The sequence below is a fragment of the Balearica regulorum genome, chromosome 25, assembly GCF_011004875.1.
Source record: "Balearica regulorum gibbericeps isolate bBalReg1 chromosome 25, bBalReg1.pri, whole genome shotgun sequence".
Classification (NCBI taxonomy): domain Eukaryota; kingdom Metazoa; phylum Chordata; class Aves; order Gruiformes; family Gruidae; genus Balearica; species Balearica regulorum.
In genome coordinates this window covers 5935069-5996016 of record NC_046208.1, presented here as the reverse complement: position 1 = coordinate 5996016, position 60948 = coordinate 5935069, and the positions used below count along the sequence as shown (strand labels likewise).

Below are 60948 nucleotides of genomic sequence, written 5' to 3'. Positions count from 1 at the left end.
TAGGATGGCAGCTTGGGCTTGGGGAAGGGTCCAGAGCAAAGAGACGAGGCAGCAGGATAGTTTCTGCTGTGGTGCAAAACCGAGGTTAGAAGGAACTTGCCTTTTCCTATCAGCCATGAACCAATGCTGCTTCATGACCTTTATCTGTGTTTGTCCATGTAGCTATAAACCACCATGTGTTTGCACTGTGCTCACCCATCTGCCGCACAACTCGGACTGCTGCACTCTGGTTTAGGGGCTGCCGAGTTTGGGGACAAGATCTGGCTGCCCACAGGAGCTGGTTTTAGGTGAGGAAGCTTGGATTTCCCACTTTCAGGCCTTCAACCAGCAAGAAGGGAGATTTTCAACCATACACAGTCAGAGGATTTTATTTCCTCAACAAAAAGCAATCTGAAAATATTGGTGGATATTTTTGGATTAAAAAAAAAAAAACCAACCAAAAAACCACACACACAGTTTCTTCTAGCACTCACCTGGAAGTGCCTGGGGTTGCAGGTATTCCTACTTCGGACTCAAAGCAAAGAACCACGTGTCTGACGAGTGAGCTCATATTCATTACTGGTTGTGGTGGGTTGACCCTGTCTGAGGGCCAGGTGCCCACCAGAGCCGCTCTATCACTCCCCTCCTTCATTAGACAGGGGAGAAAAGGTGCAACAAAAAAAAACTTATGGGTCGAGATAAGGACAGGGAGAGATCATTCTCTAATTATCATCACGAGCAAAACAGACCGAACTTAGAGAGGGAATTCACCTAATTTATTACTAAGCAAAACAAAGTAGAGGAATGAGAAATAAATCCAAATCTTAAAACACCTCCCCCCACCCCTCCAATCTTCCCGGGCTCAACTTCACTCCTGGCTTCAAACCTCTGCCCCACTCAGCGGCACAGGGGGACGGGGAATGGGGGTTACGGTCAGTTCATCACGCGGTGTTTCTGCTGCTTCTTCATCCTCAGGGGGAGGACTCCTCTCATCGTTCCCCTGCTCCAGCGTGGGGTCCCTCTCACAGGGGACCGTCCTTCACGACCTTCTCCAACGTGAGTCCTTCCCACGGGCTACGGTCCTTCACGAACTGCTCCAGTGTGGGTCTCTTCCATGGGGTGCAGACCTTCAGGAGCAGACTGCTCCAGCGTGGGTCCCCCACGGGGTCACAAGTCCTGCCAGCAAACCTGCTCTGGCGTGGGCTCCTCTCTCCACGGGTCCACAGGTCCTGCCAGGAGCTTGCTCCAGCATGGGCTTCCCACAGGGTCACAGCCTCCTTCAGGTGTCTCCACCTGCTCCAGCGTGGGGTCCTCCAGGGGCTGCAGGTGGAATCTCTACACCCCCTCATCCTTCCTCCATGGGCTGCAGGGGGACAGCCTGCTTCACCAGGGTCTTCACCACGGGCTGCAGGGGGATCTCTGCTCCGGCGCCTGGAACACCTCCTCCCCCTCCTTCTGCACTGATCTTGGTGTCTGCAGAGTTTCTTACATCTTCTCACTCCTCTCTCTGGCTGCAAAAGCTCTCTCTGACTGTTTTTCTCTTTCTTAAATATGTTATGACAGAGGCGCTGATTGGCTTGGCCTTGGCCAGTGGCGGGTCCGTCCTAGAGCCAGCTGGCATTGGCTCTGTCAGACACAGGGGAAGCTTCTGGCAGCTTCTCACAGAAGCCACCCCTGTAGCCCCCCCGCTACCAAAACCTTGCCACGCAAAACCAACACACTGGTTTTGTTTCTTTTCACATTATTTAGTCAACTAATTACAAAAAACATTACACAGAGGGAAAGGAGTTAAAACAAAACCCAGCTTAGGGCATCCGTGCAGCCTGGAGCTGCTGCCAGGCCTACTCCAGGCAGATACCTCAGCACACTCCCACCCTTAATCACAGGAGCAAGCCCAGAGGAGACAGTGAGATTACAGCGTGCAGTGTATCTGCAGCGTAAGGCTGTTCTTGAATCAGGGAAATGGCTCAGATTCAGAGCAGCGTGTTCACACTTTGGGCCACTGCTCGCTGCAAAAGCGCTTCAGTAGATGCTCGACCTGGAGCAGGTGCTCCGGTGCTCTCTGCTCAGCACATCTTGCTGTAAGAACAGAACAGTCTTTACCAGCAAGTTTGAACCTTAAAGGCGAACATCAAAAACACAGAGCAAAAAAATCACATTCCCTCCCCGAGGACAGAAGAGAAGCAAGCAGACCAGCCCACACGTTCACTCACACTTTTGGGGCCGGGGGACAGTTTCTGGGTGTGTTTTGCTAATGAAGCCCCAGAGATGTCACAGCTTTGGCTCAGGACAGGTTTTGAAATCCAGGACCAGCTCTGTGGCCTTCTGTCCAGGAGGTGCAAGAGACTTCAGCACTTCCCAGCAGAGCACAAATCTGTCTGTAATGCACTGCAAATGCCACCTTCAAAGACTTCTTATGGTGAAGCCTCCAGTGGGTCTTCTTTCAAATCCTCATGCTCCTCATTCTCCAGCTGCTCCAGTTTGCTGGATTTCTCATGGATAATCTCCCCAGGAGTCTTCAAAAACCTGCAATATATTTTTTTAATGGCTTTAAGGGCATGTCCAAAGCTAGCCTCAAGCCAGGCTGGAAATGCTGGAGCCCTTGGTCTCATCAGCTGAGCTCTGCAGCTCACCAGAGAGTATCTGCCACCCCTGGGCTTTGCTGAGGCTCCCAGCTCTTGCTTTGCACCCAGGATGCACTGAGCCTGGGGAGACAAAGCTCAGGACTCATCAGCCCAGAGCAGGCACTTGAAGTCCAAACTAGTCCCAGGGAAGCAGCCAGCACTGAAAACAGGAGGCTCCTGACTTATTTCAACCCCTTCCTCTGTCTGGAGGTGGACTTCAGACCTGGTGTCACTGGGGAACAGGAGGGACCTGTCCAGCTTGAATAGGTGCAGGGACACTTCCTCTGGCACCAGCTGGACTCCATGCAGGAGAGCGGATGGATGCTGGCCCACCGCCCTGGGAGGTGCATTGGATGGGACCTGGAGCCCAAGTGTCCCAGCTCCTGGCTTGTGCAGGACAGATCCTGGACACAAACCCACCAGGGTGTTGCATTTGCAGCCCCTGATCTCCCTTACAGCACCATAAACTCAGAGGACAGCCCACATTCCCACACATTACCCCAACATACAGCAAAGATGCTGCAACTTCAGCTCAGTCTGGACCATGAAGGATTCTGCAAGATCATAGAATGGTTTGGGTTGGAAGGGACCTTAAAGATCACTAGTTCCAACCCCCTTGCTGCAGGCAGGGACACCCTCCACTAGACCACATTGCCCAAAGCCCCATCCAACCTGGCCTTAAACACTTCCAGGGATGGGGCCTCCACAACCTCTCTGGGCAACCTGTGCCAGTGTCTCAACACTCTAACAGTAAAGAATTTCTTTCTAACATGTAATCTAAATTGACCCTCCTTCAGCTTAAACCCACAAAGATGAAATGGCTGCCAACATCTGGAGCCCACCACCTTCCCATGCCCCATCTGCACTGTCCCAAGTGGCTCATTTCTCTGATCTTCTTCATCTCACCTGAACAACAGCTTCTGCCCTGGCTCCTTTTTGATAATGTTGAGTTTGTAGTAATGTCTGAGCGCTCGTGACATCTTCTCGTATGTCATGTTCATACGGTTCTGAAAGGAGAAAAGAATTGGGGGAGGGAGGCATTGAATAAAAGCACGCACCAACACCTGGTTTGGGTCTATCTGCAGCAGAACCACACCTGGGACATTTGAGGTGGTTCTTGGGCATTGCAGGACTGACAAATTTGTTCTCAACTGCATTTACCTTGTGGTTCCCCCAGAGCTGGGCAAGTCCATTTGGGTTAACGACCCGGAAGACCTTGGCTTCCTTATCTTCCCACTTGATGTAAGGTTCGTAGCGGCTGTCGGAGAGGAGCTGGTACACATAATCCCACAGCAGCCTGCAGTCTGAGCGTTGGTGGAGAAGAAATGGTCACAAACCTCCCACCAAGGCACCTATGCTCCAGTGAGGGCTGGTCAGCAACAGGATTGCACATGTTCACAGTGTTAATAAATATGAGAAGAGCCCAGAGCTCACACACAGTACACTTTTGTTGCTAGATCTCAAAGTGCTCATAGGAACTATGATTTTTCAAGTGGGGAAACTGAGGCAGGGAAGCATGCATGGATACATGGAATAAATAGAAGGGGGACAGACAGGAAAAAGCATAATCTCATTTCCCCAATGAACCAGGCCATAAATTCATATTTACCTGCAATTTTCCCATCCACTGGGGCCAACAGGGCTGTAGGAAAAGAGCAGATGGCACCTGACCTGCAGCTGCCCTCCGAGCTGCGATGGGAGAGGTTCAGTGGCTCCACACGGCTGCAGGACACAGGCTGCTCTGCACAACCCAGGCAGGAGGAAATAGCAACTGGGGCAGCCTCAGCACTATGGTCTGCCCCTAGAATAAATAAAATAAAGCCTATGGTGTGTTATGATAGGTCCCAGGGAATCTTCCATGGGGAGGGACAGCCCAGGTTGGTTATCAGCCCAGCTGGAGGAGGCAAGCCCAGGATTTTCTTAAAACAAGAGTAGCAGAAGGTCCAGGGAGGTTAAAGGAGATACTAAGTAGGGCAAGGATCAGATACAGAAGAAAAGCTGGAAGAGGAGAACACACCAGAGTAGAGGTGCTCCCTTGTAAATTATGGGGACTAAAGATGCTTGGCACACTACACCAGAGCCAGCAGAAGAACTCAGGAAAGCACTCCCAGATCCACCTCAATGCAAAACCAGCCACTGACTCCACACCCTAACTCCTACCTAGTCCCCCTGAGAGCACTAATAAGCCTCACTGGCCCCAACCAGCCCCACCTGGGGCCTCTCCCCACCCCACCCTTTGGCCCAGGAGCTCTACTTGAGCTCAGCCCTGGCCGCTCAGCCCTTTCCCAGTTATACTGCAGGAAGACTAGTCTCCAGCTATGGCTGTGCCTCTGCCTGGCTACTGGCCTTCCCTGATCCAGGTCTCAGCTTGCTGATAACACTTCTTAGCATAGCTGTAGCTTTGCTTGGTCACTATGGACCCCCCTGGTGCTCTCTAGACCTGATTCTGACCAGACTTGCTTCATCACTACAAACTTCCTTGATGATCTGGACTTTGTTGGACCTGGCTGCCATCTCCAGGACTGTCCTGCTTGCCTTGCTCAGGTAGTGTGGGATGGGTTTGGCAGGTTGAGCTTCAAACCCCAGATCTGTGCAACCCATGGGAGCTGAGGACAGGTTCTACTTGATGGACAGCTGCCATTCTCCATCATACCTTCCTCTGTGCTCCTGGCTTCCCTGAAGGGTGAGCTGAGCAAAGGGCTGCACACCAGAGCTCTTCTCTGAGTCTTAATGTACTGGAGTATTTCATATAACACATCACCTGCAGGGAAGGAAAATCTGCTCAGATGATTCTGTAGTACAGTAAAGACTCTCCCAGTTGATGTTGCTTAGATTTCTGTGCTACAGAGGAAGAGGTTATTCCCCATCCCAAAGCATTTGCCATCCAGATGGACTAAAGGAAGAGGGTTGTCCGTGTCTCCAGCACCCAACTAGGCAGGTAGGGCTAAAGTCTGGTCTGCTGGGGCCCATCCAGCCCCTCTCAGCAGATCACAGCTTGTGCTGTACTTGGATGGTCCTCAGAAACACCCTTGAGTTGGTCTAACCTGAGCTCGGAGCTCGGTATCTGAAGTCATCCTTGGTGAGGATGCACAGGGCTCTGCCGTTCATTTCAAACTTGCTTCTGTCCGTTTGCCGAAGGGAATACTCTTTCTCAGCCCATCTTAGCCAGTGGATCACGTCGTCCTTGCTCCACAGTGAGGGCTGGATTCCTGAAACCAGGGGCAGCCTCTGAAACAACTCAGTCTCCATCTTCAAAACTGCTGAGGGGCAGGGTGGGATACTGGTCTTCTCCATCACCAAACTTTCCCTCTATATTAAGTACTCACAGGTCACAACGCACCAAAGAGAGAAAATGAACCCTGATGACTGGTCAATCTTGTATCCCTTGACAGCAGGGAAGGGTCCCTGGGTGGGACACCACGGCTGTACCCACCATGTCCCACCCTGTGGGATCTCCTTTTTTAAGCAGCGTTGACTTGCTCGACATCTACTCACTCAGCCTGCCTGGAAGCTTGAAGATCTCCCCTTCACTGATGGGCGTGTGTCCGTCCTGGGACGGGGCCGGTAGCAAAGCTGTGACAGCGGGGCTGGAAGAGCTGACTGCCACTTTACCCTGGGGAAAAGAGATCACACACATCAGTGCGGGGGGGAAATTCTCCAGAGGTGGGTTATCCATCCCCACTGCCCCATGGCTGCAGGGAAGCAGAAGATGGAGCTCTCGCTTCCTGCAGGCTCCTCGGATGCTCGTTGGATGCCCAGGGTTTAGGACAGTACTTCAATTCTTTAGAGTGGTGAAACTACAGCTGGCAATAGCACTTAGATTTTTTTGTCTTAAAAACACTATCTGAAGAAATGTCTCTAATTTTTTGCCCAGTGATCATTTGGACATAAGTAGAAACGGCCATCCCACGGTTTAGGGAGATGTCCACTCATCTTGCTCTCCTGCCATTAAGTCCTGGCCCCTCAAGAATTACTCCTCCCTCTTGGTTGCTCATTAAGGAGCCCCTCCAGCCCGACCGAACGGGCGAGATGGTCAGTGCTGGGAGGAGAGGCAACCCCAGCATCTCTGCCGGGCTGGGGGGGGTCAGCATCACCCCCGGGGTCTCATCCAGAGTGTGTGAGCCAGGAGGGAGCTCAGATCCCACTTTCAGCCTCATCTACATCTTGAAATATTACTGGCAGCCGAGCAGATAATGTTTCCCCTTAAAAATCTAGTAATGTCAATCTCAGCAATTTCTCAGCTTCATTCTCTGGAAAATTAACAATTTTGCCTGCAAATAGTGTTTTCCGAAACTCTGGGCACTTCGATACACCCTCACGCGGATTTTCTGAGGTGGTTAGAGCAGCCAGCGCTTCTCGACTGTGTGTGTGGGTGGAGGAGCTGAGCCCCCCTGAAAATCAGAGGTGAAGGAAGAAAATCAGTGCACGCTGACAGAGGCGACGGTGCCTCTTAAATGCAAAGCTGGTGTGCCCAAAATCGGGAGCATGGGAGACAGGAGCAAAGCACTCCATCCCTCCCCAGGAAAATGCTTCCCTCTGATCCGGGGAAGTTACAGCGGGAGAAAGGCAGCGGTTTGATGGTGGGTTTTTCTTCAGTGGAAGGATGAGCGTTAATTTGTCTGCTAGAGGTGTAATGATCGCTGGCTGTCTTGCGGTTGTTGGTTTTAACATTGTGTGAGGAAACCGGAGAAACTCCAGTATAAACTCTGAGCAGGCTTGATAGCAATGCAAATGTTCTTTCGGATTCATTTTAAGCAATAAGCTACAGGAAAAATAAAAGTGAAAGAAATTAGCAGTGTGTTTTGTCTAGAACTCCTCTGGAGAGGTATTTTAGTTTGCTCCAATCAGTGTGACGCGCTTACAACGAGATTTACAGTAAAACCAGCCCAAACGTGTGATATTTTCCTTCTAGGGCATAAGACGCATTCCTAATTTTTATTACTTTGTACCGATTTTACGTTTTTGCTCCCCCCACCCCCCCGCTTAGCTGCTTTCACACCCGTTTCTGAGACGGCGTTTCCTTGCTTCAGGAGAAGACATTGTCCGTGGAGGGGTTTGTGCAGGACAGCGCGAAAAAGGGGGGTGAAAACGAACCCCCCGACGTGCGAGAGCAGCTTTGGCTCGGTCCCAAACCGGCGGGACGGAGCCCCCCGGCCGCACCGGGCTCCGTGAGGCCGTTTGAGGCGGGGGGCGGGGGGCACCCCCGGGCCATCAACTTCCAGCCCCTAAATGGGGGGGTCCTACCTGCATGCCCGGTGCGGTGCGGGGCCGCTCCCGCCGCGGTGCTCGGCGCTGCCCCGGTGCCCGACGCGGGTGAGTCCCGTCCCTGCGGCTGCTGCGGCTTCGGCGCGATCCTTCCGGGAAACGAAATCGAAACGAGCCGGAGCCCCGGGAGGCAGGAGGGGGGGGGGGGGGGGCAGCGCCCCGGGCAGGGTCATCCCCCTTCTTCTCCCGGGGCCGTGGCCCCGCGTCCCCTCCGGCACGACCGCCGCCTCGGCGCGGGGGATCTCGTCCTCCGCCGGCGTCGGGACAGCGCCGGTGACCCCAGCCGGTCCGGGGGTCCCTGTACCCCCGGGGGACCCGTTCCCACCCCACCCCCGGGTAGGGCCGCGGGGGCGGGCGCGCTGCCGGAGGAGCGAGTGAAGGGTCCCCGGACACGGCGGGGGCGGGGAGGGGCAGCTCGCGTGTTCCCTTTTATCGCTTTTCTCCACCGGGCACGGTCGGGGCAGGACAGCGCTGCTGCGAGCGGGGCCGGGCGGCCCGGGGGGCAGCCGGGAGACACGGGGGAGCAGGGCAGGACGCGCACCGGGCCGTGAGCACCGGGCGGTGCACTGCGGTGCACGTGCACCTATAGACGGACACCTATAGATGCGCACCGGTACGCACGCGCCGGTAGGTCCACGCCGGTCCACGCGCGCATCGGTACCCCACGCTCCGCCCCCAGCATCTCCCGCCCCTTCCTCTCCTTCAGTCCTCATTGGCCAGCCGGCTCTGCGCGCGGGGCCAATCGGGTAGCGGTGGGGACGGGGCGGGGCTTATCGGCGGGACCCCGCCCTCTGCCCGCCTGAGGGAGCGGCCTCGGCGGGGACGTGGTGAGTGAGGCCTAAGGGTGGCCGGGGACCTTTTGTCGCTCTTCGTGGGGCCTGGGATGGCCTGTGGGGCTTTGCCAGCCCCTCTCTGGGACTGGGATGGGGGTCTGGGGCCCTTTTCCAGCTCTCTGTGAGGCTTTGGGGGGGGGTTTAGGGGCCTTCCCGGCCCTCTCTGCGCTTTGAGGGCGAGTTACCGGCCTGGGGCCCCGGTTGTACACTGTGCTCGCGGGAAGCGGGGGGGGGGGGGGGGGGGGCTCGGGGCAGGCCTTCCCGGTCCCCTGCGGGCATTGAGGAGGATGGCTGTGGGGCGGACGAGGAGATGGCTGTGGGGTCACAGTGGGCTCCATTGTTCTGGGTGGGCTTTGGAGGTGCCTGGGGGGCGGGGGGCTGCCCTTCTCCTCTGGGCGTTTGGGGAGGTGCGGATGGGGCTGTCTTCGTGTGCACCGAGAGAAGGCCGTCAGTGGGGCTGGGGATGTCTCCTCCTGCCCCGTGTTTCCTTGGAGAGGAGGCTTTTGGGGCTTCTCCTACATTCTGTGTTTGGCACAGGGCTGGGACTGTTACCCCTTGAGCTAGTGCTGCATCCCTGCTTCTTTGACGTGTTACCCCTTTGCCCTGGACTGTGTGGGAGGTCTCGAGGCCTGCACTGTGCCCAGCGCCCTTTGGTGAGGCTGCTACTTGGGACCACCACCCCTGGAGCAGGAAACATCCTGCTCTCAGTGCTGGTTGGTCATGCTGCCCTCCCAGCGTGTTCTGGGGTTGTAGGCTGGTGCATTATTATTCTTTAGCATGTTTTTAGGTTTGAGTCTACCTTCCCTTTCCTCCATCCTTTCTGGCCTCACTGTACTTTGAAAGGGATCAGGAGTTTCTAAGGGTTTTTCCCCTAAACAGGTGCAGTAGGTGAGACCTGAGCCTGCCTCTGCTTGTAAGCACTGGTTTGTGTCCTGACCTTCCCTGTCTCTGATCCTGCTCTTGGTCTCTCTGCACTACCTTCTCAGTGACCTTAGGCTTTTCAGGAAAGGGGTAATAATAATGCTAACAGTCTTGGGCATAACCCTGGGAGGCTGAGAACACACCTCTGTAGGGAGAATGCTTTTAATTACTTTGCCAGGGTTGCTGCAAGCCCAAATCCAGTTGTAGTGGTAGGTTATGGCTTTAAGGCAGAAAATTCACCTATGCTCCCTGTGCCTGCCTTATCCTCACCACAAAGTCAGGGTCCTTCCTGCTGGCATTAGCAGCAATCATGAACTGTTAATTGGAAGCAGGTTGTGTCGGGAGAATTAAGAGAAAGGCTCAGCTCTCCCTTTTGAGGTGTGTCCTTGTTTACCCCGGTGCCTGGACTGTGAGACTGCACTGCTGACAGTCACATGGACTTAAGGGTTATAAATACTTATGCCCTCAGTTCATAGAAGCATTTTTCAGTGATGTAAGTATCAAAGCAATGAATTACTGGGCTCAAAAACTGTGGGTTAGTCTGTAAGCAAAGCTTCTTGTAAAGAGTAGTTAATTATTATTCTTCAGACTGGATTTACACATGCCGTTATTACAGTGGAACAATTTTATTTAGGGAAGCAGTCACCTTTTACTAAAATAAATAAACTGTTACTGTTTACAATCTCTATATACTTATGTCACTAAAAAAATACTCTTTTGCAGAGCAACCTGTACAGCAATTGCTTATACTGGTTCAATTGTCTTCATTTTCTGTAAGAACATCCCCATTAGAGGGTTCTCTATGATCTGATATCATTGTTGAAATGGAGCAGTTTATGTAGACTAATTCAAAGTGAAACCTGTGCAGAAGACCGTGTCCAGACTTATTTCAGCCTATCTTAAAGCAATTAAGAACAGGTTGATGTTAGTTATGGTTTCATGGAAATAGGTGTGTGCCAAGTTAGCTAAATTGGTGTCTATCTTGAAACAGACTTATTTGCAGTACATGAAATGCTTTTTGATCTCTTTCAGTACTGTCTTTTGATGCTAGTGGTAGGAATTAATCACATGATTTTATTTTATTGAGAGCTTTTTGTTTTGTAGTTATTCTGTATAAAGTTGAGTGAACTTCAGTGGGCCTAGTCAAGCTGCAGGTGTCTACCTGGAAGAAGTTGAGGTCGAAAGGACCAAACTGGTTATATATATATACACTACTCAACAGTGGTGAGAAACAAATTTTAGCAAAGAGATTTGAGCTGTTTCATGTAGGTTGCATGCACCTACAGGCAGGGAAAGTGGTTGGGGTTTGGGTTTTTGTGTTTTGGGGTTTTGGTTTGGTTTTTTTTCTGGAAAGGTTTTGTGGCAGTTATTTGAGTAGGAGACAAGATAGTAATTCCAGAACCTCAAAACCAGGCAGTCTGATCACTGGTCATAATTGTGCTGACAGAAATGTATCATCTAAGATCCATGTGAACGTGACCAGGTTTGTTGGATGTGTCCAGTATAAAATTTCTTAGTGTTACACTTTATTTTTCTGGGGGCCAGGTACCCACCAGAGCCGCTCTATCACTCCCCTCTTTCATTAGACAGGGGAGAAAAGGTACAGTGAAAGAAAACTTACGGGTCGAGATAAGGACAGGGAGAGATCATTCTCTAATTATCATCACGAGCAAAACAGACCGAACTTAGAGAGGGAATTAATTTTATTTATTACTAAGCAAAACAGAGTAGAGGAATGAGAAATAAAACCAAACCTTAAAACCACCTCCCCCCACCCCTCCCATCTTCCCAGGCTCAACTTCACTCCTGGCTTCAAACCTCTGCCCCACTCAGCGGCACAGGGGGACGGGGAATGGGGGTTACGGTCAGTTCATCACGCGGTGTTTCTGCTGCTTCTTCCTCCTCAGGGGGAGGACTCATCATTCCCCTGCTCCAGCGTGGGGTCCCTCTCACGGGAGACAGTCCTTCACGACCTTCTCCAACGTGAGTCTCCTCCATGGGGTGCAGACCTTCAGGAGCAGACTGCTCCAGCGTGGGTCCCCCACGGGGTCACAAGTCCTGCCAGCAAACCTGCTCTGGCGTGGGCTCCTCTCTCCACGGGTCCACAGGTCCTGCCAGGAGCTTGCTCCAGCACGGGCTTCCCACGGGGTCACAGCCTCCTTCAGGTGTCTCCACCTGCTCCAGCGTGGGGTCCTCCAGGGGCTGCAGGTGGAATCTCTACACCCCCTCATCCTTCCTCCATGGGCTGCAGGGGGACAGCCTGCTTCACCAGGGTCTTCACCACGGGCTGCAGGGGGATCTCTGCTCCGGCGCCTGGAACACCTCCTGCCCCTCCTTCTGCACTGACCTTGGTGTCTGCAGAGTTTCTTACATCTTCTCACTCCTCTCTCTGGCTGCAAAAGCTCTCTCTAACTGTTTTTCTTAAATATGTTATGACAGAGGCGCTGATTGGCTTGGCCTTGGCCAGTGGCGGGTCCGTCTTGTAGCCGGCTGGCATTGGCTCTGTCAGACACAGGGGAAGCTTCTGGCAGCTTCTCACAGAAGCCACCCCTGTAGCCCCCCCCTGCTACCAAAACCTTGCCACGCAAAACCAACACAGCTCCAGAGGTTCCCTTACCTAGCTATACACAGCAGTAATCATTGTTTCCTTCTCCAAAGTATTTTTAACCATCAGAATTGAGAAACCCTCTTCCTTTAGCTGTTTTGATCAAAATTCTGATCTTACCTCGGTCTTTCTGAAGTGCTTCATGTCTTGACAGGTTCGATCTTGCTCTCTCTGAATCCAAGAGGTTTCATAACCACCCACTTTCTGTTTTCTGTTCAGAATATTGTAACATTTTTTTGTGTGGCTATTCAGTCTGTCTTTACAGGTCATGAGAAGCCAGAATCACATCTGGTTTTATTAGTTGATGCTTTCAGCAAAAGGTTCAGGGCATGCTAGGATGTGTTTGTCACAACCTCATGTTGAACTCATTCTGTGTGCCTGTGACAGGCAGCCAAATGTTTAGGTCACAATATAGCAGTGTAGTCAAAGGAAGCAGAGTATAATACTGTTTAAAAGTAGTGCTATTAACTCCACTTTAAATAGCTGAAAACCCATAAGTAGAAAATTTGGGTGTGGAGAAAGGGTAAATAATACTTCATCCTTTGTAATGAATTTGCTATAAGACTTCAGTGCTGTATAGCAATTAACACCACCTTTGTCCCCTTTTGCCAAAACCTGTGATCATAAAGGAATATTGACCAAGCAGTAGGTAGTAGTGGTACTGTATTAATAATTGCATCACAAAGTTGCAGTCCTGTTATGAAAGTCACTGCATGATGACAGGCTGATTCAGCAGCTGAGTAACTTGTGAAAGAATACCTGCAGAGCTGAAATAGCACGTACCTGTGCCATCTCTCTTAGTTACATGTTCTTGTCAAAGCCAGTGTCAGAAACTCCTCCTCCTACTAGAAAGTAAAATCCTGCTTAATGAATGCAAAGTGAGCCTCCCTAAAACTTTAGCTAGGGAATGAACTCTGGGGCTGATCTATTCTGCTTAGAGATCCCAGAGGAGTGTGTGGATAATGCAGTCTTTCTTTACAGAAAAAATGCTGAATTGATGCCTGCTGATAAAGGCCACTTCAGCTGTCTAAAGGATCTCCTGATTTTTAAATGAATTGCTTAATAGAAAGTAAATTTAGCTAGAGGACTGGTTCATTACAGGCTAATTTAACCCATATCCAGACAAAGCAGCATAATAAATCTTTTTTTTGTGGGAGAATGTAAAAGGATGGCGAGCCACCACTATTTTTTTTCTTTCACTTTATTCATAAATAGCATAACCAGAGCTAATAAATAGTTCAGAAATTACCAATTTGGTAAAATTAACATTTTCTGTGGAAGCAATGTGATTGCAATATCTGGGGGGTTTTTTGGGGGGGGCCTTGGCCAGACTGCTGATGAAAGCCCCTCTGATTTCAGGTTTCTGATCCCAGCATCCCCTCTGATTCCAACATGACAGTTGGTTAGAGCTTGTGGACCATCTTTTGCCAAGGTTATTACAATTGGGGTCCCTGGCTTTTGGACAGCCTTGCTGTGCGAATTGTCTACTGAACAGCCTCCTACTTCTGAAAAATTCCCAAATTTCATCTTCTGTCCCATAGCCCGGACTGATCCCATCTGCATTCTGAGGAGCTGAATCGCTTCTGGTGCTTGTTTCTTACCAGTGTCTGTATGGAGAAGCTAGGACTGGTAATCTAGACAGCTCAGGTGAGATGAATCCAACCCCCTGCGCTCCAGTGTAAATAGGGAGTGCTTAAGCATGCCCCACATAGCCCTGCTTTACCCTGGGGAAAAGGAAGGCAACCACTGCTGTGTAAGAAGCACCTATAGGAGAGGCTTCATCCAGCCTGCAGCACAGAGGAAGGCCGATTAGCAGCGTCAATGTCAAAACTGCAGTTTTCTGAGATGAGAATGGCTAGTGGCTGATGTCTACTGCGGAGCCAGGCAGCCTGATTTTGCTACTTTCCCCAGAGAGGCTCAGGCAGCTCACAGCTAAGACAGAGCCCTGGCTGTGTCCATGCATGGTGGGAGGAGAGCCCAAGGAGCAGTGGTTTTGAGGGTCGGAGGATGTCCCAACTTCCCAGAGAATGGGGTTATAACAGGAGAGTAGAGATGAAGAATGTGTCCTGTGGTCTCAGGTCTAGAAGCAGGGGGGAGACTTTTTTTATCAAGACCTTGTTAGCATGTACCCGTGGAACTGGTGACTGGAATTTCTTTGCAGCAGACTGGAGTCTGAACTAGGCTGGGTTGTAACGTAGCAGAACCACAGAGGCAGAGCAAAGTGGGCTTTCACATGGGTGTGTTTCAGGAGTCTATTACACGGAAATAATTACAGATGCTGTAAGTAACTGGAGGCCTGGGACTTGTCTTCCCTCTGTCTTATTTCATCAGCTTTCATGGCTGTTTCTCCTCCTGTCTCTTGTTCAAGTTCTAATTTGTGGTTGTGATGAGTCCTCTGACCTCAGCACAGGCCTTATGCTGGCCTGTCTCTGCTTTTTTGTCTCTGCTTGTCAGAGCACAAAAGAGGGCTGGGACTTTTGAAGTGCAGCTCTTTTGTAAGCACAGGCCTGAAATTGAGAAGTAAAATCAATGGCTGTTAGTCTTAGAAGGGGCATTGACCATGGGATGTAGTCACTGAAGTTCAACATCCAGTAATTTTGTGTGCGGTCGCTGGAATTGTTTTTTCCCTGGCTTTTGCCCTCAGAACAACATCAAATGCGTTATGTGCAGCTGTTAAGAATGGTGCTAATCCACTGATTGCTCCTGAGTGTGGGAACGTTCAGTCATTGCATTGGTTTTGCTACTGAACACACAAATATAGTAATGCCCTTGTGAGCTGTAAATTGGAACAGGTCGTATGTATCCCACTGTCAGAGTGAGTAGAGAGTTAGTCAGCAATTTACTCTGAGAATAAAAAACTGCCTGGGATCAAATACTGAAAAAGCCAAAAGAAGCAAAAAAAGTATGAGGGAACTCGAATAAAGATAGAGAAATGAGAACGCAACCGTGCGTGTCAGGTCTGCCTTTGCAGTTTGTGGACAAATAATATGGATTAAAACTTATTAGTCATACTTTCAGTTGCAAAAGTGTATATTACAAGAACGGGGAAATGAATGCAACTACCAACTAGCTCTCAAAAAATAGTGATACATCCCTGACCCATGTGTTGGGATGTAGTAGTTTAGTCCATTGAATCAGAGACTTTTCAGAAGGAAGTGGAGCTTGTCAGCCACAAAAATAGCAGAACTGAACCTTGTGCTCATCACCATGGAGCAGTGTGAGAACGTGCAAGTCCAGTGGCAGCTTGCTCTTGTGACAGCAATAGAAACAGTGTACAATAGTGATTGCTGCCAGATAATGCTTCTTATATGTAAAGTTTTGACAACATAGCTTTGAAAAATAGATTAGGCAGGCAAAAATAGTAAGGCCATATTTAATAAAAGAAGGATTTCCTCAGTAAATGTAATTCTCGGTCTAGAAAGTGTAGCTGGGTCTCTTGGAGCCCAGCCCTGCGGCTCATTCTGCTGGGGCAACAGATGATGTTGCCTGAATTTAATCTGTGAGTCCACATGATGTAGTAGGATGTCCTGTTACCGGTCTTGATTAACCGTATGCCCCAACTTTAGTGATTTTTCTCAGTTGAATAATCATTGACATTATTTTTCTCCAAGCGGTGTCTGTTTTATAACTTGGATGACCGCAGTTCTCATTTGGGGTGCTTTGATAGCTTGGAGAAACTGGAGTGAAAGGTCCACAAAGGCAGTAGGTAGGAAAAAGGCAGGAAGAGAGAAGCTATTCACAGCCACTGTGTTGCAGTGGCTGCAGTAACGGAGTTGCTAGTAGAACTGGAAATTAGCTGAGTGGATTTTGCAAGTCTCCTAGTTCGTGTGCAGTTAGTATCATCATCTAGTTGATCATAACTGGAACAAATAACAGAGGAAAACAGCTTTAACCCATGTGAAAGCTGGCTAATTTCTTCTTCTGGGTGAGTGGATTAAAAATCCTGGTGTTGCATAATCTCTAGCCACGGGAATGGTTACATCTGCCTGGAATGTTATCTGCTGCAGCAGTTGGTAGTTATGAATGAGTTCCCTAATCCATTGACATAAATGTTCTGGCAGGCACTTGCAGACCTCCTTGTAGTCTAATGCTTTTTGAGAAGACTACTCATCACCAGGTGTTAGTGACTGGTACAGACTCAGGAGATGGAAGTTTACGGTAGCAAAAGCCTTTTATACAAGTACGTTTTTTTAGGAGAAGGCTTTACTGCGTGTGTTGGGAAAGGAGTCTTTGGACCTTTTCAAAAAGTTTGCCTTATTTCTTGTAACTTTGTTCAGGAGGCCAGCTATGGAGTAGAAAAGAAATATAGATTATTTAAAATTTAGGAAGTGCTGATTTGCTGTTACAATTTGATTTGTTAAATCTATGGAGTTTCTCTAATATACATGAGGACAATCTTTTTTTCTTCTACAAGCTGTTTTCTACAGGATCTACTATGTTATCTTTCCTTTCAGAGACACCAAGTTGCAAATATGAAAAATCATAGATTACTCAATGATCTTCAAATCAGATGATTCAGGTGTATTTGTGAAATGGTTTAGTTTTAATATAAAGCACCTCAATGCCTCAAGTTTTTGCTAATCTCTGCAGTTTCTGTGAAATCCATTCTTAGGGTGTGTAAATTAGCTAATAGTTGAGTCATTTTGGACTAGACAGGTTTTAGCTTTTACCCTTAATGCTGCTTATCTCTGGATTAAGCTGTACTGCACAGCAATTTAAAACCTTTTTGAGTATGATCGAAAGCCATCGATTTGGATGCTGCACTAATGGAGAAAAATGTCGATCATGCGCATTTCTTGGGCACATGTGAGGTGGGAGAGGAGCATTCTCATTATCACCTCCCAGAATAGTCTCCTGTTTCAGATCCTGTAACGGGGCCTGAGCCGGTGTCTGTGGCCCCCCTCCCCATGCTGTTCTTGCTGCTGTTGTGTGACATGAATATGTTGCTGTGACTCAATTCTGCATCACTGCTCCCAGTGTGCTGGAGATGGTCATCCCCTCGCAGGGCTGTATCATATAGCGCTCTCGGAACATGAACATTCTCTCTAGATGAACGTATTTGATAGCAAGGTTTTTGACAGCTGGTTTGAGATGGTTAGCTTTGAATGTGCTGTGCAAGATACTGACGTGAAACCAGGCTAATTACATCTGTTACCTAGTGCTGGCTGAGCACAGGGAAAACTGGATTTCTGTTTACTGGTAATTAGAAAGCTGTGGAGAGCTTAGTGCATTAGGGCTATGCTATATTTAAATGGTACCCTGTCTGTCAAATGTCTCTCTTACAAAATGTTCTTTGCAAGGATAGTGGGGTGAGCCTCTCCTTTTAAAAGCTGTTTTTTGAAACTCTCTATTGTTTCCAGAAAATTGGTTAATATGCTGTGGCATCTGTGTCTGTCTTCACTTTGTGTTGTTAAGTCATTCCAGGACCATTTTAAAGGTGTTGTGGACAACCATGGGAAATGCCATTTCACTGCTTGTAGAGTGGAATTATTGCATTTCTGAGAGATGAAACTATTAGTAATGCAGAAAATAGACTTCTCCAGTCTCTCACTCTGTGTGTTGCAGATATTTAATGCTATCTTTAATTAGGAGACTGTCACAGCTGAATTAAAAATTCAAAACAAACCCTCCTGTGATCTCGAGCCAGCCAGATTGACAGCTGTGAGACTTAAAGGTTTTACTTGTCCCTAGAGCAGCTAGAGCCCTGACAATGAGTGTACCAGCATCCTCACGCTGCCCCAGCAGTGACCTACAGATGGGGCTGGAAGAAGCATTCCCCTGCGGGCGTGGAGTGTGCTGAGACTTCTGCCCACATGAGTTTTGGTCCAGGATAACCACCAAGAGGTTCACTGAGCAATGGTGGTTTCTTCTAAGTGTCTACTTGACTGCCAGATTGAAAATAGCACGTTCCTTTCATGCAGTCCACCTTAAGAGCTCTAAAATGTCATGGTTTTGGTCACGTGTCATCAGGATTGAGTTGAAATCCTAGGGTTAGATAGCACTTCTTTGTACATTAATAGACCCTATAATTAGCAGGCTCCACAGTAAGACCTATCTTCTTAAGGATTTATTAAAATCATGCATAAGCTCTACTACTGGAATATGTTAATTTATTTGTGAATCTCTTGGATTATTCAGCAGAGGAGTCGAATATTCCTCACAAGAACAGACTTTGAAGACTGTTTCCTTGAAATAAATACATTTTTAAAAATCCTAGCCTTTCTTTTGCTTGTTGTCTTTGAGAGAAACACTCACAAAGTCAGCTGCAATTTTGGCTAGAATATTGATGGGTTGCTTGCTTGTCAAATTAAAAATGAGCTGGAGTGGTCTGTTCTGCAATACACTTCAATTTTAGAACTTTCCACTTCCAGAGTGAGCTTATTTGGTGCCCAAATGGGCACCTTTCCTTTGCACGAACACCTCATTATGTGTGTTGAAAAATCTCTGCTTTTTCAATTTTGTATTTTTCTTAGTGGTATTTTCCCTTTTTTAAACTCCCACAAAATATGGCTACAGTTCCTGGCTAATTTTGCTGAAACTAGCCAAATGTTTTTGTGAAAGAATTATTAGTCACATAAGAAAGAATGTAATGGAGTATTCTTAGAAAGTGTTATAACTATGCTTGACATGTAAAATATTTATCCAGACATGTAAACAAAGCAAGAGGTGTCTTGCCAATGTACCATCATAAACCTTAGTTATTTTGAAATCTTGAGCAAGATGTTTTTCAGTTCTTGAAAATAAGGTATCAAATTCTCTGCTGACATAAATTGACAGAGTGCTAATGGTTGGCTTTACCTAGCTGAAATTTTAGCCCCTGCTCTTGCCTCCCTAAAAATAAATCAAGCTGTGCTTTCCTGAAGAGCTGCAATTGTGCTAAATTAAACTCTTCTGCTTATTTTGGTTTCAGATTACTTTAGTATTACTTGCAGAGTTTACTAATGTGCCCGTACTCTGAAGGGTAGGCCTTATGTTTGTTTTGCTTTTTGTTAATGTCTGTATCTTAATGTGAATTAAGCATCTTGCTTTATTCAGGGAACTCTGTTGTTTCTATGGACAATGCTGATAATCTTCGCTTTGCTTGTGCCTCTGCTCACGAGGAGTATCTCAGCCCTGCGACTGGACAGTACAGCTGTAGCTTCAGCGGCTTTATCTGAACTGGCTTCCACTGACTGTCACGGCAAGATACGGCAATGCTTCGTGGGGTGCCACGTAGTTACCCTGGCAGAGATCCCATGTTGGTTAAAAAGGTTAATTAAAGATCTCCTGTGCTGTGTTATGACACTTGAGTTTTGCCAAGCCTGGTCCTGCTCTTTCATGGTGGATGCAAACTGCCGCTGGACCTTTAAATGCTGGCTGTGCTGCAGCCTTTCCCAGTCCCATCCCCATCCCCCTCGTACAGCCCTCCTTCAGGCCCTGAAACCGAGCCAGAGGTGTATAGGGAGGTCAGAGCTCAGGTCCATCGGCAAGCACTGAGCACTGTTTTTTCCAAGGCTGGAATATTTACTTTCAAATTTAATTGCATTTCATTAGTATGCAGCTTCCCTAGTTGTTTGGGGTTTTTTATGCTGTGTTATTCTGAAATCTTTGGTGAACAGCTACTGTAACTGCATTCCACTTTCAAAAATCTGCCATCTATTGTCAGTTTTTCAAGCTGCTGCCATGTAATTGGTTAAAAATGAATGGCAGTTGGAGTTGTAGCAGATGAGCTGGGAATGAGTTAGCAGTTACTTGTTGGGATCCCTTCCAAAGGAGGAAGGTGGAGTTTAAGCTGCTCACAGCCTTTCTAAAATAAGAGTCAAAGCAAGTAGGTGCTTTTTGCTATAGGTGAAGCATCAGCTAACTTTTTGTAGGAAACTAAAAGCTCAGTAAGTGAGGAGAGGAATTTTTAGTCTGAATAATCTTTCTACCTATATTCTGCTGTAAAATAGTCCACTCATATTAAAACTGCTATGTATTTCAAAGTACACCAATTCTTAATACACCAGTCTTCATCTCAAGAGGATCCACGCTGGCTAGTTGCTATGCCAGAAGCAAGTAGGGTGGTTTATCCTTTGTGGTCCTGCTGGGTGTTGGTGTTAGGACCCTGTGTTGCAGGTTGAAATTATAGGTCATGGTGGCAACAGCTCCAAGTACTGGGCTTCAGAACTTTCTGGCTCTCCTATGGCCACTGTGGTGAAGGAGACAGGAGGGGTTCTGGTGTGTTCAGCCCCTGAAGTGTGAGCTTGAAGGGTTCATTTGTATCCTGCTGTCTCCTCTTTGCTGATTTTTGGGAGTGAATGCTCTTCTGCATGCTTTGAAAGTGCAGCATGCTGCCTTGATCTTGAGCATTGTGTGCTCTGTGTGGATTTTTGTAGTCCTGAATGATGGCAACCTCCCTCACCTTGTGTGGGACAACGTGCCTTTGTGATTAGAGACTGTTGCTCTTTCTTTTCACCCTCCTAAAACTCCTTAACAGGGTACAGGCGATTTATTGCACCTCTGGCCAGACCAAATAATTGGACATTAAAGAATTAAAAGCTTGCCCGTAAACCAAATGTAATAAGAATTGCTTGCAATATGTTGTACGTATGTACAGTACAAACATAAGTGACTTACTTAGTAAATTGGTGACAACTTGTTTTTATTATGTTGGATTGGTTTGTTTTTGAGTAAGATATCTCTTAAGGCATCTTTCATTAATCAGGTGCTATGTAATGATCAGACTTTAAAACTTGTTAGTGCACACACATGCTTTGTCACTGGCATGAGTCAGGATTAAAATAGTTCCTACTTCTTCAGGTTCTATTGCCTTAAAAATTGTTTATTATCTATGGTATTGGATATTTAATTGTGTTATGTGAAATTGCATTTGGAGCAGTCTCTGAGCAATCCAGATATATCCTGGGGGAAAGCATTAAGAACAACAGAATAGATTGATGTAATATGTGAACTGATAGAGGGTACCATTTCCAGGTGACACAAATGTGTGATGTCTCTGCCATGCTGTGCATAGGCACCTGCGCATGGAGAGAAGGTGGTACTTCTTACTGGGGCCCATTAGCAATGCATTTCACAGGCATTGATGTAGCAAAATAACTCATTTTATCCTCAGTTACTGTAAATCTGTTTGGGCCCAAATCCAAGGTCTTCTGGACTGAGGAATCTGTATGTACATGGTTATGTACGTATTCAGAAATTCTGAATTAGTTCCTTTCTGCCTGCATAAGGGATGTGTGGCAGGAGTGTATCTAACCATACAGCATCAAGGATTTAATAAAACTGTGTCTTTTCTACCACGTGATTCCTGCAAAAACAGGCTGAACCAGGAATCTGGGGAGAGAGATTGGGGAGGGGGGGCGGGGCAGGGCAGGGGCTTTTGCTGAAAATGAGAGGCTTAAAATAAAGCTATTTATTACCATACAGATTTTTTTATTCAAACTCTTCATGAGTCAGCTGGACACACGCACATGGGACTTTTAAACTGACATATTTACATGAATCAGACATCTGGGCTTTGGGGGAGTGACCATTGCTACACAAACAGTTTAAACTCTGAAGCTTTGCTGTGACTTAGTGCTTCCCTCTATTAAAGAAGGATTTCAGGATATTGGTGCTGGTAGCACTGAGAACATATGAGCCGCCAGTAAGTAAGGAGCTGTGTTGTTTGAGGGGGCTGCTTGGCAGAGGGTTTGCTCCAGAGTCACAATAGGAAACGTGGGTGATTTCTGTTCAGGAGGTCCAATTGCTGCAGGTACATCGGATTTGGGGTTCGAGCCCTCTCAGAAATACTGTTGTCCTTATGCTTTTTTGTATAGCTTATAATCAAGAAGACTTCTTGTGTAGATGTAGAAATTAGTGTGAATTTCAAAGCAAGTTAGATTTAACTGCCTAAGAAGAAAAAATGAGAAAGAAAATAGCGTTTTAAAATCTGAAGGGTTTAAGGTAGATCTTCCTTTTATGCTTTGTTAACACATGTTTTTTTTCTGAAAGCTTTGTAAGTAGTTTTGTAGGAAATGGTCTGCTGCTTGTCTGCTGTTACTGTTTCTGTTGAAGATTTTTACATAAGTATTTGTAGCTTAGCCTAACACAGGTGAAGGCAAAGCATAACTCATAGGTGTCACCTGGCTTAAAACTGTTTAGCTCAGTATTCTGTATTTTAGCAGGGGAATGTTTGTTTTTCCTGTCTCTAGAGAAGATCCTGCAACAGCTCATCTTTCACCAGGGTTTTTCCCCTTACCCTGGTCAGATCTGCATACTCCATCCTTCTGCCTAGAAAGGAGGTATATATTCTATATTGACGTGGCCAGCTTTATTTAAATCGCTGACTGAATTTAATCAGATAGCGCTAGCAAAGCTGCCGTTACTATAGTGTTAAGCTCTTTACAAGGATCAAATACAAGAACTATAATTTTTCAGATGACTATCTTAAACCCAATATTGTGAATAGTGGAAATAGCTTTTATAGGTTGTTTGGTTGTGCTCTATAACACTAGTTTGGTGAGCCTCACAGGGAGGGAAATAGCCCCAGCAAAGCCAGACACCCAGTGGTAGGACATTATTGGATGCACTTCATCTATTCCAGTTGACGAGGCTGCCATGGTATAATTTCCTATTTTGGAAAAGTTACTTCAAGTTAATAAATCCTAAGTTTTCTGCATGTATTAGTCTTGGTGATTATATGTTGGTGAAAGAAGTGATGCTGTCAGTGTGGGGTGCTAATGTGGGTCAGTGCCATCAGCAATGATGCGAGCTTTCAGCACATAAACCAGGCGCTGACAGTTACAGAACCACCTGGTGAACCATGGGTCATAAATCAAGGTGTGAATGTGCAGCGTTAAACCATTAAAACCATATTGCAGACTGTAGTTTTGAATTGCATTTCTAGAAACAGTGGATTTTTGTTAAGACTCAAGTAAACGAGTTAGTCTGTAGACTTTGCTAACAGTGAAGCACTATGCACAGAATAGGGGAAAACAATCAAGCATTTCATCAGCCTTCTTGCTGTCCCTTGCCAAAATTTGCAGGCTGTCCTGCATTGCATCAGTCCTGCTGGACATTATTTTCCATCTATAATTTGAAGCCAGATGGAAAATGAATCCAGTGTATATTGATAGAGTTATTTCATAACAAGGGAAAAGCCTTTTGTAACGCGCCTGTGCTAGTTTAACCTGTAAATCACCCTTTTATTGTCTGGTTGTGTCCATGTTTATAGCAGAAAATGAAGCGAGGGTTGTTAGTAGGTATGAGAAAAGCACGTTAAAGGCTCCAGGTAGATTTTTTTTTGGTTTTAATCTGATGCAATCTGGATGAATGCACTTTTTTGTTGTTCTCCTGTGGTACAGGCATATCTACAGGTGCCAGTGGGTGGCCGACCTGAGACCTGCCAAGTGTCACGTTGCCTTGAGCATCTCTTGTTTAATTCCGCCGTGCAGGGCAGTGCCTGGGGCTCAGACCTTTGTGCTAGAAGGTACCCAGGGCAGCCTGGTGACGCTGGCTTCCCTGCTTATGTGGCACTTCACCTTCTGGAAGAGGACAAAAACCTATCTTATGCTTGAAAGAGAAGTAGTAAGTGAAGAACCAGATTTGTACTTGACAACTAGAAAAACTCTTAAACAGACAAAAAAACCCACCCTGCTAATTTGAAGCTTAAAGTGTTTAAAGACTGTAGAATTTGACCAAAAGCAGGGAGTAGGATTTAAAAGCAGGATGTGTCATTGCTTTAGAAGTGACTTTCATCTAATGTAAGCTGTGCAATACTGACAATGTGGGCCCATCACTCGCTTTTATTTTTTAGTAAAGAAATTATAGGCTTGTGTTTGCTCCAAACAACTTGTAAATGGAGTGGCAGCATCTTGAATTTTAAACTCTAGATGAGCTCTATGCAATTTACACTGAAAGTGTGTTTTTGATAGGCAGGTTTTATACATATTTTGTCTATTCCAATTTCCCAATGGTGCTGTGTTTCCCTCTGTCTGGGAATGCAGAAGAGAAGAGAGCAGAGTGTAAGATGGGAAGGTCAGTGGAGACTGGAGCAGGCACAGTCTGGCAGGTTTTTTCCAGCACCCTTCTATGCTGTCTTCTTTCCATACTTTCTCCATTTTATTTTTTAAAATCTTCAGGGACTCCCAAGTTACAGGTGTAGGAATGAACAGAAGCTGGGACCAAAATTCCTAGACCAAAATGAGACTCCAGTCTCATTCATGCCAATTCAAACCTGCTGTTTTCAGTGGATTTTCTTCATATTTACAGAATGAGACCCTAGATCTGTTCTCAATCTTTACTAGAGCAGAAAGTTTTACTTTTTGCCTTTCTTTCTAACGGTTGGATTACTCTCATTCTGCACACTCCTCTGGAATGCTTCCCTGCAACTGGGGAATTTTTATTGCCACCAAACTGACAAGCAGTATGGTTTTTTTCCTCTTCCTCCCTCTTTCTGGGACAGTATGTGTCTGATGATCAACAGCAAATAGCTTTTATGAACGTTAGAAGGTTGGATTGCCTGTTTGCCAAGATGATATTTTTTCATAGCAAGTTTAATTGTTGCTTTTTTTTTTTTACTTAACCAAATTCCAAAATTGTGTAGGGTGTGCAACAGCAGACTGACAGACAATGAATGCAAGTGGTGAGTACTACATGAGAGAGGCCAGGTTTACTAACTCAGCGTGGTTCAGGACCGATACAGCTAGACTGCATCTGCCCTCCGACTGACAAATCCACACGTGTGAATTTTGAGCGAAGCCTTGGTCGGTGGGTCTCTCCTAGCTTGGGTATCTCTCCGCTGCACGCTCTGATGTGGTTTAGACAGACCCTATACTGATTTGCTAATCCTTATGCGCAGGAAACACTTCTCCTTATTTATCTTATGCCCATGAGATTTCCCTTTTTCTCTCCAGAGGAGGAATTCAATCATTGCTAATTTGTTTTTCTGCTTTTGTGTTTAAAGAAACTTTTGTCATGTTCCGAGGATATGTTTTAAGAAACTAAAGCACGGCTAAATTTTTTTGAAAGGAGTGCAATTGTATTAGAAATACATCTTGTTCTAAAGTAGTAGACTCTAGAATTAGGTCAGGCACACCCTGCATACGCATGTTTCCTGCTTGCTCATATTTCTGAAATAATTGTACATTGGAATGTTTTTGTAGATTTAAAGGAGTGTTGTCACCTTAAAACTCCAAACAACTCATTTTTATTTAAGTCATTGTGGTTACGCTGTGGTTTAGGAAACTGGAAGATTGCTAAACTTCTGATTCATTCAGTGTGCTGGTTGTTCTTCGCCATTCGCAAACTGAATGGTGAAGTAAGGTTACTCATTTCTACTATTTTTACTCTTATGACTTCCATCTTGTCATGCCAGGTGACAGTGAAGCAGTGCGTAAGCTGTCAGAAGTTCCAGTAAAGGGCTTTACTCTTTAACAGAACTTGACAGCTCAGCTTTTCATGATTTTTTTTCTTTGAAGTTTCTGTGAAGTTCTGCAAACCTGATACCTAAACTATTTTATAATGGCTCTTTAGAAAAAAAAATTGCAAGGGTAGGGTTAAGGAACAAGTAATGTCCTAAAAAGTTAGAAGCCAGCAAGTCTGTAGTGATGATTTTGTTGTCTTTTGCCTAATAAAGTGTCCTGCATCTAAATGGGCTTTCTCTGCTGGACATGTTACTGTATTTGAGTTTCCTTCCTTGCACACATCAGCTATGTACTGTTTAGGTTGGTCTGTACAAGTTAGATCATTCAGCTCCTTCCAGTAGCTGGGTGAGAACTGTATACCTTGGAAGGGGGTTTGGATGTGCCTCAGATTCCTTAACGTGGGGAAGGATCATGTGCTGAAGATTGTCCCAGCCTTTTTTCATTCCAGTATGCTTCCTCCTTTCTTAAGGATTATGTAGAACAAGAATCATCTTTATCTCCGTAAAAGGTTTATAACATAAATTGTTTGTGCCAATGATATATTGCTAAATAAAACTTTGTTTCCAGGTTGTGTTTTAAAAAAAATAAATAAATATCACTTCCATTTTTTTTTTCCTCTCAACAAAAGCGTTGGCTCTAAACAAGTTGAAATAAAGCTGACGTTACCGTGGCCATCAGCGCATGGTTTGGAGAACAGAGATGCTTGTTCAGTTGCACAGTTCATTCTTAACATTGTCATGTTCTGGAGGGAGGAGGGGACCTACTTGCTCTAAGCTAGGCAAAACCAATGGCCAGAGTCGCATGGGAATTTTGATTTTGATTGTGATGCTGATTTCCTTTCTAATTTAAAAAAAAAAAATCACAGCCTATTTAGGAGCTCTTTCTGATCTTTAGTGTTGAATATGATGCTGGGATTTTGATGTTCACGAGTTTCCCAGTTCCCAAACTCCAGCTGTCTGCAATCTGTGAGTCTTCAGCTCCTCTGCAGACTGGTGCCCACCTGGTGCTTCAGGATCTGAGTGTACAAACAAGTTACTGAACAGTGAGCTAAGAAGTCAGGGTGTTTGTTTACTGCGCGTTATCAGTTCTGTGGTGTCAGCCCATTTATGCCTACCAGAGGGTAGAAATGTGCATGGAAGCAGACCTCAAAAGAAGATGGTAACCTGCTAGTATTTGTCCTGTTAACCGCAGGGTAACAGGTAATTGCCCATGTGCGGCCAGGGAACGTGAGTAGTGAATGTGCTAAAAGTCAGATTAACGCATGTTTAGTTGGTGGGCCTGGCACTCTGGCTGGTCCTGAAGTCTGGCTGGTCTCTTCTTTGTGTTCCTGTTTTCTCTCACAAAAGACTTCCCTACAGTGCTTCCCAGGGCTGGTAGGACCAATGAGCAGTTAATATTTGTAAAAAGCTTTGAAGATGACTGGTGCTAATTGTTATTTATAGGTATTCATTCTCACCATAGGTAGTTCACCTTGATCCTAGGCATGAAAAGAAACCAGGACATTTGTAAGCTGGTCAGGCATGAGTATGGCCTTCTGAAGTCTTGATGTACTATTTTCCCTACTGGGTTGTATGCGTGATTGCAATATATTTGTCATGTTAAATGACTAGTTTGGGTATTTATTGTACCAGCCAGATGTAAAGGAATCCTTACTCATTTACCTCAATTCTGCTGATACATAATGTGTAGGGTCTGGGCATGCCAAGAGGGGACAGAAGACAGGAAAATGCCATTAGCCTGGCCCAAGTGGGGTTATCGGCAGGGCTGAACCTTCGGCTTCCCATAGATTTAATGAGGAAAGTCATATCTGACGCTTGTAAGAGCCTCCACAATTGGGAAGAGCATCTGCTGAATCTTCCCGTCGCTGCAGTTTTTAGCACCTTGCACTGGTGCTAAACTTAGTGTAACAGAAAAGAATGAGGAGAAAGGTGTCAAACAGCTGGGGCTTTTTTCCTAAAAAGCTTGCATAGCAGATTAAGCAGAAATGGGGGGCAGAAATGATCAGGGAAAATTACTGTATCGTTGTTCCTGCATATTTGACTAGTTCTATAAAGAGCTTCTGAGATACTGTAGTAGAGCACTCTGCTGAATGGCATGCAGGGTCTCTTGAACTGTGTGTGCATTTAATTCAAAGCTTAAGGTGATGAACAAAGAGTGCAACGTGCATCAAACCCAATTTGATTGTTGTGAAAATTCAGTCTGTAGGCATTTCATGCTATTTGACATCACTTAAATAGGGCTTATATGGGAGACCTCATCTGAAGTTATGGAGTGTAAGTGTCCCTTGATAAAGCTGTTGTTTGCCTCTGTATAAACTGCTTATTGATCCGACTCCCTGCCTAAATTCTCCTCTGTAATCTATTAAATAGTCAAGAGATTGTTCAGATGGCACAAGGGGAGCTTGTTGGCAGAACTGCAGCAATGGACCACTCTTGAAAGAAAGAGGCCTGAGAAGTAAATGTTATGCTTATCAAGTTTTCTGAATAGAGCTCTTGTCAGCTCACAGAGCAAATTCTGTTCCCAAGTGAGTGTGTTAGCATCCCAGTTTTATCAGGGGGCTTGTTCCAATGTGGAAAAATTAGGGGGGAAAAAAAGAGTTCCCGAGACGTGACCCAGTATGTTGTTTGTGGTGTTCCCAGCAATTAGCCAGTCCTAAGAACAACTCCTCTTGAGGGCTGTGTTGGTTTTGCATGGCAAGGTTTTGGTAGCGGGGGGGGGCTACAGGGGTGGCTTCTGTGAGAAGCTGCCAGAAGCTTCCCCTGTGTCTGACAGAGCCAATGCCAGCCGGCTCTAGGACGGACCCGCCGCTAGCCAAGGCCAAGCCAATCTGCGCCTCTGTCATAACATACTTAAGAAAGAGAAAAACAGTCAGAGAGAGCTTTTGCAGCCAGAGAGAGGAGTGAGAAGATGTAAGAAACTCTGCAGACACCAAGATCAGTGCAGAAGGAGGGGGAGGAGGTGTTCCAGGCGCCGGAGCAGAGATCCCCCTGCAGCCCGTGGTGAAGACCCTGGTGAAGCAGGCTGTCCCCCTGCAGCCCATGGAGGAAGGATGAGGGGGTGTAGAGATTCCACCTGCAGCCCCTGGAGGACCCCACGCTGGAGCAGGTGGAGACACCTGAAGGAGGCTGTGACCCCGTGGGAAGCCCATGCTGGAGCAAGCTCCTGGCAGGACCTGTGGACCCGTGGAGAGAGGAGCCCACGCCAGAGCAGGTTTGCTGGCAGGACTTGTGACCTCGTGGGGGACCCACGCTGGAGCAGTCTGCTCCTGAAGGTCTGCACCCCATGGAAGAGACCCACACTGGAGCAGTTCGTGAAGGACTGTAGCCCGTGGGAAGGACTCACGTTGGAGAAGGTCGTGAAGGACGGTCCCCTGTGAGAGGGACCCCACGCTGGAGCAGGGGAACGATGAGAGGAGTCCTCCCCCTGAAGATGAAGAAGCGGCAGAAACACCGCGTGATGAACTGACCGTAACCCCCATTCCCCGTCCCCCTGTGCCGCTGAGTGGGGCAGAGGTTTGAAGCCAGGAGTGAAGTTGAGCCCGGGAAGATTGGAGGGGTGGGGGGAGGTGTTTTAAGATTTGGTTTTATTTCTCATTCCTCTACTCAGTTTTGCTTAGTAATAAATTAGATGAATTCCCTCTCTAAGTTCGGTCTGTTTTGCTCGTGATGATAATTAGAGAATGATCTCTCCCTGTCCTTATCTTGACCCACAAGCTTTTCGTTACACCTTTTCTCCCCTGTCTAGAGAAGGAGGGGAGTGATAAATAGTTTAACATTTGCAGTCTGGAAAACTCCGTTTCCTCCCAATAATTACAATAGGCTGTATGAAATAGGGGAGTGGGTGACTTTTTGTTCCATTTGACGTTGGCAACTCTGGAACTGATTTTAATTTCTTTTTCCTTCCAGGGTCTTGTACAGTATGCGGGTTTGCATATCTAAGTTTAAGCAGTATCTTCTGCATATTCTGTATGTTTACTCATTTATAAAGATCATTTCTGGGAGAAGTTTGTCCTAAAGTTGAATGAGTGGGGCAGTTGATGTGTTCTGCTTAGATACTGGGGGCTCCACACCGTGTCCCACTGCGTACTGATGCGCACAGTTTGCTGGAACTAAGATGACCCTCATAGGCTCCTCACATTGCTGTTCCTGCCAGCCAGGCAGAGCCTTTTAAAAAAAAAAAAAAAAAAAAAAGCTGGCTTTTCGCATGGTTTTGCTGTTGCCAAAAATCTTCTTTCTGATATCACATGATGCATAAGCAACAGATTTTCTAAAAATATCCAGATGTAATAATGCTGGCAACTTAGCATTTGTTTTATGGAATGAGAGCAAGGAATTGTTATTCCTTTTTTAAATTTCTAATAAAGAATGAAATGCTTACACTGACTGCCAGTAATGATGGGCTTGAAACCCACCACTGAACTGCTCATTAAGGCCTTCATCCTCAGCAGGGCCTGATGGGAAAGCTGGCCAACTCTTATTTGGTATTTTGTTCTTTTACTAGTGCTGTATTTTATCTGGTTTGTATCTAGCCGTGTCAATGTTCTGCCATGCTTTATAGATGGTACCCGCAGGCCCTGGAGTTTTAATTCAGCGAAGAAAAAGACACAAGACAATTATTCTGCAGGGGGGAAATTGGGAAAATTCATTAATGAGGAAATTGGTGGTTTATATTTGAGAGTGTGAAAGGAAAACACTTAAAGCCAAGAAAGGGGAGCTGTTTCTTGTCCAAGGCAATAGCAGGACAAAATATATGCCAAAGAAGAATGAGGGAAAGAGACAGCAAGAGATCTGTTAGAAGATATAAAGGAGTGAAGCCAATCCTAAAGATAGGAACAGTGAAGAAGAATTTTACTTACGAATGAAATAGCCAAACAGCAAAAATGGAAGATGTCTCTCTGCATATGCTGAAAGAACATTTAAGATCTGAATGGCATTGGTTAAAGAGGTGTGTGTAGTGAGCTGAGCCAGGGTGTGATGGATGTAAGGCTGCTGCAGTCATGGCTGTTCTATGCAGTAGGAGTATTTGTGTAGGACTATATTGGGTTAAATACTGGGGTGAGCATGGTGATAAATCAAGAACAAGGAAGAAAAAGGAAAAAAAGAATTACTTGGAGCCAGGAGCCTCCTAGTCAAACCTCAGAGTCGTTAAGAGGCAATGCCTGAGCTGTTAACTGGGAAAACATATTTTGGGTTACAGTCATGTTACAGAGCTCACTTTTTTGCCAGGGCTGGGAACTGAGAGATACGTAAACATTTTTAAAGGGCTCCAACTCTCTGGAGGTCAGGCAATTGCCAGGAAGGTTTTTGCAGGAACACACATGTGATCTAAGGACATCAGTGTCTTTAGACTTACTTTTAAAAAAACAAAGATTCATAGATTAAATAGACCCTTGGTTATTTTAAACCCCCTTTTTCCTCTTCCTGGGTTAGTGTAGGAGCATAACTAGCATCAGAAGTCTCTCTGAAGCACAATTAAGTGTCTGAAGAAATGTCTTTTGAGCCTGGTGGACTTTGCTTGTGGTACCAGATACAGGGATTTGAGCTTAATTGCTTGGAAGTTTCTTCCAAAACTAAACCTGGTATTTTCTCTCCTAGCTCTTCTCTTAGGAAACGCAACCAGCTCCTCACGTCACGGAGGCCCAGCATGAATGTTAACTGTGCTGGTGGGACAGACTGGTCAAGAAATGTGGAGTCCAGTTGCTCTGTGGAAAACAAAACTGTAGCAGTCCGTGAGTCAGAAGAAAGTAACGTGGTGCTAGGAGGTCATAGCCCTGCTGCAGTTCCCAGGACTGAGGGTAAGGATAATGTTTTTACCTTATAGTAATCTTTAAGGGAGATTTTTTTGAGGGGTGTTATGTTTTGGAAAAATTCCAGTATCCCAAGGCAGTTTGCACTGGGGAGTATGTACGCTGCCTTAGCCAGGCTGGCCTAAAGCACAGTGGTCCACAGCAGAGTTTAGAATTTTGCTGTCTGGACAAGACCATCACATGGGTATGCCCCGGCCGGCCAACTTGCTGCTTCTCATGAGCTGTTAATCTGTGCCTGAGATTAACTGAAAGTAGCTGTTCAGTCCTGAAGAGCAGTGTGCCCACCATGGACTGGGCATCAAGCACTGCTGGCTTAAACCACCGTTAGCCTGGTCTGTGCTTCTGCTCCAGTGCTCGTCTGAGAGTAGTTGTCAGTGCCAGGAATCTGTGTCTGTATTTCTGGCCTTGTTTAATTCCTGTACTCCTGCTCTGTACACACTGAATTCATCTTGCTTTAACAAGGAGTATTAAGCATCATCAGGAAATTTTTTATCCAAAATCCAACTGCTAGCTCAATCTGAAAATGCAGTCTAGTTTTATGTCATATGACATTACCCTGACAGTTACGTATATTGACATCCTTTGTTATCGTATTGTTATTGTATGACTCCGTTTTCTCATAGAGTAGTTACTATGTAGTTACAAGTGGTACTATGAAATCATGTTTTCAAGTAAATTATATCCTCCCCTCGCAATACTTGTTTGTGTCTCTCAGGTTTAGATTCTGAATGCCGACATACTGCTTGTCCAGCAAGTCCCCAGATCAGTAGCATGTTGTCTGCTCCTGAAGACACACACAACTGTCACTTCCAAGATGGAAATAAGAGACAGTCAGAATATTTTAATAGCCAGGAACGCCATGGATGCTGCGCTTTGTCTTCAAGCATCAATTCGCAAACAGTGGCTCCAGAGAAAGTGACGCTTGTGGTAGATGGCACTCGCTTTGCAGTGAATCCACAGATTTTCACTGCTCACCCTGATACTATGCTGGGAAGGTGGGTGATTTCCACCATTTTCAGGATACCTTGAGGGGGTCAAATGTTTACTGAAATGGAACAAACTCCTCATGCTTGTTTTGTGATCTCATCTGTACCCACAAGCGAAGCGAGGTTGAGCTCATTCAGAACTTGGCTATGAGTGAGGCCTTGAAAACAAGACCAGATGTAGAGAGAGTTGGTAGTTCTCTAGATGACATTCTACCTTCAGTCCTTTTCCTTCAAACAACATGTACTTTTAGCTACACATGGTCTGCTTTTGCCTTCTCTCCAAATGTTTGCCTTGTTTGTAAGTAGTATGTCTGTTCAAAGCTGATAAATTTCCTTCCAGAGTGGGGGAAATGATAATGCCCCATCCCCCTTCTGCTGTTACCTTATGATACTCTCCTGTAACAGAAGTTGCTTAGCTCACTGTAACATGACTTCAAGGTTGGAGCCTATTGATGCAATAAGAAGCACTCATTTTCTGTGTTGCCTTTGCTTTCACCCATCTCTGACCAAAGGGAGCCAGGTTCTGTTGGGTTACTGACCCTTGCACAGTTCATTGTGTCAAAGAAGGGATCCAAAGGCACGTGACGGTTATCTTGCACAGCCTCAGTGAAAGGGCTTTATTGCCGGGGTATTTTCTGACACAGGGTTGAATGATCTGTTCCTTTGAGCTATGGCTTGTTCCATACAATATGGTAGCTATAGCGACAGAGTCTAGCTATAGGAGGACTTAGCCGAGCCAGATCTTGTGCTTATTTACTATGCAAGAGATTTGCATATAGGTTTCAAGTTATTGTATATATGTGTCACTGCTGGTTTTGTTTAACCTCAATGCACCTGTTGGTCTCTGGAATGAATGCATTTAAGTATACTTGTGCACTTACATAGATTTTTATCTGTTCAGAATGTTTGGACCAGGAAGAGAATATAATTTCACCAGGCCAAATGAAAAGGGAGAATACGAAATCGCAGAAGGAATTAGCTCAGCTGTGTTCCGGACTGTGCTGGTAAGGAGATGTTTGCAGATTGAAAAAACCCAATCTGTTTGTCACGTGCAAAACTGAGCCATCTCCCAGGCAGCTGCGCACACCCCGGGACATAACCTTTTATTACTGTTTTGCATTGTGTTTTTAAAAAAAAAAACATACACATAGTAGACTTTGGTATGAGTCAACATTTCAGATATTTGCTTATGTTGCCTTTTGCCTTTCTTGTGTCATGTCATCGTAGTTCCTGAGCTGTGTCTTGACTTCACAGTTGCATATAAGTGTGTATTGCATATGAGATGTTATGAAACCCTATGCCATGGGAAAAGTTTTAACTGGAGCTCACAGTTTATCAGACCCAAGAGGATCTGCAAAGAGATGTAGATTCTTGGACAAGATGTTTCTACTGTTCACAGGACTATGTATAGCCTTCGTAACTCTCATATGTTGGTTAACAAAACAAAGAAATGAATTAAAAATTATCAAAGTCCAAGCTATTCTTAATTTTTCTCACCAAAACCTGTCCTTTTATTTGCAGGATTATTACAAAACCGGAATCATTAACTGCCCTGATGGGATTTCCATCCCAGACCTTCGAGACACATGTGATTACCTCTGCATAAACTTTGATTTCAACACAATCAAATGTCAAGATTTAAGTAAGTACAGAGAGAAATCAGCTCGTAGGAGATCTGCATGGTGTTGAGCACTCTGATCCTGATTCAGTGCACTTCTTAATCATGTGCTTTAGTTCAAGTGTGAAGGTACCGACTCCACTAGGACTCTTGTATGTGTTGCATTTAAACAGGTTCCTTTTTTGCTGCATCAATCCAAAGTGAAGTCATTGAATCCTGCAGAATGCAGACACCTGGCTCTAAAAAACAAATTGAAATTGTAAAAATTCTAGTCTCCTCTTCTAACAGAGACCGAGAAGAAGAGCTTACTGTTACAGCCAAACAAAATGAAGTCTAAAAGCAGGGTTATAGCTCCTATCTAAAATGTACCAGAGAATTGTGAATAATTTAAGATGACAGATGATGGGCAGAGCAGGAACTGAAGGCACCAAAGTCAGAAAGTAGTAGACTTCCTAGTCATGAAGGGATCTGACTGAGAGCAACTTTTTGCTAAGTATTCTGGCAAAAAATTGTCCTTTTAACATAGGCAAACCTGTGAAAGGCACTATACTGAAATGGGGCATTAGTATCAGAGCACAGGCTTGGGTGGAGTTTCCTACCCTGTCCTCTACTGAGTGATCACAGAGAAGGCAGAAAATGTGCTTTCAAGGACAGAGATGTTGCTGGAAATTCAAGTTCAGACTGTTTCACTGTATTGATTGGACCTTGGTGGTTTTTAATGGTAATGTAATGGTTCTACATTGTAGTTTGCATCCCATTTGAAATGCAGTTTCATGTTGCTGATTTTGCCAGTGCTGGAGCTGGAGAATATTGATGCATCTGAACATAAGGAGTTTGTCTAAAGAAGAATGCGGGCTGTGCTCTTGAATGTATCTGGAAAGTGTAGAGCTGAGACGTATTTTCATACTGTGTAAAAAAGCTCATCGTATGATTTCTGTCTCATTAGGTGCTCTGTTACATGAGCTCTCCAATGACGGTGCTCACAAGCAGTTTGATAGCTACCTGGAGGAGCTAATTCTGCCTATAATGGTGGATAGCGCAAGAAAAGGGGAACGTGAATGCCATATTGTCGTGCTGACAGATGAAGACACTGTGGACTGGGATGAAGATCATCCACCTCCGATGGGAGAGGAGTACTCACAAAGTAAGGGCTCCATGCTGGGACTCCTGGCTCTGTGTTCAGCACGCACCCAGACATCTGGCCATAAGGAAAGGACCCATTGCCCAAACAGCAGTCTTCCTCCAGGAAGAGATGCTGGCATGTGAAGTCGTGTTTTGTACATACCTTCTGAAGGCAGGCTGCGTGGGTAGTTGGAGTTTTTGGTCTGACATTGGTAATGACAGCACTCACTGCATCCTTTCCTTACGTTTGCTGCCTCCCCCTCAGCCCTTTCCTGGCTCCCCAGTGAGTGAATACACTTTGCTTTACACACCTGTCACCACCCAATCTATCCAGACTGTAATGTCTAGCACTACCCTCTAACCAAGGAAGCGCAGCTAATCCCAGTGATGAGAACAGACACCTGAAAGAATTCTTGGAAACCAGACCTAGTTTTTGGCACCCCACAGCTCAGCATCCCCGTGTAGATTCTAATCACCCTTTTTTATTTCTCAAGTTCTTTACAGTTCCAAGCTGTACAGATTCTTCAAGTACATTGAGAACCGCGATGTTGCAAAAGCTGTATTAAAGGAACGGGGCCTGAAAAATATTCGCATTGGCATTGAAGGTAAAGTATTTCTTCAACAAAGGAAATTCTAAACCAGGTGACTCCATAGTCAGTAAAGCCTGGTTTCCTCTGGATTCTAGGCATTTCCTGTTTTGCTCTATGTTTTACTAGGCATTTATTTTCATGAAACTAGTAAAAGCTGGGCATCTTCCTTCACCACTATCATGTTACACTGAAATTGGCCAGGAGGCTTAAAAATTGAGGGAAAAATGAGAGATACATAGCATGTACCCGCAAGCCTTGTCTCTTTAGGCCTGAGTAAACAGGAAAGGGGAGTCAAACACTTTTGCCTGCTAATCCAAGCTTTCCCTTAGGGAGCTTAGAGAATGTTGTGTTCTGTCCTGAGAGACTCTTATTTTTATAGTAGCTATGTTCGTTCACCAAATGGCTAATGCTGTGTAGCCATTGATCATATGACTACACACAACGCTGCACCGTCTTTTCAAGGGAAAAGAAAGCAAGGCAGTAATGTGGAACGTAAGCATTAGTCTACTACGTCCCCCTTGCCTGCATAATCATTCCTGCCTGGCTGTTCTTCTGGGATCCCCTTGTCCCTTTGTGCAAGTCAAAGGTGTGTAGTGCAACTGACTGTCTCTGTGTTTTCAGGATACCCCACCTGTAAAGAGAAGGTGAAGAGGAGGCCTGGTGGCCGCTCAGAAGTGATATACAACTATGTTCAACGGCCATTCATACAGATGTCATGGGAAAAGGAAGAAGGCAAAAGCCGTCATGTTGATTTCCAGTGTGTTCGGAGCAAATCTCTAACAAACCTAGTCACTGTGGGTGATGACGCTTCAGAGGACCATGAGGTTATAATGCATCACCCCCCACAAGTAGATGAACTCGACAGGCTAAACGCACCGTTCAGCCAAATGGCTGTTAACGATCTACCAGATTAGTCCTTCTCAGGGTGCATAGTCCTGCTTGATGTGGGAATGTCTCAGCATAGTTTCATCCCAGGTGATGGAACACAGACTCCTGCAAGGTGCTTTATCCTCCTTCATGCTCTTACTATGTTGTCATATTTCAAGCATGTTAATAAAGAGCCACACTCCATAGTCTAATTGTGCAATCAAAAGCAACGTCTACTCAGACAAAAAGAAATTATGCTGTTTGTTTCTACTACAAAGACTGGTGGGTGCTGAATATTTTACCTAAACTTCTAAAAGAAGAGAAGTATTTAGAAACGTCATGTTTGACATGAAAGAGGAAATTGTGGGCCTGTCGGGACAAAGCTTTCCTTTACCATTAGGCACTTAGCTTTGCTTTTGTGATAATCAGTTATAAAGGACCGAACATCAAAGCAGGACAGATGATACTCTTTCATCAACCAGCAGAAATGTAGCACAGTTGTGACAGCAAAATCTTGAGTGTAGAGGAATGAAAGCAAAATCCTGCGTGTGGAGGAACCTGTTTACACTGCCCCCTGGCTTTGCATCCAGCGTGTTGTACTGCTGCTCTAGGGAAGGATGAACTAGTTTAATAGGAAGCATATGCCTGTTCACAGGAATTTCCCCATATATATTTCTCTGTAAGATGAAATCGCTGATTTTAAGGATGTTGTCTGTTGAGTAAAACAAGTAGATCATGCTGAAGGAAAAAGCCGAAAAGAAGCTACTGTAGTTGATATTTTACCAACAAAGTAAATCTGTTTAGTAGCCTGGTAGATCTAAGAAGCTTTCCAAAAGTGACTGTGCGTGCTAATGACTTTCAGTTGTCTCCTCTGTCCCCCTGCTAAGACAGAAAAAGCCAGTGGAGGAACTCTCATTACAGATAGTTTATTACCTGAGTAAAATCCTTGGTCTCATCAACTTTAGTCAAAATTTCTGCAGACTCACCAAGGAGCATTCTACTTTTGCAGCTTTAAAAGGCCAGCTACTCTCTTCCCAATTTGGAACTGACTGGACCATTTTGCTGTCAGGCAGGTAAGAAATACCAGTAGTAAACCAGCCTTCAGTAGAGAAAAATACGTGTACCTAGGAACAACTCTGCTGCTCTGAGTATATAATCTTAGTCTGTGGTTAAGGCTCTGTTCATTTTGGATTCAGTGCCAACAAAGCTGTGACTATAGGAATAGGTGCACTCCAGGCTGGTTTAGCTCAGGTAGTTATGTTAGAGCCTAGCTGGTCCTGTTCCTGTAGGCTTGTGTAACTCCCTGATTAGCACACAGTGAGTTCAGTACTGCCACAACCGAGCTGGACGTCAACCAGAACAGGCCTGCCTTACAAAACCATCACTTCTGATGGTTGTGTAGAGGTTTTACTTACCCAAAGCGGAGTACTTAAACATGGTGCTAGTGCAAAGAAAAGCCGAAACCCATTCAAAAAGAAAGAGGGAGAGTGCTCCCTTGCAAAGTTGTTAAGTTCAGGTCGGTTCTGCTCTTGCGATTCACTGCTGTTGAAATCTGTAACGTGCATTGAGTTACTGGGTCATTCTTGGCAAAATAGAGGTAGGTACTAGTCTACTGCTAGAAAGTTTAATCCTTTGTTGTCAGGGTTGCATCAAGCAAATTTTTATTTTTCTCCATCTGTCTGCAAAGTGTGTGGTAGACTTAGCATTGAAAATCACTGTTACTGTTTGGCTGCTAAGGATGGGGTTTTTTCTCAGTATAAGTAACATGACAATATCAATCACAAATTTTCCTGAAGGTTTATGAGTGTTGTTTTGAGCAACAAAATCTCTGCCAAGGCATATACTTGCTGATACATTTAGTTCCCATTTATATGGATACAGGTTCCATTCTTTGCAGTGTTTCTGTTCTTAGTTTCTTTCCTAAGGGCAGCGAATAGATTTCTTCTTTTTATAAGTGCCTATGGGAAGATTTCCAAAAGTGTTTCAGGACTTTGAGAGTCCCAGGGGTTCAGATGCCCAGGTCCACCTGATGACTTCTGAAAAATCCTCCGTGTGTGTCATTGGATGAGTATAGAGAAGTGTCCTTCAGTATCTGCACGGAGGTAGTGTGCAATCACTTTCCGTTATTGCTTTAGATGAATTTCTATTTTTGTAGTAGAGAAAGGAAGACACATGGACCATGAACCTTCCAGCTAAGGGCCAGACTAACCCCATTACTTGCCTTGGTAATGAGCTGTTCCCACAAATCAAGCAAAGGCACTGGTGAGACTGTCCCCCCTCCCCCAGCAATGGTGGAACTTGTCCCCAGGCCCTATGGATTTTTTTCTGTGTATTTATTTTTACAGCAGTGTAAGTTTAAAGTAAATGTGTCTTGGTATTGACCAGCAGACTTGGGATTGGAGTTTATACATGTTCTGCTCTAAGGACTTGAACGTGCATGTTGTTGAGCACTACCTTACAGGACTGTGTAAAGGTACTGGATGCCAAGCATCTGCCATGAACGGCACCTTATGGGATCCATATTCAGCCACAACAAGCCTCACCAGTGTCCGTCCCTGTGCCCAGTGTTAGCTAGGCCTCTTGAAGGATTCAGCCACTTCATTAGAAATGGTTAACCCCAAGTGCTGAACTGCAGCCAGACGTTGCCCAAGAGTTAAAGACTGTCAATGCCTTGAAAGAGTTTGGTGGTACCTTGTGAGATCAATTGGACCTTCAGCATGGGATGGAGGTATCTGGATTCCATGACTTCCATGCAGTTTTTATCATTCCAGAAAGCCACAGTAGTTTATTGGCTTTCCCAAGTAATTGAAGATGAATCTTTTATTTTATTTAATAGAGGGAGTTCCATTGGAACACTAAATCAAATTGAGAAAGTATGCATTTGCTTTTCTTCCTCTCATGGTCACCTGCTTCAGGTACAAGATCAAGTTTTGTCTTATTCTAGATATACTGAAGTGTTACCTGTGGTGTGTATGAACTACAGCTGTATGGTTTCTTTTCTGTATTAAAGTATAAATCATATGTGGCTTGTTTGGCTCTTTTAAAAATTGTTTTAAATATGGAGTAGAAGAATGCACAGGGGATAGATTGCTAGAAGCTTTTGTTTCCTTGCGTCATAAATTAAGTGTGGCTTGTGACCGACCCCAAAGTCTTACAAGTAGCTTTGCATCAGACAGAGTCTGGTTGATTAGGCAGGGACCTTGTGCAGCAGCTGCACAGAAATGCTACTACTAGTTGTGCTGAGAGGACCTCAAAGCTTACCAACTCATTGCAAGAGTGTTCTAAAAGCAGCACATAGCGCAGGTATGAGACAACACTACTTAACCCACAAACTATGTGGCATCTGTAACAGGCCCTAGTGCTGTTTTTGGTTAGCGTGCTGTGAAAGATGCTCTCTGTTTCTACCTACTTCTGTCTTTGGAAGAAAACAGCTTTGGAGCAGGTCTGGCTTTTATTTCCATCTTCAGCGTTGGATATAGTTCAAGGGTTTTCTTGATGAAGCTTGAGAAAGGGGTTAGAGTCTGTGAACAAGGTGGAATTAAGTGGAATTATTGAGGTGATAACTGGTGTTCCCAAGTGGAGCTGTTGCAAACATGAAGCAATGAAATAAGAACTGCAAGTTGGTTTGGTCTTGGCATGTTACAAACCAGTAGGAAAAAAACAAAGGGTTGTAGCTTTGCTCCCACTGTCACTTGTTCATTAGCTCTTTTAAAAATAGAAAAAGATTAAAACCAACCTGCCCTAAGTGGGTAAACCAAAGGGACGTTTACACAATGCAGACCCCAAGGCAGTAGTAAGGCCAGGGTTGCCCACTCTTACCAGGCCAGGCACATTCTGCCCAGAAAGGCTTAATTCTTCTGAAGATCAGCACTGTCTTTCATTATTAATAGGGTGCTCATTTCTTCACAGCTGCTGCACATCTTTAGGAATTGCAGTCTTCAGCCTGTGAGTTGCATTCTCATACCAAGCCCTTGACTCTAAAATCAGTTTCAAGTCTGGAAAAAGCCCCAAACCTGAGAGATTCCAGTTTGTAAAACAACATACTAGCAAAACTGTGCTTACTAAGGTTTTTATTTACATAACACAATGGGAAAATTGTTTCACAAAAAGTTGGCTCCCCCAGCAACACAGAATACACTTGCCAAATTTTACAGTGCAATTTAGTAACAGCTTTTAAATATTTACAGAACACTTTTTCAACTTACAGGTTAAGGCAGAGTCAGGGCACAGTGATAAGAAACACTTAGTGCAGTTTTGTGCTAGGCATGATAAAGAGACGAACTGGCAGCATAACTCAGCTTCAGATCCATTGGAAATTCAGATCAGAATTACTCCTAGAAGTCCAGAAACTGCTTGCAGCTAAAAAAAAAGAGAGCTAAAAAGACACACACATGCTCAATACACAAGTCAGCAGCTAAGAAAAATGTTTGGCTAATGTGGGAGATGGAACAGGCATACAAAAATCTGCATCCGTTAGTGAAGTATGGATCCTAGAAAGAAGATGCTGTATGTTTTTCCTGGTGTTGAAGAGCTGTCCTAGGAAGCAGGCTTACAATGCAATGGTGATAACGAGGTCTATAGTCAAGGACGTCCTGCTTCTACTGAAAGATAACAGGATTGAGGTACCCAACTGCTCCTTGTGCCTTTGAAAAACTTCACCTTTAACTCAAAGAGTGAACAAGCTGAGGTTTCAGAAGACTTTAAAACACATGCACTAAAAATGCACAATACATATCACTATAGAGGGGTTTTTTTCACAGCAAGTTATCACAACTTATAATTGTGTAGCTTCATCTTTGGTATTGATAAATAAAAATGCCAGTCCCTTTTAGTAAAGGGCAAATAATGCAGCTACTCTCTCTCAAAATCATTTCTTACTAATCCACAGCAGCTTTAAAGGATTTTGATTTTATTTTTTAAGGCAGTAACTAAACTGTTAGGAATTTTAAAAAATGTTTTGATGCAAATATTTCTTAGTTTTCCAGTGGTTTATAAGGCAACATTTTCAAATGGCTAGAAGAAACTGTGGGATAAAGAGATGGAGCAATCTGAGAAGTTGGTATCAGTCCTTCATAAAAAAATAAAAAGGGAGCAGCAGATGATATTACTGACTAGTTGACAAAAAGCCTGATCCTATAAATCATTATTATTTCAGTTAGCCCTTAGCCATCTGAGTAAGCCCTACTGACTACAGCAATCCTGCTACATCTAATTAAGGCTGTTTTTGCATTTCAGCTCTGTAGGAGCCAACTGGTATCTAAAATGCTTATGGCAATTCATTAAATTCCTAGGACACATAGAAAAAAGCACAAGGGATGGTGAAGGAGAGGATGCTAACATATCATCACCCAGTTTTAGCTATATATGGTACTTTTACCCCCAATCAGTCCTTCATAATGGCACTCAGCTCAAAAGACATCTAGGTAAAAATTCTCTAGAAGCACCTATTTAAAAAAAAAAAACCATTTCACCACAAACCCATTTTCTTTCATTTCCTAATCTAGAAAGTTAGGACTAAATATAACCAAAAGCCTTCCTTTTACTTTGAAACATTGCTCTAGCTTTGTTTCCAAACAGCATTTTTTTTCTTTTGTCTGTGCTATGTAGTTAGTGTTCAGCACCAATAAAAGTTTGTAAGAATCCAAGAGAGTTCAAATTGATACATATTTTTAGAAACCTCATTAAATTTATCTTTAAAAAAATAATAATTTGAAATTAAAGACTGGGACCAGGCAGGCACAAAGGTTAATGGCACCTGCCCCTGGGAGTACAGAGTTAACTACAAAATGGGTGCAAAGTAGGGCTCATGATTATAAAAGAGAATTACCAAAAGCTCAACCCAGGCAAAATCCTCCCTCCCAAAAATGCAGTCATGTTCCAAGAGATGCTTCGGCAAGGAAAGGCACTTTGGGGCTCTCCTGGAGAGCATCCTGATCATAACTGAATGTACTCTTATAAATTACACTAGGCAATAATCAAAGCATGGACACAGTGGGTTCCACTGCCCCAAAAGTGACCTCAGGAGGCACCGTCTCTTTGGAAGATCACGTGGACAGATGGCTCAGCCATGCCAGCAAGAGGAGCTCTATAAGGAAAAGCCAGGGAGGCCTCAGTCATTAAGATTGCCAGAAGAATCTGATACTGTTCTGCTCAAAACCAAGAGCAAAAAGGCCACAAAACATGGTTTAGTCTTTAAACCAATGAAGATGCAGCAGATCTTTAAAGTGGCCAAAAGATGGCAGCAGCAGGAATGGGAAGCCTCAAACTGACCCAGCTCTACACAAGATGCCCACCAATGATCAGGTTAAATGAATTTCCCCTCCCTCTCTGCCCTAATTCCAGATTCATGTGTGTTACCAGCTGTAGTTCTTATGATCTCCAGTGTTTACAGAGCCATCCGTTCATACCGTAACTGAAAACTGTTGGTGCTCGGCAGAGGAAGTGGCCCTGTTTCTCCTATCACTGTCTAGAAAAGAAAAAAAAAATTTAAAAAAGTGTTGCACAATTTTTTAATTTAGAAAAAATACTAAATGACTTGAGGGTCACTGTTTTAGTACCAAAAGTAAAGTGCACTGCGACAGAGTTGAGAAATGCTATTAAAGAGGCTTCCAAGTAGCATTATAAAAAACAGCACTACAAACTAAGGTTAAGGCAATACAAGTTGTATCCTTCTACTCGATAGTTTACTGGAGAGTTGTCTATTTCAAGCTTTAATTATTGCTTTGTTTCCTCTGTACTGAAGTCTTTAGCCACTGGGAAAACAGTGCTGGCAGAATTGGCAGACTGAGTTTATCGCTTAATGCGGGACCGGCAAAACAGTCCATATAAACACCACGTGCTTTGCAACATCAACGTGAAGGCTTGCTCTCATCTCCCGATGGACTGTACAATCTGGCAAAGAATTTAAAAAGAAAACGGAAACTCTTGCTCCTGAAGCAGCAAAACGTGCTTGCAGCAGAGATGACGCAAACATTTTGTGGAATTTTTCAATGGCGCAGAAAGAAAAAATCCTTAGTAACAACCAGGGTGTGTAACAAAACAGGGTCCTGAAGTCTTCTCCAAGAGTTGATAGCCCTCGTGTTTTCTTTAAAAAAAAAGAAAAAGTTCTTTTATGGGTATAAACCCAAAGTATAGGAACAGTATTCCACGGCTCAGAAGTTGTCTCAGGTAGAGATTTATTACTTTCCTGCTTTCATATAGGATGGTATTGCTCCTCGGGCTGTCAGACCTTCAAAACGCTTGTAGGTGTAATTGATAAAGACCCAGTCTTTGTTCTTGTAGTCAGTCTCTGGATGGTTGCTTGTTACCACTGATAAGACAGAAGAAATACAATTATCTTTTGAAGACTCCAAAGTTTATTTTCATCCAAAACACTGGACGTACAGTAGGGGGGAATACTTCTAAAAGGAAGAAATGTCATAAATCTAGGCGTTCAGTTGCATTCTTTAGCCCCAGTGAAGAACTGCTGAAACATATGGAGCAAATGTGTGACTATGCTTTGACATGTAAATACAAGGATCCTTTAGATTACACCAAAATGTATCGTCCCCTTCTGTCCCACCCTCTCCCTACTCTAATACTGTTAGACATGAGAATTAGCCAGTCCCAAGGGGGTTCTCACAGTGTCAGGCTCACAGGTCCCACTGATATCTGAACTTGCAGGGAGCTCTGCTCCCTCTCAGAGATGCCCTTTCTCAGACGGCTCCTGCACCATTTACAAGTCTGCATCCCATCCCCTGCAACCCAAATAACAGCGTGCACACCCTGCATCTCAAGACTACAAAGCTAACAATTTCATCATGATTAAAAAGAACCCCTAGCATCTAGTAAGATCCTTTCTCTGATTAACAGGGAAGTTACAGTATTCTACTGGAGAAGAGGAAGGATTGTTTACATGCAGAATCAAAGTGTTTACCTGTTGGTTTAAGTATATCAGATTCTGGAAATTCATCAAAGTTTGAGGTATCATCAATACTTTTAATTTCTATCGAAATTGCAGCAGGTCTTTCTCTGCCAAGAAAAGCAGATTCAGCCTTAAGATTTCAAAGGCAGACGAAAGCAGGATTCAGCCACTTTCCGTTTCTTAACAGAATCAAAGACTGAAGGTACCTAAACCTTGGCAAGCTTCAGATAAGGAACAAAATACTCTCACCAACACCTGGGTATCATAAACACCAGTCAAGCTGCTCCCTCCTGCTGAACAGGACTAGCTTTAAACAGTCTACAGAGAAGAGCAGCTTGCTTTTCTGCAAAGCATCTTACCTGATATGCTCCCAATCAACCCCTTCAAAGAATGGGTTACTCTTTATTTCCTCCACACCAGATGCACCAATTCTGTGCTCCCATTCACAGCAAAATCTGGGATGGAAGGAAGAATGAAAGTGAAGAATGAAAACAAAAGCATTCCATCCAGAAATGGAACGGCTTTCTGAACTGTTACTACTATGGTTTCTTAACATCTAAGTGGTGAAGGTTAGGAACTCCCACTGCAAAACCAACACACAAAGTTATGCTTAGGAATGTCATGTCAAATGCTACAACTAAGATGTGGTATTCTTTCACAACAAGATAATGTGCCCTTTCTGTTTCAGGAACAGCATAGAGCAGGAGAACATATAAAGCCTGAAATGCTAGACATTTATATTTCTGTCCTGAGAACAGGTAAGTGACTGAAAATACAAATGCAAGAGTCAGCATGCACTGGGATATGTTTGTATGCTCCAGTGCATACAGTGTCAAAACCATTGCTATTGTGAGAAGCTAGCTCTGGCAAAAAGATTAAGTTGCTTCCATGAGAAGCTTGCAGACAAAATAAAGAGCAGAAACATTCGTATTTTGCCAGACTAGCAGCACTTACATGGGAGCTCCTTTTCAGCATAGTTCAGTCAGTGCTCCACTATATGATGTCAGAGACAAATGTATTTGCCCACAGATTCAGCATTTGATGCGTGTGCGTAACAGTATGTAGCTGTCACAAGCATCGGGGGTTTTTTTCATGTGAAGCAAGCTATAAGAGAAACGTAGTACAGTTTGCAAGACAAGAAAATTAGTATTATCTTAACTGGCAAACCATATGGCTGGCACCTTAAAATAAGATCCTTTGCTTTATCAGATATTGGAACTTCTGGAGGAAATGTCAGAGTCTCTTTCCAATTCATTACTTTCTTATATGTTTCCTGAGGAGTCTCAGAACAGAACGGTGGATAACCTGAAAAGAAAGAAAGATACAATCTTGTATAAAGCAAAACCAGTTCCTGTAGTTACCAAAGTCTACAGTGTGTGAGAACAAACCTCACAAACCATGCAAGGAGTGGATGCTTTGAGAGCCTGACCCCAAGCACATAAATACAGCTGATGTCCTACACCACAATTCCTGCTTAAAACTCGTGCAGTGCCCGTTTCTTACCGATCAACATCTCGTACATGATGACCCCAAGTGACCACCAGTCACAAAGCTTGTTGTATCCGGTCTGCATGAAAACTTCAGGGGCAATGTAATCCGGAGTTCCCACAGTAGAAAAAGCCTGGAACAAATACCATCAGTTATGTATCTTTAGAGAAAACTGCCTGATATGGGAGTGGGAACTTACGCAACAATGGTTATTTTGAGGAAGACACCAGATTGTCTCCAAGATCCTTTGGCAAAGCTGTTTAAAATCTTTATTTCAATATATGTAGAAACAAAATCAACATGTTCATGTGAGGGACTCTTAAAATACCATCAGGGAAATGGGGAAAGGTACCACTATCTGTATACACCTTGGAATGGGTCATTAGACCTGTGTTATATTGAAAGTGGCAAGAACTGTTAGTTTTAGCTGGGAGGCATCAGATTATCAATGTAAATAATTACAGCAGTGCTATCTCAGGCACATATGTCACCAGCTGTTCAGCAGATGGGTGAAGGACAAACTAGAGGCATTCCTCTTTTAAAAAGAAAAAGCATGAATCTTTTTATTTCAGCATTGTTCAGAACTCTGAAATGGATTAATGCCTGTCACTTAAATACACAGGCCATTTGAATGCAACAGTTCGGCAGAGAACATTTCCAAGCAGGTAAAACGTACTTACCAACTGCCGTCTATTTCTCTTCCAAGTCTCTGCTTTCCTTTTGGAATTCATGTTCTGGAAAGCTAAAGGAGATTGGAATATACGTGACTGAATCCTGTATGTTTTTACCACCAAACCATTACACTAAAAATCTCCTTTACAACATCAAAAAAGGTCGCCAGGGCCTGGACAGACAGCCCATTGCGTATTCAGCCCTGCTGGGAAGGGGTTACAGTCCCCAGGTACTCACCACTGCCCCCTACGGCCAAAGTTTCCCACTGCAGTGAAGCTGGAGGTATTTGTGGAAGCACACCTTAACTCAGCTCACTGAAGATAAGCCACATCAGCAGAGATGAACTAATTAAGCTGCCTCAGCCTTGTCTTGCTCAGTTTATTTACCTGGCACAATCTAAGGGGTGCCTGCAGTGGCACAACAGAGGGGTCAGCAAGCTCAAGCAGGCAGTGGCAGCTGACATTAAGAGCAAAGCAAGCGATGTAACCTCTTCCACTGACATCTGTCAATACCCTAAACCTGTCAGCTACTTCCAAACATAGAATCCCAGACTGGTTTGGGTTGGAAGGGACCTCAAAGCCCATCCAGTCCCACCCTCTGCCATGGGCAGGGACACCCTCCACTAGCCCAGGTTGCCCAAAGCCCCATCCAACCTGGCCTTGAACACTGCCAGGGAGCCAGGGGCAGCCACAGCTTCTCTGGGCAACCTCTGCCAGTGTCTCACCACCCTCACAGGGAAGAATTTCTGCCTCAAATCTCATCTCCACCTCCCCTCCTTCAGCTTCAGGCCATTCCCCTTGTCCTGTCACTCCCTGCCCTTGTCACCAGCCCCTCTCCAGCTTTCCTGGAGCCCCTTCAGGGACTGGAAGGGGCTCTGAGGTCTCCCCGCAGCCTTCTCTTCTCCAGGCTGAACAACCCCAACTCTCTCAGTCTGTCCTCATAGGAGAGGATATTTTCTATATTTATCAATATAGAATATTGATAAATTTTTATCAAGCCTGTTATCAGTGATCCATGCTTTCACCGTTTTTTCAACTCCATGATCAAAGTTACTCCCCTTGAGAAAATTACTGAATAGTCAAAGAGACTGTGTGCTCACTTTTTAATTTAAACAACACTTGAGATACAGCCAGCATCTACCAAGTCACACTGAGTTTTCATTCGAGGTTTATAATACGAAGAAGGGCTACAGCAGAGTCTATTTCAAAGACAAACTTCTGGAAATGAAGATGGTTTTGTACATTAAAGTAACTGAAATTATTTTTATAAAGATGTTTTACAGAAAATCAAAATTACACTTCAAGATGCAACATTTATTATTAGACCCCCACTGCAGCCTTCTAGCCTCACATTGAAACGAGTTATGTCAGGCACCGAGAGCAAGTACACAGATAGCCTTCTGAAGCCAAATAACTTACTGAAGTCACTAGGAAGACTATGGTTCAAGTTTCTATAAAATTCTGTCCTGTGGGCTTTCTTTAGTCCAGTACATAGACCAAAATCTGAGAGTTTCACGTGGCCCTAGAAACAAACAAACAAACAAACCACAAAATACAAAACCAGTATGAGACATGATCAGAGCAAATAAACTTTTCTACTTCTTCCCCTCTCTTTATTTTGTATAATAAATAGATGTACTCTTTTTGCATTCCTTGTTCTAGCCTAAGACTGGATGTGTACATAGAATCAAGCTATTAACACTTTCATCACTACTACACAGAAAAAGCCCAGTAGCTATTTACTTCAAGAAACCTCTGCTCCTGCAAGCCCCTGACTACTTCAGACTGAAAGCAAAGATCCCAGAGGGAACTGTAGTCCCTGAATTCTGCATTGACCACAAGAGATAAAGAGAAACAGTGATAAAGAGAATTCAGTGGTTGGATCTGTCCTACTCTAAGATGCGACCACACTGACTAGGTGCAATTTTTACATGTATATATCTAAAATATACATCCTTCTCAAAGTTATAAATTTATCTATGTCTAGATGTAGCCATACTGAATTACATCAGTAATCCCAACAGTGCATTAGCTGGCTAGTAGTAATTATTTACTGTTGGCAAACTTTTTCCAAGCAAGCTAAATTTTAAGCAAACTTGTAGTGAGCAATAGGAGGATAGTGAAACAATCAAGCTTCTGCAAACTGCCTGGAATAACTATCTAGAAGCAATCGGGTGGCCTGGCCAGCCTTCCGAAATACATCCTGATTCCAAGGGAGATAGTATCTCAGTTTTCAGTCTCACTAACAGAACAGCTCCATCCTTTGCATTCAATATGCTCATCTACCCAGTAGTTGGCAGGCATGAGCAGAACAGATGTGAGACCAAAAGGAAACATCTTTGACTAAGAGGGGAGAACTGAAACTGCCTGCTTTAAATTGCAGCTGAAATAAATAACCAAAATTAGCTTCAACAACTGTCAGAAGAGAGCTCACAGTGAGGCATGAATACAGCTGGAGGTGGAGGAGAGGTCTGTCCTTCCCCCCAGCAATATGGCAGATATGCCCTCAAAAGCTCAAAGGAACAGGTCTAAGAGAAGCACCATCTTCTTTCACAACTGTCAACACCTGTTTGGGTCACTCTTAAAGATTACAAGACCTATTTACTACTACCCAGCCAGTGGTTAGTACATACCTTGCTATCCAGAAGAAGATTGTCTGGCTTTATGTCCCGATGGATAAAACCCAGCTGATGAATAGAATCAATGGCTAGCACGGTCTCAGCTATATAGAACTGGGTCTCTTCTTCTGTTAGAGTGTCTTTTTTCATCAACAGTGTCATCATATCACCTAGAAGCCCAGCCACGAATAGCAAAGGTAAATACAAGCGAACACGCAAACTCCACTCTCACTCACTTTGAGGACATTTACAAAGAAAAGAACTATGCTATTTAAAACCTCGGGAAATCCAAACTTATTTTGTATGAAGTAATACAGCTCCCCAGCACCTCTCTGACAAATTTTTCTATTTTCCCCTATATTGCTGCATGTGGAAAGGCTTGTATTGTAGTTGCATTAAACTTACTGAGACAGCTAAAGAGCATAAAGATGAAATAGCAGTATAGAAGCATCAGTTATGGCCTGCTACTCTTCACTACACATCTGAATCACAGATTAAAATAGATACTTTCAGTGACAGAGCTGTTACAAAAAACAGGTTGCATTTGTGCAGTGTCATCTCAGAAAGCATTCTTGTGGTTTCATTAGTCACACATTACAGGCTTTCAGTACAACCTTCTTAAGTGAGTTACAGTAGCATTATCATTCAAGGACAAACATCATCATCCTCTGAAAAAAGGGCCCTATAAGTTACTCTTGCTGCAAGCCAGCTCAAAGCAAAAGGTTAGAAAATAAAAAAAATGGTTATGTTATGGTTCTATATATAGCCAAGGCACAGAAAGGGCAAGTACTGGCAGATCATAAATGCCAACTCAAGCAGATAACCTCCAGCCTGACCCAAGACCTCAGCACCCTAACTCCTAAAAGCAGAAAGTTCTACAATGACTTGTTTCCTCACAAAGTAACGTCCAATACAAGCACCACTGTACGGTAACCACATACACTCTGGTCCCAGACTACATTTGTAATTGAGAAATTAGAAATCCACAAAGAAAAAGAAAGCAGCCTTTTGATTTCAGGTAGTTACCTCCTGGCAGGAACTCCATGATAAGGTAGAGGTTTAGCTTGTCCTGAAAACTATAGAACATTTTCACCACCCACAAACTGTCTGCCTCCACTAGAATGTCCCTTTCCGCACGAATATGGCCAACCTGGAGATACACATATGCATTTGATTAATTACAAGTCTAGGTTTTATTAGATAGATTTATTTCACAGACAATTCAAGTATTACATTGAAAAGAATCAAATATTGAAAAGACAGCAGTCAAACTTCTGCACGAGGGCAGAAACACCATCAAGACTTCAATAGTTTCTCCCCTCAGTATTTTCAGGTAATAAAATAGCATAACATGTTCAAAATCAAATCCAAGAGTCATGCTTCTGACAGCAAAGAAGGTGAGAAGCTTTCATTAAACAGCTATAATTTTCCAGAATGTTTTGGGGTTTTTTTCCCCAATCTGATAAAGCCCATTGAACACCAACTCCATTTTACTGCTCAGCATGAAGATCTGGGAGACCCTTTTGCATGCAAAAGTTTCCACTGGAAAGTTTATGGGGACTATTGCCGTGGGACATTTACGCTTGAGTAACATTTATACTTATTGCGTGAATTTTGCTGCCATACCCTGAGACACATGTAGGAAGGCAAGAGAACACTAACCTTATTCTTTTCAGCAAAAACTCAAGCTAGATAAATTTAAGCCACCCTCCTGAACAACAAGGTTCCGTACACAAAGACAACCCATGTTTATGGTTTTATTCTTTCCATTCTTATGGCATTTTGGTCCCCTTCAAATCAGAACTGTGCAAGTGAAATGGGACACTATGAAAACACTTACCTTAAAAACACTTAGTTAACAGACCACTCCAAAACACCTTTTTTTACAGTGGAAAGATTCAGGAGGAGAAACGTATGGTTGATTATAAAACCAGGTTAATCCTATACAGAAATTTTTTTTTTTTTAACAAAAATATCTAATAATTAGATCTCTCAAATTCTAGCTCTTCTTGAAACAGTTAGCATGCCCTTCAGATATGGCTTCAGCCTGTTCCCACAGATTTAGACCACAGCACGGTGCTGCATAAAGGTCATGTGTGAACATACTGCTGTTTGGTTTTTACACAAGTACTTTCAGAAAAGGAAAACAGTTCTTGATTTTACAAACACACACACAGAGTGCTTCCTAAATTCATCCCAGTGCTGAACAAGAAACGGTTGTCTTGGACCACTGTATTTCCAGAAGTTAAACACCACTACTTTATGTCTTTCCAAGTCAGAATTCCACCAGTAACATCACTTTGATATTTATATCTGATTCCATAAATCAGAAATGCAGTAAAATACTGATCCCGACATCTATACAGAATCATTTGCACATGTCTACATGTAACATACATCATCATAAAACGAGGAGGAACATAAATCAGATCCATAGAATCATCCTTCTCTTCCACTGGAGAAAGACAAACCTAGTCCTTCAAAAAATGCTCTGCTCCCCCATGTTTTCAAGCAGAAGGTGAGTTCAGTCCTACCTTGCTTCAGACTGAAGAGCCTCTTAGGAAAGTGTGTCACAATTGTAGCTTCCATTAAGACTACGCAAGGCATTAGAGGTTGGTTGAAACACTATTCTGAGCATTCAGTTACATACAATAGCCTGTACCTACTACCGTAACCCTATATATATTCCTCAAACTTGTGCAGTGATATAAGGAATCTTTAAGGAAAAAAAAAAAACCCACACACACACTCCCCAAAACCAAAACAAACAAACAACAAAAACCCCAAAAAACAACCAAACAAACCAAAACAAACCCACAAACCCAAACCCCAAGACTTGAAAGAGCCCACTAGAAGACAGGTCTTTATGAATTCATACAAGATTTTTCTGACCTATTTCCTCCATAAAAATTGAGGGGAAAAAAAAACCCAAATAATTTTTAGCTCCCCTCTCCACACATCACAATTACCTCCCAAAACCATCTAAAACATAGATGGGAGCGTTGCTACTCAAGGTGGCTACTCACCTGCTCCTTTTCAAGCATATCAGCTTTACGTAGTATTTTCATTGCATACACATGCCCTGTATCTTTCTTCTGGACAAGTCGCACCTAGGAAGTATGCAAAAATTTGAGTCAAATACAGCATTATCGCTACAACTCTTGACAAATTTGGGTTTCAAGCCCAAAGCTTCCACTTAATGAAATCCTATCAGATTACAGAAAGTAAATACCAGTGCCATTTGAAAATGCTTTTAGTCATCTTTTCTGGACTTACCTCTCCAAATGCTCCTCTGCCTATTACTTTTAAAGACTCAAAGTCTTCCAACCCAAGCCTTGTTCTCTTCAGGCGAAGAAACTCTGTTTCCTTTTGTGCATGTGCTGACCTCCTGATTCTTTTCTAGAGTTTAAGAAAAAAAAAAAAGCAAACCACAGTGCCAATTCTGCAGGTAGGCTCCATAGAGATCACAGCTATTCCAAGTAAAGATCCCAGATCTCCATTTATAAAAGAAAATGCTTAGAGACAAATGATTAAGATAATTTTCCCATATTCATTACCTCTTCATCTTTTAACCCTTCTTCTTCCATCATTTGTTCTAGCTTCTTCTGTCTATAGCAGAGACAAATTAGAAAAAAAAAAAAGGTTGAATCATTGTTTCTTAATCACATGCACACATCAACACCTCTGGTCTATGCTTGGTGCGAAAGGAGGATGTAAAGCCAGCAAATAACAAGTGTAAATGATATATAAGGGAGACTCGGACATGAGATTCATTTTGAAGAACCTAATAATGCAGCTTTACCATTCTAGCCTTGTCCTGTCTAATTTTGACAATCTAAACCTGCCTCAAGTGTCACATCTTATTCAAGTGTGTGTTTTCGCTGTATACAAATGTAGATTGAGGAGATCTAGGTTCAATTCTTGTCTCTCTCTTGGACAGCTGGGCAAGTTACTTAAGGCCAGAGCCGTAATAAATATTTAAGCACCAAAGTCTCACTTATCCCTGGGAGAACTGGCTATCTAAACATCTCTGTGGATTTGTGCTGTAATTTCTCTGCATCTCAAATTCATCGCATGCAGAATGAGAAGAAAAGTTTCTCTCCATTTCCTAATACCAGATACACTTAAAATATTTGGGAAGAGGAAACATGTCTGTACACATACTCTCCCCTGAAAGGATCAGAAATATTTACAGCCTTAGCACAAAAGGATTATTTGGGAGCAAAGAAAGAGAGGAAACAAGACTTCCGAGGGGAGATGGCTTCAGGGGACATTTGTAATGAACTCTTCCCCAACACCGATCACGTTAATAGCTGGTTAAACTGGGATTGGTAGTTTGGGGTTTTTTTGCCTCCCCATATATGTTTTTTTAGTACATTTGTAAAGTTACACCAAAAAAATTCCTTCACTTTATGCAAGTCATTCTTCGCAAGATCCTCTTCCGGTCTCCTGTGCCACTACGCAGCTGCTGCGACACGATAGTATTTTGGGTTATCGCTTCCACAATCAGGCACATTTAAATCGCTTTGCCCTTATTTAAGTACCCAGCGAGCACTGTCCCGTCATCCCATTTCACACTCAAAGCAGCGACTCCAGAGGCAGAAGACAACTGCTGCAATACGCAGAATTAAATAGCTCAGCATGACCGAATGATGCTGAAATTCCCCCAAATATCCTTAATTGGTCCTATCTACACTTTGTTGTCTGTTTTATCAATACCATTTAAACGCCAAATCACACATCCACAGACACATCTATTGTTAAAAAAAAAAAAAATATGGAAATTATAAAGTCCAGTATTTTCTTCAGACAAAGATCCTAAAGAGAAAAAACCCTGTCATTGAGGTTTTGGGAGTAGACAATAGCACTCATAATAAAAAGCACGAGCCATGCAAAGAGAAAGCAAGGAATTAAATCAGTGATATTTTCTGTTCAGATTAGAGTGCAATCTCTTCTTACTAATTTGAAGCTTTGAAGAAAAGATGAATGCAAGTTAGTATTTATTTCTAAATTGCTTCTTCATTTCTGCAGTTATTGCAGTTAGCAGGCATTCCTCTTGAATCTAGTTAGGTTTTTGGCAGCAAATGGGCAGGCGAACAAACACTGAACCTTTTTGAAAATTCTGATTATAGACTGCACGGCAAATTGGGAGAACATCAGAAGCCCCAGTGCTACGACTGGAGGGTATTCAGCAAATTAGAGGGTTCCAGCCAAAGGAAAGTAAAAGTAATGCTTCTCAGTTAAATGGCTTGTTTTGACCGATATATTTAAAGAGATGCCATAGGTTCAGCTAACTCACAGACAACAAGTTAGCATTAAGTGACAGTCCTTACAGCAGTCCCTCCTTGTCTTTGTAAAGATTACCTTCCTTTATCAGCTCAGTCACACTTTATAATTCAAACTGAAACTGATGCTCAGAATGAGTTTTAAATATTACAGCCAGGGACATAAAACAGGAAGAGGTGACAGAACAGACACAAGCAGGATAAACGTTTGTAAACATTGACTTTCTACTTCAGAATTGTGCTTGCACATCCCAAAGTTAGTTTCTACTTAGTCACAAAATCAAATATATGGATTTTTAAAACTTGGTAAGAATCGTCTCGCTTTTGCATTTACAAGCACGTTTCAATCGGTTGCAGAAGAAACTCAAAAAGCTTTTTTTAAACTACCACAGGATTCAGAAACTCAGGAGCTGCCTCTGGATGCTCATGCCAAGCCAAATCCAGGTGCCCATCTCAGGTGTTTCGGTACATGCTTAGCAAAGATGGGTCTGGTTTTGCTTCTGCTCCAGAAAACTAAATGCAGTTATTCTATATTTTTTGGCTCTTACTCAGTTTGGAAAGGAAGGAAAAAAAAAAGATTTTTACCTCATCTCTCGTTCTTCATGCTGTGCGATGAGATTGCTGTAGAAGTTTTCTAATGTCACCTTTGTCATCGTAACTCGCTCCTTGGTGTGATTACTCATGGACGAGCACGGTGTTGGGCCTGTCATTGCCATGACTATTAGAAAAGAAAAAGGGAGGAAACATTTGACATTATAAATGACAAATAACCTTCAAACAAACAAGAGCTGCAATCAATTAAGTGATGCTGAATCACAGGGTTAAGATTTTAACAACAAATGCTAACAGCCCAGTTGCCTAAACTGAGACTAAGTAGGGAAAAGTCTTACAAAATAAAAGGTACAAGTCAAACTTCCTGTTTTGAACATTTTTTGATCTGAAAATAAGAGGGAAGGAAACTTAAGAAACACAATGCCTCAAAAACCACAATTTCAGGCGGTACTGCACGTGTTTATTTCTCCCAAAATACATTTTATCTTTAATAATTGTTAAAAATTCTGAAACACCACACTGAAACATCTAATCCAGAAGTTGTTCCTCCTTTGACCCCTGCAGAAATAACTCCCTCATTGCCTGCTGTCTCCTTTGCTGGGGAATTTATCAAAACCCTGAACGCCAGGCGGTAGCAGAGCAACTGAGGAAGGGAAAAAAAAAAATGCATTCAGTTGCTTTTAAGCACACTCACTTTTACTAGATGCTTTCACAAATCTGACAAAATCCAGAAGGATGCTGCCTTTGAACAAACTGGTTTAAAAAAACCACCCTAGAGTAAGTATCCTACATTTACATACTGGATTATCTCGGGATATGCCACTTCCAACCAGCAGCACAGCTTCCGGGCACATTTGACAACCCAGCTCTACTTTCTAAAATGCATTAAAATGCAAAGATTTCAAGTGTAAAACTACGTCTTAGTCTAGTTCTCCTGGTCACAACATAACTCACAGTAAGGTAACCAAGTTTTGCAACTACTATTACTAGAAATTGCAGACAAATACAGGTTAGATGCACACTTCCCGTTTTTACAATGCGCTGGCAGCATTTTATGAGTTACTCTTTTCTGGTTACTTTTTGCAGATCTTTACAAGGCATCATTATTGCACCTTTACAGGCACCAACTATTTTGTTTGCTGCACTTACAGGTTCATTCACAGAAAAGATAACGACATGGGAGCCAGTAAGAAGCTCCAGCTATATGTTTTTTGAGATGGAACTACGTCCATACGGAGGAACGGCTCTGAGTGACACCCTGCGAGCAGCAGGATGACGTTCTCCGCAGCCCCCAAGGAGATGGCACGGGTAGGTGTTAAAGCCATGCCTCTGGTTTTCACTTCCTAGAGAACAGAACTCGACAATTATCTGACAGAAGCAGGTTACAAAGGGCTGAAAATAAAATATAATAAAAGGGAGGGGGAAGAAAAGAGAAAGTAACCGGTGCCGAACCACCTGTTGGTGCTCAGCTGCCCTTTCTACGGGGACCGGCGCTCAGAGCCAAATGACACCCACCGCGGCGATGGGATGGCGACGGGGCAGGATGCTCCCGGCCCGGGGGCTGGACCAGAGCCGGCCGTGGGGCGAGGCAGCCCCCGGGGCAGCGGCTCCCCGGCCCCTCCTGCGGCCCGACCCGCCGCGCTGACGCAGGAGCCTGGCAGCATCACCGGGAGGGACAAAAGGGGCCCAAGCCCCCCAACCCGAGGGGAGGAGGGTGTTCTCGCCGCCCCCGGGCCTGCAGCACGGCACCGCCGGGGCGGGGGGGAGGACCTCGCCGCTGGAGAGACCCGGCCCGCGGCGCCCGCCCTCGCAGCCCCACCGGACCCGGGGGCTTCACGGGGGGGCACCCCCCGCTCCCCCTCCCGCGAGCGGCAGAGGGCCCCAGGGAGGGGGAGGAGAAGGGATGCGGAGCACCGGGAGGGGGAAACACGGGGATCACCGTGGCGTCGAGTCGGGGGGGGGGGGGGGGGGGGGGGCGGCTTACCGGAGCCCCCCGGCAGGGGGGCAGCGAGGAGCCGAAGGCGACGGCGGGGTCCCGGCGCCGCCAAGCCAGGCGAAGAGGCTGCGGAGAGGCGGGGCGGATCTGGCGGATGAAGAAACAACACCGGGACTACCGAAACCCCCCCGCCGCTACCGCCGCCCCCCGCACCGACGGGACGAGCACCCCAGGGACCGCTACAGCACCGCGCATGCGCCACCATCCTCCCGGCCCCGCCCTCTGCCCGGGACGGGGCTGCCGCGCCCCGCCCTCTCCCGACAGCGGCGCATGCGCCTGGGGTCTCCGCGCCGGCCCGAGGGGGCCGGGAGGGGCGGGATGCGTCCTGGCGCATGCGCAATGTGCCCCGGGCCCAGGGAGGCGCGGGCGCACTTGAGGACGGCTGGTGTGGGTCCCGTGGTGGGATCTACGTATTTCACTTCAAATCAGCCTCCTTCTCTATCGGGCCCAGCCAGAGGTACCAGCGCTTCAAGACGTAGGGTGTCGGCCTGCCTGTAGTGCTCCCGCAAGCCTGGGGAGCTCTGTCCTGCCTCCATCCCTCGTCCCCGCAATGGCACTGTGACCTGCAGCCTCACCGCACGCGGCCTCGCCTCAGCGCCCAGCCCGCGGCAGAGGGGATGTTGGTTTTTCCCCATCCCCGCAGAGCTGATGTGCATTAGGTCACTGTGTGGTGACACACCCCACTGCAGGGGTGGGGCATCCCCAGGGACAGGTGCCACCAAGACACTGATGGTCACCTCAGTGTGCTAGTGCTCAGGAAACAGTCCCTCAGCCCAAGAGGGGAAAAAAACCCACATCTGGAAGGACAGATGGACCGACCTGTTAGGCAGGACACAGCTGTTTCCCAGAGCTTTTCATAGCCACGTCCCCTCAGTTTCATCCCCCAGTGCTGGTCTGGCACAGCCTGGAGAGAGGTTCAGGGGAGGAAGAAGGACTCCCACATCCCAGCGAACTTGTTCCTTGGGCAGTATAATCCCAGAGCCTCGTGGCTCTTCAGGAACATCCAAATGTTCCAGTATTGGTTTGATGGGACTTGGGAATTTAATGGGGAGCTCTGAGGAATGGCAGGATGAAAGAAATGTGAGTCTATACTCATCCCAAGTGTGTGGAGATACTAGCAAAAGAGGATTTTGCTTCATTTTGTTTACATTTCTACAAAAAAAGCAAGTGCAATGCAGAGGGTGAAAAGGGGTTTTTATTATTAACAACATCAAGGAGTTCCTGGGTTTTAATCACTGAGAAATACCCTCTGCACATGCAGTTGAAGTCTATCAGCAACAGAGGAATTTCATGATTAATAATGGCGTATCTAGTCCCTACATGATGGAAACACTGATGTATTTGTAACACACATAACAGAGACTGAATTTCTGAAAGACTAATTTTGCAATTAAACTGGACTTCGCTTTGCTCAGACAGAGCTGGTCAGTTGGATATTAAAGGTGAATAGCAAAATCACGTGCTGCCTCTTCCTCTCGGGAAACACAGGTGGCCTCACGATGCTGTTTTTCTGCCGAGAAAACATGGTGCATTGTGGGGGCTCTCAGAGAGGGTTTTACATGAAAAGGTAGGAAGTCTTGAAACAAAAGGCTCAAATAGGGACCCGGGAGCCAATTCTCATCTCTTCCACCAGCAGAACAAGGTAAATGTCTAGGGCTTTGGCTGGGGGCTGTGGGGATCACTGCCAGCTTCTGCCTCTGTGGCCTGGGAAAAGTTTGCCACCCTGAAGGAAAACCTGAGAGATGAGAGGCTTAAAGTATTCTATATGCTGGAGAAGCAGGAAAAAAACAAACCTTTGGACCTAAAGTATAAGAAAAGTCCTTACTACTGCAGGCAGGTGTGAAATAGAATCTTTGTGAGGAGGTAACTGCTTCTTCAGGAGTCAAAACATGAGACTGCAAGTGAGCCTGTGAATGTGCAGATTAATGAACCTAACTTCCTGCTACACGTGGGCTCCAAGAGCTACAAAGAGCTGCCACAGCCCTGAGATACCAGTGACAAACAGGGAGGGCCCTGCCATCGAGAGGGAGATTTCTGGCCTGTGACAAATGCCCCTCACAGTCACAGTGCTCAGGCTGGGCAGAGAACCTACGTCCTTACAGGAGTCTCTATTCGACATCTGGGAGGAGGTAACAGAACAGATGGACGTTATTTTTCTTTTGCGGTTCACCTTTGCACTAGAGCTTTTCCTTGCAACATGACATGTCTAAAGCAGACGGACTGAGCTGGATGGAAGCTAGTGGGAAAAGTTCTGTGGCTGGGTGCTAGGATTTCTCTTGCTGCCCAGCTCTTTGATTGGAAGGAGGTTGAAAAGGTCTTGTGGGTTCCAGTTACCCTTTGGGGTCTTCACATACTGCAGCAAATCCAGCTGCTTTAATAGGGGGAAGCCAGGCTCTTGTTGCATCAGTTCCAGCAGCTGCTTCGTCAGGCTTGAATCAGGCTTCATCTCTTCTCTGCTGATGCTGTTGTAGAGATCTGAGGGATCTTGGCTCTTCTGCGAATCCCACATGGCGTCTGAAAGCGAAATATCCCTGCTGCGGGCTGTGTGCACGCTACCTAGCGCATTGTGGAGCCACATCAGGCGCTTCAGCCCTTGAAACGCCCGTCCTTTGTCATGCATGAGCTGATGCTCTGTCACTGCTCTTTTACTGTAAGGGGAAGAAGGAGTTAGTTAGGCACCAAGCACAGCCAGATCTAAGCTGCTATTTAAAACGTGGCTGATTCACACCCATCAATCTTAGATGCTTCTCTAAGCTGAGGAAGGAGTGTTGGTGGTGTCTGCCATGATGTGCTGACTCTTGCAAAGCCGGCGGCGGGAGCACTCCCGTGCAGGCTGGCTCAGGCAGCCTGTCAGGCAGCCAGTTCCTGAAGGTGGGAAGCTCAAACACTGCCATTCCCAAAAGGAACACCTTGAATTGGGGAGACAGTGACAAAATTACCTTAGCAAGATTAAAGAGCTCTTACAGAGATTTGGTCTTTCCCACATTTGGGATCTTTTCAGAGGTTTAAATACCAGAATAAAATTCCCTTTTCATGACCTCACTGTTTGAGGATTGTTGGATTTGTTTCTTTCCTTCCAGGGCTGTACATCAGGAGTAATTTAACTGAAATCAGTGGTGTCCCTGAAATGAAAACAAATCCTTATTTTCTTCAGATACACCAAAAATTTTGAGCTAAATATGGCTGGGGAGGGCAGGCTAAATTCTGGGATGCAAATATTTCTGGATTTCAGGCTGTTTAGGTAACAGCTAACTGCAGCTATCGACTCTCACTGCAGATTTGGATCTGAATGGGAACCTAAATATGGAATTTTAGCATGTGCCATTTCCATGGCTTGCGTTGAACATCCTTACATGGTTTGCTGTGCTGTGTTTAAAAGCATCAGCTGAAATGTGGTATATGTTACACGTCTAAAAATGCAATTGGTCTAATTTTATACTGTATAGAGGGTGATTTAAAATGTTGTCATATCAAATGTATAGAATTTTCCTTCTACCATGCCCTGGAGTAAATGACAGCAGTGAAGAATATAGCCCATTAAATCAAAGGCAAGCACATCCTGCTAAGGATATTAAGTAAAAGGATGATATTGCTTACTTTTCAGTGTCTTGACATGTTGCAAAACAGGCAAAAAAAAGAAGTGCCAAAAATGTAACCATCTGCAGAGATCTCTGGGGCAGGAACATTTTCTCTCTTCTTTAAATCTGCTCCACAGGACAAGAAGCTGACAGTATGATCAGAAATCTTTTTTTTCTCTGTTCTTTCTTTCACCTGACAAAATGAATTTCAGCCTTTAAGCACTGGTAAAAATTACCTCCTAGAACATAAGACATG

At 44.6% G+C, this 60948-nt stretch overlaps 4 protein-coding genes across 9 annotated transcripts; 1 reads left to right on the top strand and 3 right to left on the bottom strand.

Moving 5' to 3' along the window:
- Positions 1-352: 352 nt before the first annotated feature.
- Positions 353-8486, bottom strand: ETV7 (ETS variant transcription factor 7). The gene is made up of 9 exons (XM_075775910.1): positions 7848-8486; positions 6099-6216; positions 5648-5812; positions 5257-5364; positions 4213-4404; positions 3765-3907; positions 3510-3610; positions 1720-2505; positions 353-578 (listed from the first exon to the last, which is right to left on the bottom strand). Exons 1-8 carry the CDS (start codon positions 7851-7853, stop codon positions 2394-2396), a joined length of 945 nt encoding a protein of 314 aa, XP_075632025.1. The 5' UTR covers positions 7854-8486; the 3' UTR covers positions 353-578; positions 1720-2393.
- An 87-nt stretch (positions 8487-8573) lies between these two features.
- Positions 8574-39618, top strand: KCTD20 (potassium channel tetramerization domain containing 20). Of its 6 annotated transcripts, none has more exons than XM_075776208.1 (8): positions 8574-8695; positions 31207-31406; positions 32134-32413; positions 33306-33408; positions 33926-34046; positions 34969-35166; positions 35639-35749; positions 36356-39618. In XM_075776208.1, exons 2-8 carry the CDS (start codon positions 31256-31258, stop codon positions 36646-36648), a joined length of 1257 nt encoding a protein of 418 aa, XP_075632323.1. In that variant the 5' UTR covers positions 8574-8695; positions 31207-31255; the 3' UTR covers positions 36649-39618. The 6 variants fall into 6 exon arrangements, with proteins under 6 accessions (XP_075632323.1, XP_075632327.1, XP_075632325.1 ...); XM_075776210.1 differs by lacking the exon at positions 8574-8695 and adding an exon at positions 9134-10115; XM_075776211.1 differs by lacking the exon at positions 8574-8695 and adding an exon at positions 10366-10395.
- Positions 39619-40654: 1036 nt separating this feature from the next.
- STK38 (serine/threonine kinase 38) lies at positions 40655-57328 on the bottom strand. The gene is made up of 14 exons (XM_075775602.1): positions 57103-57328; positions 55152-55284; positions 52839-52890; positions 52558-52680; positions 52308-52391; positions 50308-50431; positions 49297-49451; positions 48083-48185; positions 46673-46734; positions 46008-46125; positions 45686-45809; positions 44864-44959; positions 44517-44611; positions 40655-43910 (listed from the first exon to the last, which is right to left on the bottom strand). Exons 1-14 carry the CDS (start codon positions 57317-57319, stop codon positions 43780-43782), a joined length of 1617 nt encoding a protein of 538 aa, XP_075631717.1. The 5' UTR covers positions 57320-57328; the 3' UTR covers positions 40655-43779.
- Positions 57329-59250: 1922 nt separating this feature from the next.
- Positions 59251-60800, bottom strand: LOC142605165 (parathyroid hormone 4-like). The gene is made up of 2 exons (XM_075775603.1): positions 60712-60800; positions 59251-59762 (listed from the first exon to the last, which is right to left on the bottom strand). Exons 1-2 carry the CDS (start codon positions 60798-60800, stop codon positions 59351-59353), a joined length of 501 nt encoding a protein of 166 aa, XP_075631718.1. The 3' UTR covers positions 59251-59350.
- Positions 60801-60948: the final 148 nt, after the last annotated feature.

Excerpts from the sequence above, each read along its gene's own strand:
- ETV7 (XM_075775910.1), bottom strand. Across the intron at positions 5,813-6,098 it reads CAAGCTTCCAGGCAGGCTGA|GAATCCAGCCCTCACTGTGG; the intron begins GTGAGTAGATGT and ends CCCTGGTTTCAG. Across the intron at positions 3,611-3,764 it reads AGCTCTGGGGGAACCACAAG|AACCGTATGAACATGACATA; the intron begins GTAAATGCAGTT and ends TTCTCCTTTCAG.
- KCTD20 (XM_075776206.1), top strand. The coding sequence starts at position 22,377 with ATGTTTGTTTTTCCTGTCTCTAGAGAAGATCCTGCAACAGCTCATCTT. Across the intron at positions 22,490-31,206 it reads TCCTTCTGCCTAGAAAGGAG|CTCTTCTCTTAGGAAACGCA; the intron begins GTATATATTCTA and ends TTTCTCTCCTAG. Across the intron at positions 35,167-35,638 it reads GGGAGAGGAGTACTCACAAA|TTCTTTACAGTTCCAAGCTG; the intron begins GTAAGGGCTCCA and ends TTATTTCTCAAG.
- STK38 (XM_075775602.1), bottom strand. The coding sequence starts at position 57,319 with ATGGTGGCGCATGCGCGGTGCTGTAGCGGTCCCTGGGGTGCTCGTCCC. Across the intron at positions 52,891-55,151 it reads CATGAAGAACGAGAGATGAG|ACAGAAGAAGCTAGAACAAA; the intron begins GTAAAAATCTTT and ends TCTCTGCTATAG. Across the intron at positions 44,960-45,685 it reads GCAAAGGATCTTATTTTAAG|ATTTTGCTGTGAATGGGAGC; the intron begins GTGCCAGCCATA and ends CTTCCATCCCAG.
- LOC142605165 (XM_075775603.1), bottom strand. The coding sequence starts at position 60,800 with ATGTTCCTGCCCCAGAGATCTCTGCAGATGGTTACATTTTTGGCACTT. Across the intron at positions 59,763-60,711 it reads ACATGTCAAGACACTGAAAA|TAAAAGAGCAGTGACAGAGC; the intron begins GTAAGCAATATC and ends TTCCCCTTACAG.